The sequence below is a fragment of the Mustelus asterias genome, chromosome 13, assembly GCF_964213995.1.
Source record: "Mustelus asterias chromosome 13, sMusAst1.hap1.1, whole genome shotgun sequence".
In the NCBI taxonomy this organism is placed as follows: domain Eukaryota; kingdom Metazoa; phylum Chordata; class Chondrichthyes; order Carcharhiniformes; family Triakidae; genus Mustelus; species Mustelus asterias.
In genome coordinates, this window is record NC_135813.1 from 80042557 (window position 1) to 80103504 (window position 60948).

At 48.6% G+C, this 60948-nt stretch overlaps 2 protein-coding genes across 2 annotated transcripts in view; one reads left to right on the forward strand and one right to left on the reverse strand.

Annotated features, from left to right (window-relative positions):
- LOC144502798 (nuclear receptor corepressor 2-like) overlaps positions 1-13937 on the forward strand; it is a 171257-nt gene extending 157320 nt beyond the window's left edge. Inside the window, 8 exon segments of the mRNA XM_078227084.1 lie at positions 810-955; positions 2598-2767; positions 3720-3842; positions 4928-5052; positions 5174-5227; positions 9000-9206; positions 9555-9710; positions 13460-13937. Of these exon segments, the coding sequence (XP_078083210.1) occupies positions 810-955; positions 2598-2767; positions 3720-3842; positions 4928-5052; positions 5174-5227; positions 9000-9206; positions 9555-9710; positions 13460-13647 (1169 nt within the window). The 3' untranslated portion in view covers positions 13648-13937.
- A 22123-nt stretch (positions 13938-36060) lies between these two features.
- On the reverse strand, positions 36061-60090 carry rflna (refilin A). Its single transcript, XM_078227661.1, has 3 exons — positions 59875-60090; positions 39976-40085; positions 36061-36409 (listed from the first exon to the last, which is right to left on the reverse strand). The coding sequence occupies exons 1-3, from the start codon at positions 60088-60090 to the stop codon at positions 36076-36078; spliced, it is 660 nt and encodes a 219-aa protein (XP_078083787.1). The 3' UTR covers positions 36061-36075.
- Between the last annotated feature and the right edge of the window lie 858 nt (positions 60091-60948).

Consider the following 60948-nt stretch of genomic DNA (forward strand, 5'->3'; position numbering starts at 1 on the left):
TCATAATTTAAATGCTCCGTCCTAGGCAGCATCCTGGTGAATCCCCTCTGCACCTCCTCCAGTGCAATCACATCCCTCCGATAATGTGGCGACCAGAACTGCACACAGTGCTCCAGCTGTGGCCTCACCAAAGTTCTGTACAACTCCAACATGACTTCCCTGCTTTTGTAATCTATGAAGAAGTTTAACAACACCAGGTTAAAGTCCAACAGGTTTATTTGGTAGCAAAAGCCACACAAGCTTTCAGAGCTCTAAGCCCCTTCTTCAGGTGAGTGGGAATTCTGTTCACAAACAGAGCTTATAAAGACACAGACTCAATTTACATGACCCTCTGACAGTGCGGCACTCCCTCAGCACTGACCCTCTGACTGTGCGGCACTCCCTTAGTACTGAGCTTCTGACAGTCCGGCACCCCCTCAGTACTGACCCTCTGACAGTGAGGCACTCCCTCAGTACTGACCCTCTGACAGTGTGGCACTCCCTCAGCACTGACCCTCTGACAGTGCGGCACTCCCTCAGTACTGACCCTCTGACAGTGCAGCACTCCCTCAGTACTCTATTGGGAGTGTGAGATGGAGTTTTTATTCTGTTTTGGGTGGTTTGAACCCACAGGTCACTGACTCTGAGGTGAGAGTGTTCAACACTGAACCACAGCTGAGAATTTCCCAGAACCTTTGATTGCCTTTATTTTCGATCTGTGTGATTGGATGGTGTGGAGTTAAGGATAGTTTTGTGACTCTAATGCCATGTTGTACGTTCGGGATTTTTCCGGAATGTCGCTCCGCTGATATGTGTTGTTTTGCCTGCAGCGCCTCCGACAGTCCGAGTCTCAGAGAGTCGGATCCAGCATCGGGATACAGTTGCTGACATCGGCATGTCTCCGGAACAGTCAGCTTACCTCGCACACACCTCCAAAAGCCAGCAACGCTTTGTGACACTCGCCCAACATATCGATGCAAGTCCACCATTGATTGGTTTGGATTTCTGGTGTATTGTGAACTAACTCCCTGCCTGAGATTTCACTCAGTCCCATGTCTGGGCCCAAACGTCACGCTCTTGTCTCTCACTTTGTCCGGTGTCTGTCCCATTTCACTCAGTCTCCCGCCATCGCAAACACCTCCTTGCTTTCCTGTCCACTCTGAAACCTGGTCTCTCTGTGAGAATCACCCCGTCTCACACCGGGTTTAAAGAGGAGATTGCACTTTGCTCTGTCCTGTCTTGTGAAGATGTCTCAAAGAAACAGGAACACTCGGAGCAGGAGGAGGCCGTTCGGCCCTTTGAGCCTGCTCCTCCGTTCACTTGAATGGGCAGCACGGTGGCACAGTGGTTAGCACTGCTGCTTCACAGCTCCAGGGACCTGGGTTCGATTCCCGGCTTGGGTCACTGTCTGTGTGGAGTTTGCACATTCTCCTCGTGTCTGCGTGGGTTTCCTCCGGGTGCTCCGGTTTCCTCCCACGGTCCAAAGATGTGCGGGTTAGGTTGATTGGCCATGCTAAATTGCCCCTTAGTGTCCTGAAATGCGTAGGTTAGAGGGATTAATGGGTAAAATATGTAGGGATATGGGGGTAGGGTCTGGGTGGGATTGTGGTTGGTGCAGACTCGATGGGCCGAATGGCCTCTTTCTGCACTGTAGTGTTTAGAAACATAGAAAAACTACAGCACAAACAGGCCCTTCGGCCCCACAAGTTGTGCCGAACATGTCCCTACCTTCTAGGCCTACCTATAACCTTCCATCCTATTAAGTCCCATGTACTCATCCAGGAGTCTCTTAAAGTCCCTATACAGTGACTCCACCACCACTGACGGCAGCCAATTCCACTCGCCCACCACCCTCTGTGTGAAAAACTTCCCCCTAACATTTCCCCTGTACCTACCCCCCAGCACCTTAAACCTGTGTCCTCTCGTAGCAGCCACTTCCACCCTGGGAAAAAGCCTCTGAGAGTCCACCTGATCTATGCCTCTCAACATCTTATATACCTCTATTAGGTCTCCTCTCATCCTACGTCTCTCCAAGGGGAAAAGACCGAGCTCCCTCAGCCTATCCTCATCAGGCATGCCACTCAATCCAGGCAACATCCTTGTAAATCTCCTCTGCACCCTTTCAATCTTTTCCACATCCTTCCTGTAATGAGGTGACCAGAACTGAGCACAGTACTCCAAGTGGGGTCTGACAAGGGTCTTATAAAGCTGCATCATTATCCCCGGACTCCTAAACTCAATCCCTCGATTGATAAAGGCCAGCACACCATACGCCTTCTTAACCACCTCCTCCACCTGCGGGGCCGATTTCAGAGTCCTATGGACCCGGACCCCAAGGTCCTTCTGATCCTCTACAGTACTAAGAGTCTTTCCCTTAATATTGTACTTCTTCATCCCATTTGACCTACCAAAATGGACCACTACGCATTTATCTGGGTTGAAGTCCATCTGCCACTTCTCCGCCCAGTCTTGCATCCTATCAATGTCTATGATTTCTATGACTTTGATCATGGCTGATCATCCAACTCAACACCACGATCCCGCCTCCCCCCCCATTACAAACATTTAAATCTGTCGATATGTTCTTGATGAGGAATAAATCTTTTTATTTCTAACAGGAGGTAATCACGAAGGATTACACCCGCAATCACCCCCAGCGCCTGAGCTCTCAGCCAGTGCAGCAGTCGCACAGATATCTCTTCCAGCAACCAGTCAGCCCAGCACCGGGGCTCTGTGCTTACCCAGCCAGGGTGATGCTCGAGTCACGGAGAGAGAAAAGCAACTTGAGGTAAGGAACATAACCGCCCTTCTCCCCTTCCCGACAGTAATGATGTTTGTTTGGAGTGGCAATCACCCGCACCCTGCTGTGTGTGAGAGAATCACCTCTGGACTCGGTTTCCGAAGCTGTGTCCTTGCTCCGTCAGGTTGCGGTGAGGAACCAGTGACACCCGGGGTCAGAAACTGCTCTCAGGATGGGGCCAATTCCACCCCCAGAATCACAAACTCCATCCACTGGTTTCGGACAGCACTCAAACACAGCTCGGGACGGCACGGTGGCACAGTGGTTAGCACTGCTGCTTCACAGCGCCAGGGACCCGGGTTCGATTCCCGGCTTGGGTGATTGTCTGTGTGGAGTCTGCACGTTCTCCCCGTGTCTGCATGGGTTTCCTCCGGGTGCTCCGGTTTCCTCCCACAGTCCACTGATGTGTAGGTTAGGCGGATTGGCCATGGTAAATGTGTGGGGTTACGGGGATAGGGCGGAGACAGGGCCTGGGTAAGATGCTCTGTCGGGGAATCAGTGCAGACTCGATGGGCCGAATGGCCTCTCCTGCACTGTGGGGATGCTCTGATTCTGTGGAGCTGGTCAGCTGCTGTGAGGTGACCATTCCTGGCTTCACCCAGGGCTGAGCTCACAGAATCTAATAATCCAACCAAAACCTTTCCATTGATGATGAGATTGCAATGAAGTGACTATGATGCTAAAGGCTATGTCTGATTCAGCACCTCTCACCACAGCCCACCCCACCCCTCCCCCCCAACCCCCATCACGGTGACTTTCTGTTTGTTTCTGCGGCTTGCAATGATAATCGAGATTAATCGGGTCAGCAGAGGGTCCGGTTCCCTCCATCCAGATGTTTAATATTCTTCTCTCTCTGACACTGCGGCTGTGATTCCACCTCTTGTGGTATCTGTGAATGTAGAGTTTGCACAAAGATGAAGGCGTGCTTTCTGATTGGCAGGCCGGCTGGATCGCCTGTGTGTGTGGATCAGACGGAGGCAGATTCCCCGGGGCAGACACAGCAAGAGGATTCGGAGAGTCTGTCTGCTGCTGCACAGAGCGGGGACCTGGACCCTGAGCAAAGGTATCCCTTCAGAGGCAGCATCCATAGCCAGACTCGCTGACACACAGGGACAGTCGACATGGCGCAGACCTCGCTTAACGGAGCTCGTGAGGACAGAGGCGCCTTGTTTCCCATTGCCCACTTCCCCACCTCCCCTCCACCATCACAAACCCCCCACCAAACACACCCAAAACTCCCAACCCCCCATTAACCGCCCCCCCCCCCACCCTCCACACCACTATCCCCAACCCACCCTCATCACCCCCACCATGGACTCCCCCACCCCCACCACGGACCCCCCACCCTCATCACCCCCACCACAGACCCCCAACCCTCACCATCCACACCATGGACCCCCCCACCCCCACCACAGACCCCCCACCCTCATCACCCCCACCACGGACCCCCCCACCCCCACCACGGAGCCCCACCTCCACTACGGACCCCCCACACCCTCACCACCCCCAGCACGGACCCCCCACCCATACCACAGACCCCCCACCCCCCCCATGGACCCACCACCCCCACCACGGACCCCCCATGCCCACCACAGACCCCCCCCCCCCCCACCCTCGCCACCTGGCTGGACAGGAGGTTGGCAGTTTTTTGTTCTGGGTTTTTATTGGTCGATATTAATAATAGTTTTCTGGGAGAAACGGTGAATTTGTCACAAACAAAATGTTGCAGATGTTGGAAATCTGAAATAAAAACAGAAAATGCTGGAAATACTCAGCGAGTTCGGCAGCGTCTGCGGAGAGAGAGAGAGAAACAGAGTCAACGTTTCCGGTCAGCGATCCTTCCCCAGAACCGGGAAAAGTCAAGAGATGGAAGGTTTGAATGAAGTGAGGGGGGGGTCGAGGAGAGCGGGGAAAGGACAAAAGGGAAGAGCTGAAAGAAATCTCCTCTCACGGGGATGATTAGTTTCCGGAATTCTCTTACACCGAGGCTGGGTGATTGAAGGCTGACTTAGACTTTTGATCTATTGTGGGGAGATCAGGAGACTGGAGTTGAGATAAGAGCATCGAGGGGCCGAGTGGCCTCCACCTGCTGTGAATGGTGCTGATCTGATGTTGAGTGGGGATAGTAATCGAGTGATGTGTTGACAGGATGGAGCCGTCTTGTCCAGGGAGTCAAGCACCTGCTTTCTTCAGCAAGTTGACGGAGAACACGTCACACATGGTGAAATCCAAAAAGCAGGAGTTTATCCGGACATTAACCGCGGTGCCTGGAGGTGAGTCGGATTCCGGTGAGGACTGGCGCGGGATTGGGGAATTCTGCGATCCGTTAATGGGGATACTGTTGATCCTGGGTCTATTTTTTATGACATTTTGACCGCCCGGTTTCTCTTCCAGATGTTGGGCAGCTGGGAACTGAAATCTTTAACATGCCGGCGATGACATCAGCAGGTGAGGGATTGCTTTCCGAAACGCGGATTTAATCTGGCCGGTCCGACAATCCTCGCAGTGACAGCTGGTCAGATCATTCCGATAATTCTGCTTCCTAATATTTCCCGTCAGTTCAGCCACAGAGTGAATCGTGTTTCTGTCACCACTTGTGTCTGCAATACTTGCTGCTGATTGGAGGAAGTATACAACACTAAACTATTCATTAGACTAAGATTGAATTTAAACCCCAAGGATTAGAGATTCCCTGGAATTCTGGTCTTGAATTGAGAAGGATCTGATTGGATTGGCGGGATGTCTGTGCCGACTCACTCACTGGTTCTGATCTTGTGCCTGTCAGAGGGTCAGATCTTGTCCTCTCCCTTGGGAAACATCGGGAAGTTTCCTGACTTTCGGATCCCAAACTCTTCATCTCCTCCCATTCGCACAGATTTTTTAAATCTTTCAAACAAATAGGCGTCTCTGATTGGCTAGCATTTACTGCCCATTCCTAATTGCCCTTAAACTGAACGTCTTGCTTCCGAGGCGATTTCAGAGGCAGTTAAGAGTCACTCACATTGCTGTGGCTCTGGAGTCACACGTAGGCCAGACCGGGTAAGGATGGCAGATTTCCGTCCCCAAAGGACATTAATGACCCAATCTTGTCCCCCGCTCAACCATGACTCAAAGACAGCAATGACATCATACCCCCATGCTTTAATTTGTGCCGCAACTCATCTGCCTTGTTCCTCAGACCCCTTGTATTAAAATAAATACCATCCAATCTTGCTAAACTCCCTTGCGCCTTAACTCGCCTATAACCACTATACCTTCCTGACTCACTTTCTGTCTCTTCTAATTTTAGTAAGTAGTCTCACGACACCAGATTAAAGTCCAACAGGTTTATTTGGTAGCACGAGCTTTCGGAGCGCTGCCCCTTCATCAGATGAGTCACTCACCTGAAGAAGGAGCGACACTCCGAAAGCTCGTGCTACTAAATAAACCTGTTGGACTTTAACCTGGTGTTGTGAGACTTCTAACTGTGTTTACCCCAGTCCAACGCCGGCATCTCCACATCATCTTCTAATTTTGGCTGTGCATCTCCCCCTGCTCTCAGGATCCCAACCTCTGCCAAGTTAGTTTAAACCCTCCCTAACAGCTCGAGCAAACCTCCATGCAAGGGCACTGGTCCCATTTCGGGTCAGGTGCAACCCATCCGCCTTGTACAGGTTACATCATCCCAGATAGTGATTGCTGTCTGCTGGGTCCTGTTTTTTCAATCTACTTCCTAGCTCCCTAAATCCTGCTTGCAGGACCTCATCCTTTTTTTTACCCTCATTGTTGTTATCAATATGTACCATAAAATCTCGCTGTTTGCCCTGTCCCTTCAGAATGCCCTGCAGCCGTTCAGTAACATTCCTGACCCTAGCACCAGGGAGGCAACACACCATCCTGGAACTGTTTTTGCAGCTGCAGAAATGCCTGTCTATTCCCCTTACAGTTGAATCCCTGACCACTATAGCCCTGCTGTTCTTCCTCCTCCCCTCTTGTGCAGCAGACCTACCCATGGTGCCATGAAACTGGCTGACACTGCTTTCCCCTGCCTCACTCACCTCCCCCAACAGTCTCCAAAATACTATATCTGTTAGAAAGGTGGATGGCCACAGGGGACCCCTGCACTACCTGCCTTCCTCTCCTCTGCCTGGTCGTCACCCATGCCCTTTCTGCCCGTTCAGTCTTCACCTGCTGTGTGACCAGCTCACTGAACGTGCTGCCCACGACTTGCTCAGCATCACGGATACTCCACAGTGAATCCACCCTCAGCCCTAGAGCTGAAATGTGGTTAGTTAGCAGCCTCAGTTGGACACACTTCCTGCACACATGGTCACCAGGGACAACTGAAGCCTCCATGATTTCCCACATAGTACAGGAGGAGCATTTCACTGTGAGAGCACTCCTGCCATAATTACCCCTCGCAAAACATTATGCTTATATGGAATGTGATCAACTTACCTCCCTGACAGTAACCGTAATCATATTGAAGGAGTTTAACCTTGCTTTGTTTTTAATCCAATCATGGGACATAGAACAAAGAACAAAGAAAATTACAGCACAGGAAGAGGCCCTTCGGCCCTCCAAGCCTGCACCGACCATGCTGTCCGACTTAACTAAAACCCCCTACCCTTCTGGGACCATATCCCTCTATTCCTATCCTATTCATGTACTTGTCAAGACACCCCTTAAAAGTCACTACCGTATCCGCTTCCATTACCTCCCCCGGCAATGAATTCCAGGCACCCTCTACTCTCTGTGTAAAAATCTGCCTCGTACATCTCCTTTAAACCTTGCCCCTCGCATCTTAAACCTGTGCCCCCTAGTAATTGACTCTTCCACCCTGGGAAAAAGCTTCTGACTATCCACTCTGTCCATGCCTCTCATAATCTTGTAGACTTCTATCAGGTCTCCCCTCAACCTCCGTCGCTCCAGTGAGAACAAACCAAGTTTCTCCAACCTCTCCTCATAGCTAATGCCATCCATACCAGGCAACATCCTGGTAAAGCTTTTCTGTACCCTCTCCAAAGCCTCCGCATCCTTCTGATAGTGTGGCGACCAGAATTGAACACTATATTCCAAGTGCGGCCTCACTCAGGTTCTAGAAAGCTGCAACATGACTTGCCAAATTTGAAACTCAACACCCTGGCCGATGAAGGGAAGCATGCTATATGCCTTCTTGACTACCTCCTCCACCTGCGTTGCCACTTTCGGTGACCTGTGTACCTGTACACCCAGATCCCTTTGCCTATCAATACTCTTAAGGGTTCTGCCATTTACTGTATATTTCCTATCTGTATTAGACCTTCCAAAATGCATTACCTCACATTTGTCCGGATTAAACTCCATCTGCCATCTCTCCGCCCAAGTCTCCAGCTGATCTATATCCTGCTGTATCCTCTGATGGTCCTCGTCGCTACCCGCAAATGCACCAACCTTTGTGTCGTCCGCAAACTCACTAATCAACCCAGTTACATTTTCCTCCAAATCATTTACATATATTACAAACAGCAAAGGTCCCAACACTGATCCCTGAGGAACACCACTTGTCACAGCCCTGGTCAGCATTTATTCAGTAAGAAGTCTAACAACACCAGGTTAAAGTCCAACAGGTTTATTTGGTAGCAAACGCCACTAGCTTTCGGAGCGCTGCTCCTTCGTCAAATGGAGATGGAGATGGAGTGGCAGATTTCCACAGTAATTTCATTGCAGTGTTAATGTAAGCCTTACTTGTGACTAATAAATAAACTTTAAACTTTTGAGCGAAAGGGGGTTAGAGATTCTCCCCAGTGAGTCTGTTTGCATTGTGATACAGAACACTAACGCAAACTCGCTACAGGACAGGTCGACATTGTTTGATTTGAGGGAGGAGGAACAGTTACTTGCTCGAGTCGGAGATAGAATCTGTATCTGCTTCAGCTTGAAGCATTTTCCAGTTCAATCCGTGCAGTTACTGCGAGGTGAGGGGGGAGAAGCGACTGAGAATTAAACTCATCCGAATAATGAACCGTTCATCAAGCTGGAACTCAGAGTCAAGTTGTGGACAGTTTATGAAGGTTTGATTTGGTTTGGAATGAGCTGTGGTGCGGAGTGCGGATTGTCACCTGTTATTGTGTTGCTTACAGAGTTATTGCTTTGCTGATCGAATAATCACTCCTTGTTCTCCTCTCCTGCTCCCCTCTTTCTTGTTGTGCTTTCTCTCAACCCTCCATTTTTACACTGGTCTCTTGCCCCTCTCCCCCAGGGTCAGTAAGTTCTCGAAGCCAGTCCCTGGCAGAACACTCTGCCAACAACATGGGTTTGGAGGACATTATTCGGAAGGCCTTAATGGGGACATATGATGACCGTGGGAGAGAGCGTTCATCGTGCAGTGAGCCAATGGCTGTCAGCGCTGGTACCAACACTCTGACTGAAGAACAATGTGAAGACTTTCACAGCGACCCCTCTATAGGTGCGCACCTAGAGCCCGGCCTCACTGAGGGCTTGTATTCCGTACATGTTCACACAATACACTGGGACACGAGTACACTGGGACACAGGCACACTGGGACACAGGCACACTGGGACACAGGCACACTGGGACACAGGCACACTGGGACACAGGCACACTGGGACACAGGCACACTGGGACACAGGCACACTGGGACACAGGCACACTGGGACACAGGCACACTGGGAGACCAGTACACTGGGAGACCAGTACACTGGGAGACCAGTACACTGGGACACAAGTGAGATGCTGATGTTAGTTTGGAAAGAATTGATACTCAGAATCTGATTGGCTGCTTTTGGTTTCCAGCTGGAGGGAAGGTAAAGACCGACGGCAGAAAAGCCAAATCTCCGCTGCCGAGCCTGGCCTATTGTGAGAGACCCGCATCGGCTCATTCAGACACCGACTGTCACAGACGGACTCCATTAACACAGCAAGTGTGGGAGAACAGACCATCGTCCACAGGTACCCAGCCCCACCTCCAACTCTGACCCAAACTCATTCTCAAATAGTCTTTATAAAGGAGCATTGTGGATCTGTGTGTAAAGCAATCTCAGTGAAATCCCGGTGATATTGAGAGAGACAATTCTGAATATTCACCCACAAACTATCAAACCATCACGCTGCATCAATAAACCTGGAATCAAAAGGGAAATTAGCTGATGTGTTAATGGCAGGAAGAGGGGACGGGGCCTTTCCCTGAGGGAGTTGTTGCTGAATCTGTGAATAAAATCGTTTGCAAATTCCAGCAAGTGTAAATAACCCTGGAATATATTCGAGAAATACGGAGCATTCCGTGGCTGACAGTAACTCGGAATTCAGACAGAGCGCTGCCCCAGACGGAGCGCTGCCCCAGACGGAGCGCTGCCCCAGACGGAGCGCTGCCCCAGACGGAGCGCTGCCCCAGACGGAGCGCTGCCCCAGACGGAGCGCTGCCCCAGACAGAGCGCCGCCCCGGACAGGGGGCCGCTCCAGACAGGGGGCTGCTCCAGACAGGGGGCTGCTCCGGACAGGGCGCTGCTCCACCCCGCCACCCCCGCCCACAGGATGAACGTCAGAGAGCCGCTTTCTGCTTTTTTTTCCCCGCCCGGGCGCGCTGTCAGATTTTTTTTGAACTGCGCATGCGCAGTTCAGAGCTTCGATCGGTCCACCAGCGCTAAGCCCCGCCCACAGCGCAGATCGGGCCAGAGCCGGCAAAAGGCGTATGGGCGCGCTGGAAAGAGGATTCCAGGCGCGGATCTATTTGACGCCCAGATTCGGCACTTGGACTCAAAATGGTAAAATTCCCCCCAACGTTTCGTGTCTGAGTGACCCTTTGTCAGAGCTCCATCTCCGTGTTTGCCGTCCCACACACACTGAAATCCCCGCTCTGCGTTTCACCCTGTATCAGTACCGATATTGTTGGTGTTGGTGACAGTTCCTGCTGCGCGCACACAGGGCCATGCGGTGACATTTCCCCAGCAGTGGGAGGCTCCCTCCCGGGGCTCCCTCCCGGGGCTCCCTCCCGGGGCTCCCTCCCGGGGCTCCCTCCCGGGGCTCCCTCCCGGGGCTCCCTCCCGGGGCTCCGTCCCCTCGCACAATCCCCTGGCTGCCGCGCTGTGGGTCAGTGACGTGATTCAAAGTGTCCCAGACAATAATGGACCAATCACACGTGAACCATTGGTCTACACTGGCACTCCCACTGCAGTACAGACAGACCAACGCACTGTCAGAGGGTCGGTACTGAGGGAGTGCCGCACTGTCAGAGGGTCAGTACTGAGGGAGTGCCGCACTGTCAGAGGGTCAGCACTGAGGGAGTGCCGCACTGTCAGAGGGTCGGTACTGAGGGAGTGCCGCACAGTCAGAGGGTCAGTACTGAGGGAGTGCCGCACTGTCAGAGGGTCAGTACTGAGGGAGTGCCGCACTGTCAGTGGGTCAGTACTGAGGGAATGCCGCGCTGTCAGAGGGTCAGTACTGAGGGGTGCCGCACTGTCAGAGGGTCAGTACTGAGGGAATGCCGCACTGTCAGAGGGTCAGTACTGAGGGAGTGCCGCACTGTCAGAGAGTCAGTACTGAGGGAGTGCCGCACTGTCAGTGGTTCAGTACTGAGGGAGTGCCGCACTGTCAGAGAGTCAGTACTGAGGGAATGCCGCACTGTCAGAGGGTCAGTACTGAGGGAGTGCCGCACTGTCAGAGGGTCAGTACTGAGGGAGTGCCGCACTGTCAGTGGGTCAGTACTGAGGGAGTGCCGCACTGTCAGAGAGTCAGTACTGAGGGAGTGCCGCACTGTCAGTGGTTCAGTACTGAGGGAGTGCCGCACTGTCAGAGAGTCAGTACTGAGGGAGTGCCGCACTGTCAGTGGGTCAGTACTGAGGGAGTGCCGCAGTGTCAGTGGGTCAGTACTGAGGGAGTGCCGCACTGTCAGTGGGTCAGTACTGAGGGAGTGCCGCACTGTCAGTGGGTCAGTACTGAGGGAGTGCCGCACTGTCAGTGGTCAGTACTGAGGGAGTGCCGCACTGTCAGTGGGTCAGTACTGAGGGAGTGCCGCACTGTCAGAGGGTCAGTACTGAGGGAGTGCCGCACTGTCAGAGGGTCAGCACTGAGGGAGTGCCGCACTGTCAGAGGGTCAGTACTGAGGGAGTGCCGCACTGTCAGAGGGTCAGTACTGAGGGAGTGCCGCACTGTCAGAGGGTCAGCACTGAGGGAATGCCGCACTGTCAGTGGGTCAGTACTGAGGGAATGCCGCACTGTCAGTGGGTCAGTACTGAGGGAGTGCCGCACTGTCAGTGGGTCAGCACTGAGGGAGTGCCGCACTGTCAGGGGGACAGTACTGAAGGAGTGCCGCACTGTCAGTGGGTCAGCACTGAGGGAGTGCCGCACTGTCAGTGGTCAGTACTGAGGGAGTGCCGCACTGTCAGTGGTCAGTACTGAGGGAGTGCCGCACTGTCAGTGGTCAGTACTGAGGGAGTGCCGCACTGTCAGTGGTCAGTACTGAGGGAGTGCCGCACTGTCAGAGGGTCAGCACTGAGGGAGTGCCGCACTGTCAGTGGTCAGTACTGAGGGAGTGCCGCACTGTCAGTGGTCAGTACTGAGAGAGTGCCGCACTGTCAGTGGTCAGTACTGAGGGAGTGCCGCACTGTCAGTGGTCAGTACTGAGGGAGTGCCGCACTGTCAGTGGTCAGTACTGAGGGAGTGCCGCACTGTCAGTGGTCAGTACTGAGGGAGTGCCGCACTGTCAGTGGTCAGTACTGAGGGAGTGCGGCACTGTCAGAGGGTCAGTACTGAGGGAGTGCCGCACTGTCAGAGGGTCAGTACTGAGGGAGTGCCGCACTGTCAGAGGGTCAGTACTGAGGGAGTGCCGCACTGTCAGAGGTTCAGTACTGAGGGAGTGCCGCACTGTCAGAGGGTCAGTACTGAGGGAGTGCCGCACTGTCAGAGGGTCAGTACTGAGGGAGTGCCGCACTGTCAGTGGTCAGTACTGAGGGAGTGCTGCACTGTCAGAGGGTCAGTGCTGAGGGAGTGCCGCACTGTCAGAGGGTCAGTACTGAGGGAGTGCCGCACTGTCAGTGGTCAGTACTGAGGGAGTGCCGCACTGTCAGTGGTCAGTACTGAGGGAGTGCCGCACTGTCAGTGGTCAGTACTGAGGGAGTGCCGCACTGTCAGTGGTCAGTACTGAGGGAGTGCCGCACTGTCAGTGGGTCAGCACTGAGGGAGTGCCGCACTGTCAGTGGGTCAGCACTGAGGGAGTGCCGCACTGTCAGTGGTCAGTACTGAGGGAGTGCCGCACTGTCAGTGGGTCAGCACTGAGGGAGTGCCGCACTGTCAGTGGTCAGTACTGAGGGAGTGCCGCACTGTCAGTGGGTCAGTGCTGAGGGAGTGCCGCACTGTCAGTGGGTCAGCACTGAGGGAGTGCCGCACTGTCAGAGGGTCAGTACTGAGGGAGTGCCGCACTGTCAGTGGGTCAGCACTGAGGGAGTGCCGCACTGTCAGTGGTCAGTACTGAGGGAGTGCCGCACTGTCAGTGGTCAGTACTGAGGGAGTGCCGCACTGTCAGTGGTTCTGTCTTCCAGATAAATTGTAAAAGGCAGCCCTTGCCAGCATGAAGATGTGAAGGTTTGATTTTACGATTGGCAGCAGTCGGGAAGTTCTCGATCACAATGGCGTGTGGATTGGAGGTGACAGTGAGTTTGGTTTTGACAATTTTTGAAATAATGAATTTGTCTTTTTGTTGAAAGGATCTGCTGCGTTTTGCTACAACACTCTGACATCACGTCTGCCCGCGGGGCTGTGCTCAGCCTCCCTCACTCCACCTACAGCCACCATTGCGCTGTGTGCATCGACCCAGCAGCACTCCTGGCACAGAGAGGGAGAACCGCAAGTACTGCTTTCCTCACAATATGAAACACTGTCTGACAGTGACTGAACCGCTATCCTCATGGATCCGGAGTCCGGACTGATCCTCACCTCGCAGTGACAGGACACTGATTGGAGTTTGGAACCCATCGCAAGCTGTCTCTGTGAAAATTGATGGCCTATCCACATTTCACACAGAGATATTTCCAAGCTGATTTTACTAATGTACATTTCACGCCCACACTCTGTAACTCCCTGCTGCCACAAAGCAAGGTTTATTTTTTATTGCGTAGTTTGAAATTCTCCATTTAAATTGTTACCTTTTTTCCCCTCTCTCATTAAAATGAATTTTGATGATCACCCGTGGTTTCCCATTGACTCGAAGCTGGTTCTAATCATTCTGCCTCTTACCAACAATAATAATTCCTCATCAAACTGCAGTCTGCTCAGCCTGAGTGACGGTGGCACAGGTGGTTAGCACTTGCTGCCTCACAGCGCCAGGGACCCGGGTTCGATTCCCGGCTTGGGTCACCGTCTGTGTGGAGTCTGCACGTTCTCCCCGTGTCTGCGTGGGTTTCCTCCGGGTGCTCCGGTTTCCTCCCACAGTCCAAAGATGTGCAGGTCAGGTGGATTAGCCATGGTAAAGGTGTGGGGTTACGGGGATAGGCTGGGGGAGAGGGTCTGGGTAAGATACCCTTGTCAGAGATTCCTGCAGACTCAATGGGCTGAATGGCCTCTTTCTGCACTGTAGGGATTCTATGATTCAGTACTGCAGTGAGGAATGATATAGGCACTGGAGTCTAAGAATCAGTTTGGGTAGAATTAAGAAATAGGTGGGGGTAATCTATATGCCCCGAAACAGTAGTTCTGCAATGGGGCACATTAGAAACCAGGAATACTGGGGGCTTGTGAGAAAGTTACAGCAATAACAGTGGATGATTTTAATATGCGCGTAGACTAGATAAATCCATTTGCCAAGGGTAGTTATGAGGGAGAGTTGATTGAATGTATTAGGGACTGTTTCTGTGAGCAATACATTGTGGGGAGGAGCCAGAGAGCGAGCAGGCCGTTCTGGATATGCTATTGTCTAATGAGCAAAGATTAATTAATGATCTCATAGTTAAGGATCCTTGAGGGAAGAGTGATCATAGTATGTAGGAATTCACAATTCAATTTGAGAGTGAGAAACTGGAGTCCCACACTCACATTCTGGAGTTAAACAAAGGTAATCACACCGGCATGAGGACAGATTTCGCCCTAGCCGACTGGGCAGGAAGGCTAAAAGGTGGTAGGACAATTGATGAGCAGTGGCAGATGTTTAAGGAGATATTCAATTCCTTCCAATTAAAATATATTCCAGAGAGGAAAAACAATTGAAGAGGGGGAAGAAACATCCATGGGTAAGCAAAGAAGTTAAGGATAAGGCATACCGTATTGCAAAGGCCAGTGATAGGCTGGAAGATTGGGAAACTTTAAAGTTCTACAGAGGGTTACTAAAAAGGAATAAAAGGAGCAAAATATAAAAAAGGATAGCAGAAGTTTCTATAAGAATAGAAAAGGGAAGAGAGTAGCTAAAGTGAATGCTGGCCCCTTGGAGGATGAGACGGGGGGGGGGGGGGACACAGAAATGGCAGAGACAATAAATCAGTATTTTGCCTCAGTTTTCACAGTGGAGGACACAAGTACCATCCCAATAGTAACAGGTAACACAGAGGAAATAGAAGGGGAGGAGCTTAGGACAAATATCAATAGGGAAATAGTACTGAGAAAACTATTAGGATTGAAGCGGACAAAGCCCCAGGGCCAGAGGGCCTATATCCTGGAGTATTAAAGTGATGGCAGAGATAGTGGATCAATTGGGTGGCACGTTGGCACAGTGGTTAGCACTGCTGCCTCACAGCGCCAGGGACCCGTGTTCGATTCCCGGCTTGGATCACTGTCTGTGCGGAGTGTGGACATTCTCCCTGTATCTGCGTGGGTTTCCTCCGGGTGCTCCGGTTTCCTCCCACAGTCCAAAGACGTGGAGGGTTAGGCGCATTGGCCATGCTAAATTCTCCCTCAGTGTACCCGAACAGCCTCTGGGCAGTGACATGGGGAATTTCACAGTAACTTCATTGTGTGCGAATGTAAGCCTACTTGTGACTAATAAATAAACTTTAACTTTGGTTATAATATTCCAAAATTCCCTGGATGCGGGCTTCAGGAAGGGGTTTGGTAAGGTGCCGCACAGAAGGTTAATACACAGGCAAAGATCACATGGGGTTGGGGTAATTTATTTGCTTGGATAGAAGATTGGCTAAATGACAGGATGTGGAGATGCCGGCGTTGGACTGGGGTAAGCACAGTAAGAAGTCTCACAACACCAGGTTAAAGTCCAACAGGTTTATTTGGTAGCAAATATGGTATTTGCTACCAAATAAACCTGTTGGACTTTAACCTGGTGTTGTGAGACTTCTTACTGTAAATGACAGGAGGCAGAGAGTCAGGATAAATGCGTCTTTTTCTGGTTGCCAAAATCTATCTAGTGTGGAGCCACAGGGTTCAGCCCTCGGTCCCCAGCTATTGACAATCTATATGAGTGACTTGGATACAGGGGTAGAATGTACAAAACCTAAATTTGCAGCAGACACTAAAATAGGTGGAATACTAAGTTGTGAAAAAGAAGTAAGAAATTTACAAATGGGCATGGATAGGTTAAGTGAATGGGCAAAAATCTGTGTGGCCTTACCAATGTCTTGTACAACTTCAACAAGATGTGCTAACTCCTGTATTCAATGTTCTGACCGACGAAACCAAGCATGCTGAATGCCTTCTTCACCACTCTGTCCACCTGTGACTCCACTTTCAAGGAGCTATAAACCTGTATCCCTAGATCTCTTTGTTCTATAACACTCCTCAACGCCCTACCATTAACTGAGTAAGTCCTGCTCTGGTTCAATCTACCAAAATGCATCACCTCACATTTGTCTAAATTAAACTCCATCTGCCATTCATCAGCCCACTGGCCCGATTGATCAAGATCCCGTTGCAATCCTAGATAACCTTCTTCACTGTCCACTATGCCACCAATCTTGGTGTCATCTGCAAACTTACTAACCATGCCTCCTAAATTCTCATCCAAATCATTATTATAAATGACAAATAACAGTGGACCCAGCACTGATCCCTGAGGCACACCGCTAGTCACAGGTCTCCAGTTTGAAAAATTACCCTCTACAATCACCGTCTGTCTTCTGTCAACAAGCCAATTTTGTACCCAATTGGCTACCTCACCCTGGAGACCGTGAGATGTAACCTGATGCAAAAACCTACCATGCCGCACCTTGTCAAAGGCCTTGCTAAAGTCCATGTGGATAACATCAATAGCACTGCCCTCATCTACCTTCTTGGTTACCCCTTCAAAAAACTCAATCAAATTTGTGAGACATGATTTTCCACTCACAAAGCTATGCTGACTGTCCCTAATCAGTCCTTGCGTCTCTAAATGCCTGTAGATCCTGTCTCTCAAAATACCTTCTCACAACGTACCCACCACAGATGTGAGGCTCACTGGCTTGTAGTTCCCAGGCTTTTCCCTGCAGCCCTTTTTAAACAAAGGCGCAACATTTGCCACACTCCAATCTTCAGGCACCTCATCTGTGACTATCGATGATTCAAATATCTCAGCTAGGGCACCCGCAATTTCCTCCCTGGCCTCCCACAATGTCCTGGGATACGCTTCATCAGGTCCCGGGGATTTATCTACCTTGATGCGCTTTAAGACTTCCAGCACCTCCTTCTCTATAATATGTACACTCCTCAAGACATCACTATTTATTTCCCCAAGTTCCCTAACATCCATACTTTTCTCAACAGTAAATACTGATGTGAAATATGAGAAATTCCATCACGTGTATGTTCATATGACAGTATTTGACACGCAAAGATAATTCAGCGAAAGGGTCACATGGTTGTTTATGGTTTTGGATTAAGTCTGGAAAACTATTTAAAAGCTGATTGGCTGTTTTGCTTTGAGGGAAAGCAGGAAGGGTTTTCCCGCTCGGGTAAAGGAGGTAACAGTTCCTGATACTGTCCAAAGCAAAAAGTGAATGCAAGTTGCTTCAAACTCGCTCCATGTGCTGAAATCGATTGGCTGAAAGTTTCCAGTCTGTCAGAAAGGTTGTGTAAGAGTCACGTATTCACTGACCAGAGCGGGAGACCGAGTGTGTGAGTGTGTGTGAGAGTGTGAGAATGTGTGTGTGTGTGCACTTCAGTGCGTGTGTGTTTGTGTACGTGTGTGAGTGCATTTACACGTGTGCCAGTGTCAGTAATAATCTTGTTATTAGTTGAGGAAAGTCCGGTATTGCGCGCACTCTCTGGGATTCCAGCAATGGAGAAACTGGTGACCGACTCCTCCCACTCCCGTCCTCAGGAACCTCCAACTGAACAACCCCCTGAGATATCGTTGACATTACTGATCCTCGAATTCCCATCACGGGAACACCCCAGCGTTAATCACTCCCCTATTGGCGGCTTGTGGTGTTGATCCCATCCTATCAGCTGTTAGATCGGATGTTGATCTCACCCAATCAGCAGTTAGATTGGAAGTTGATCCCACCCAATCAGCAGTTAGATTGGAAGTTGATCCCACCCAATCAGCAGTTAGATTGGAAGTTGATCCCACCCAATCAACAGTTAGATTGGAAGTTGATCCCACCCAATCAGCAGTTAGATTGGAAGTTGATCCCACCCAATCAGCAGTTAGATTGGATGGCTGCTACAAAATTTCTATTTGTTGGAAATGAATCCTCCAATCAGCGGTCTCGGGCAGAGTTGTGACTCTCTGGGTTTAAAGGTGGTGTAAGAACCTAGTTAATATTTAAATTGTCTGTAAATTGACACCAAAATGTGACAGAGATATTGAGGATCTGACAGGACGATGTGGACTGTGGAACTCGGGTGAGAGGATTCAGCGACCTCGAGGCTTTACAAACAGATTAAAGAAGCCAGCTGCTGCTGTGTTACTGATAATTTATGTTTGTTGGACAGGAGCTGAGACGTGCGCGTTTCTGCATCTTGTGCCTTGTGAATGATGTTTCTGATTGGATGATTATCCAACAAAATTCACTGAGACCAGAATTTGGTCGATGTTTCCAGCCAATCAGAAAGCTTGGGGTAGAGAGAGAGCGAATCAGGAGCTGGACTGTTTCACAAAGACCGCCTTCTGCTCTGTTTCGGGGGTTTTGGGGGTGGGGGAGGAGGAGGGGGGGGAGCGAGGATGGGGAAGGGGTAGGGCATGGGGGTAGGAGTGGAGCAGGGGTGGGGAAGGGGGTGGGGGTGGAGGCAGGGAAGGGGGAGGGGGTGGGGGTGGGGGTGGAGGCAGGGGTGGGGAAGGGGGAGGGGGTGGGGGTGGAGGCAGGGGTGGGGGAGGGGGTGGGAGTGGGGGTGGAGGCAGGGGTGGGGATGGGGGCGGGGAGGGGGACGGGGGTGGGGGAGGGGGACGGGGGTGGGGGAGGGGGACGGGGTGCGGGCGGGTAGGGGAAGAGAGAAGAGGGCAGATAGTGGCGGAATGATAACGTCACTGGACCAGTAATCCTGAGGTCCAGGCTGCTGCTCTGTGGACAGGGGTTCGAATTCCACCAGGGCAGCTGGTGGAATTTAAATTTATTGAATAAACCTCGAATTGTAAACTAGTCTCAGCGATGGTGACCAGGGAATTTTCATACCATCCCTATAGAGAAGGAAACCTGCCGTCCTCCCCCACTCTGTGACTCCACTCCCTCAGCAATGCTTAACTGCCCTCTGGAATGGCCCAGCAAACTGCCCAGTTCAAGGGCAATGAGCGATGGGCAGTAAAAACTGGCCTTGCCCAGTTACACCCACACCCCGTGAAGGAATAAACAGAGAGAAGAGAGAGTTTTATTACTTTCCGTGTGTGGGAATGGTCAGTGTCAGAATTAACCAGCGCACTTCGCCCACAGCTCCTGAATGGATCGGATTCGATGATTTAAACCTTTCAGAAACAGCTCGGGAGAAGAGAACTTTATTGAAGATTCCATCATAGAAAACTTTTAAATCTGAGCTAAACGGACAGACTGAGGCTGTCCAATTAATTTCCCACATTTCTCTTCTCACCCTTTCCCCATTCTCCCAGAAGCACGATAATGTTCTCCACATCACTCTCCAAACTCAGTGCATCATTCTCAGCCATTTCCTTCATGTCCAGCACGGTGCTACTACCAAACCCTGCCCTCCATTTACAGCATTCTGTTCCCTCCATGACACCCTGGGTCCACTCTTCCAGCACCAAACCTATCTTTCCCCTCCCCGGCACCTCCCCATGCCACCTCCCCCTGCCACCTCCCCATGCCACTTTCCCCTGCCACCTCCCCATGCCACCACAGGAGATGCACAACCTGCCCTTTTAGCTCTTTCCTTTTCACCGTCCAAGGCCCCAAACACTCCTTCCAGGTGAACCAGTAATAACGTCAGCTTCTTTGAATTGAACACGTTTTATCCGCTGCTCACAATGCGTCTCCTCGACACCGGGGAGACAAAGCACAGAGCTGGTGATGGTTTTGCTGAAGATTTCTTCCCCAAGTGTGACCCGAAGCTTCCTGGAATTTTCAATCTCCGTCCTGCTCCCAGTCCGACCTATCTCCAACTTTCCACATTGTTTCAATAAAACACAAAGGAAGCTCAAAAATTCGCAATCTTTCCATTTGGCCTTCACAGCTCGAGTTCAACAATTTCACATCATAACCACTCCTCCCCAGTGTTTTGGACAGCGGGTGTTGGTGATGGTTCTGCTGTTACCATTTACACCTCCTCAAGCCCCATTTTCAGAATTCTATACAAATGGTGGAATCTGATTGGAAGAATTCAGGCTGAGATAGATCCACTCTCGGAATCTGGAACTCTGCATTCGAGATCAAACCACAATCCCCACAGTGATAGGACAACTCTGCTAAAGCCCATTGTAGCAACAGTTCCAACAGTAACTGCCATTCACACAGACTCCTTTCCTGGGTAATTACGGTTGGGCCTCGCCAGCGGCGCCCACATCCTCTAAAGTGAATTTAAAGAAAGAAGCAAAACAAACGCAGCAATGTGCTCTGCGGAGTTTGGGTGAGTTAAAGGTATTGAGGTTCACTCTGAACAGGACCATGTGCAGGAGTTGTGTCTATTGTTACAGAGACACAGGGACAGGCTGGGAGGAATGTTCTCAATGAAAACTACATTGAAATAACATAGAAACATAGAAAAACTACAGCACAAACAGGCCCTTCGGCCCACAAGTTGTGCCGAACACGTCCCTACCTTCTAGACCTACCTATAACCCTCCATCCTATTAAGCTCCATGTACTCATCCAGGAGTCTCTTAAAAGACCCTACTGAGTTAGCCTCCACTACCACTGACGGCAGCCGATTCCACTCGCCCACCACCCTCTGTGTGAAAAACTTCCCCCCTAACATCTCCCCTGTACCTACCCCCCAGCATCTTAAACCTATGTCCTCTCGTAGCAGATATTTCCACCCTGGGAAAAAGCCTCTGAGAGTCCACCCGATCTATGCCTCTCAACATCTTATACACCTCTATTAGGTCTCCTCTAATCCTAGGAGAAAAGACCGAGCTCCCTCAGCCTATCCTCATAAGGCATGCCACTCAATCCAGGCAACATCCTTGTAAATCTCCTCTGCACCCTTTCAATCTTTTCCACATCCTTCCTGTAGTGAGGCGACCAGAACTGAGCACAGTACTCCAAGTGGGGTCTGACGAGGGTCTTATATAGCTGCATCATTATCCCCGGACTCCTAAACTCAATAAGTTTGAGTAGTTCAGTGCATTCTTCGAAGATTGTCAGGAGTTCAATAAATGACACAAGTCTGTGTCCAGTTTGAAGCGAATCGAATTATTTTGCCAATGAAGGAAGTGATTGATCCCAGAGATCAAGGAATTCGAATCACTGGCGGATAAATAAAACTTACCGAATAATGTCCTGGATCAAAAATTATCTCAAAATTTTAAATTCTTTCTGGACACAGTAGAGTCAGCTTGGCCGGGATTGGGATAACACAGCTTTCTCTGGGAGAAAGGAGAGTGTGTACCAGACACAAACTCTCAGCCAATTCCAGACAGTCCACAATCTGTGCCCTAATCCTGGAAACATCTCCAGTTCCACAAGGTTTGCGATGAGTTTTATAAATTCAGTGACCATTCAGAATGAGTTTGAAGATGAGGATCTATGGTGATTATCCACATTGCTGTATCCGAAGCAAAGGGGTTTAGAACATCCTCACATTGAAACCTGCCTCTGTGCAACAGCAAAACAGAAAATATTTGGCAGGAAAAACAGAATCAATCTCGGGATCAATCTGTTCATCTGAAAAAAGCAACTTAAATGTAAAACCTTGGGGAAGGTTGGGAGGAGATTTGATCGAGAAGTTCAAAATGATGAGGGGTCTGGACAGAGTCGATAGAGAGACACTGTTCCCATTGGTAGAAGGAGCAAGACCCGGAGGGGACAGATGTAAGGTGATTGGCAAAAGAAGCAACAAATACATGAGGAAATATATTATCACCCAGCAAGTGATTAGGATCTGGAATGTTTCACGAGTGTGGAGGAGACAGAGTCTGGAATATTCTGTCTGCGAGTATGGCGGAGTCAGAGTCTGGAATGTTCTAGAATGGAAGCAGCTACCAATATGAATACATAACATTTCCCTCCCACTTTAAATTGAACGTCCCAACAAATTCAAACAAATGCAACCTAATCAATAATCAATAAGTCAGACTGGAGATCATCGCTGTCGGAACATTTGACGGTGAGGTTCTGGCATCTTTCTCTTGCCGCTGGTTGTAGCCTCTGGCGTTTCCGGCTTCGTACAAACATTATCAATAGTTGTTTTGACCAGTGTTGACGTTGTAACTAGACGTTGACTCTGTGCTTGGTCTACAGGTGAAGTGTTTTTTCTCAGCAGTGTCTGGCGGTGTCAGGGCTGCAGGAAGGTTCAGGTCAGGATCTTTACAGTTGAGTTTGGATTTCCAGCAGGTTCTATTTCCAGCGGATCGGTTCTCCCGACCAACAGCTGGTCCGCTGGCCTCCTCCAGATAACATCATCTCTGGTTTGGACGGTATACGAGACAGGCCCAGTCTGAGCAAGGATCGAGGCAGGAACCCTGTGGAGTGAATCCGAGCCAACACTCCCTCTGCTTGGTGGAAGACACGGTGTTTGACTTTGCTTTCCCGCTGTTCCATCTGTCGTTGTTGCTGTTGTATAATTCCTTTCATTTTCAGATGTTTCCAGGAGTTGAATACCAAACGTATTTGTCTCTTGATCATTAATAATGCAGGAGAGGTTTTGGTCATGGAATGAGCGATATTCCTATACATCAGGTACGAATCGATCAAGATGTTTGATCAGTGAACCTGGTTGCTCTCAGTGAGTGATTCAGGTTTTGGACGAAGCATTCTGCTAGTCCATTCCTAACAGGATGGTGCGATGCAGACCGAACATGTTGAATACAATTCGCTTTCAAACAACTTTAGAATTCTTAGGAGACAAATTGAGATCTGTTGTCACTTACCAAACCTATTAAAGACTTCTCCAACCCTCTTGATAGTCTTTTCTGATGAAGTAGATTTTATTACAGTGACTTCTGGCCACTCTGAATGAGCAATGGCCGTTACAAAGAACATGAGTCCTTCAACAGATCCTGCAAATTCCACATGCACTCGTCTCCAAGCCTCTTGCAACTGTTCCCATGGATACAGTGGTGCTGAGGGTGGCAGGTTCACACAGGAGGAACACGTTCCAGTGTTCGCTTCAATTTCCGCATTCAATCCAGGAATAACTCCCGGCTATTTACTTCATGTGTACGATTCCGCAAAGGCCCTCATGTAGCTTCTCTAACACTCGCTTCCTCAATGGTGGGGGAATGATCGCTCTGAGTCCACAGAGGAGGCATCCTGAGAATCCTGACAGCTCCAACCTCCCGGAAGAGGACGGCTTCAAGTCAGCTGTTAGTTCTGAGGTCTCTCTTACTACCTTGTCCATCCCTGGGGGTATCGGATTACTCTGAGCATACTTCCTCACTTGTCCAGAAGTGACAGGTGTTCTGTCTACCTGTTCAACTTAGTAGGTACTTCCGCTCGAGCAGTTTGACAAACTTCTTGCCAGTGGAATCATCCACATTGCAGTGTCGATTTGATTATCGATATTTGATGGCAGACAATAGCAATGCCCATTTTGCCATTCTTATTGCCAGTGACGGAATTCCCATGTGTGGTTAACAGATGATGGTCTGTCGACAATGGAAATTTTCTTCCGGACAGGAATTGAGGGAATTTCTTTATTCCAAAGATAATCTCTAATGCTTCCCTTTCGATTTGTGCGCAGTTACTCTCAGCTTTTGCTGAATGTTGGAGATTTAAAAGCAATGGGTTTTCTGTCACCCGCTGGCACAATGTGGGAGGCCACCGCTCCGACACCGTGGGGGCTGCGTCACACACTAACTGTAAGGGTAGAATAGGGATTTCAGATTTGAGCAATGCTTGCCTGTACAAAAGCGTTATTGCGTTAATCCGACCGCCTCCATTTCTTGTTCTGCCACAAAGAGGTTACGCAGTGGGTTTAAGATAACTGTCAAATTTGAAACAAATTTTCTGCAATAGTTCAACAATCCTTGGAATGGTGGGAACTGGTTAATATTCTGATGTTTGGCTGCCTCTGTGTTAGTCTTCACCTTCGAAGAAGAATTGTGAAGGTCAGTGGAGACAGTCATATTCCCAAATATTCAACAGAGGATTGGAAAAACCCTTGTCCTTGCGGATTCTCAACCCAAACCTTTCCAATCTCTGGAAAGTGGCATCCAGATTGTGAGGGTCTCCCTCTTTGTATCTTCCAGTGACTAGGATGTCATCCAGACAGCACTGAAACCTGCTCAGTCCATTCAGGGTCTGATCCATTGCTCTTTGAAACAGTGCAGGAGTGGATGTGATACCAAGAGGCAATCTTCGGTTACAGAATGAGCCTGTGTGTGTCATAATGGTCAGAGTCTCTGTGACATTAATCTACAAGTCGGCCTGGGGCTCAGGTCAATCCTGCTGAATGTTAGCTTCCTGCCAATCTTATAAACAGCTTATGGCTGGGGTAATGGATACTGTTCCGCGCATAATTCTGTTGTTAGGTCTCCATACTCATATTGTTCAACCAGCCTGTAAAGGCAGAATGAAAGCTTCTTGTGACTCACTGGGTCCCTGGACCTTATTGTTGGATTTAGCCCTTTCCAGAGTCTCATTGCTCCTCACATTAAAATAATTATCACAGGATTTCAAAACATCTTCACATTTATCAAGGTCTCATCAACGCCGTCTTGCAATTATATCATTTGCTACTGTACCTCTGGAGTAAAGTAACGTGTTGCCCTGTTCCACTTCAGACTTACTGTCCAATCCTGAAGCAATTTGGAACCTCAAGAATCTTTTTCTCCAGTTTGGAGTTTGATTTTGTTTCTCCATGTACCCAAACCTCTCAGCCAGAATAGATTTAGGATCCGTGGCTTTTCTAAGCAGATTTCCCTCGGGTTCTAAAGTTTCCTTCCAATAATTGAAGCTTTCATGTGTTAGACATAAGAGATAGGAGCAGAATTAGGCCATTCAGCCCATCGAGTCTGCTTCACAGCTCCAGGGTCCCGGGTTCGATTCCCGGCTCGGGTCACTGTCTGTGTGGAGTTTGCACATTCTCCTCGTGTCTGCGTGGGTTTCCTCCGGGTGCTCCGGTTTCCTCCCACAGTCCAAAGATGTGCGGGTTAGGTTGATTGGCCAGGTTAAAAATTGTCCCTTAGAGTCCTGGGATGCGTAGGTTAGAGGGATTAGCGGGTAAAATATGTGGGGGTAGGGCCTGGGTGGGATTGTGGTCGGTGCAGACTCGATGGGCCGAATGGCCTCCTTCTGCACTGTAGGGTTTCTATGTTTCTATGAGTCTGCTCCGCCATTCAATCATGGCTGATATGATTCTCATCACCTTGTTTATCCTCTCATTGAGTGGTGAGTGTCTGGAACAAGCTGCCAGAGGTAGTAGTAGACGCGGGTACAATTTTATCTTTTAAAAAGCATTTAGATTGTTACATGGGTATGACTGGTATAGAGGGATATGGGCCAAATGCGGGCAATTGGGATTAGCTTAGGGGTTTTTTAAAAAAAGGGCACATGGACAAGTTGGGTCGAAGGGCCTGTTTCCATGCTGTAAACCTCGATGACTCTATGACTGTATAAGTCCAGCTGCAGTCATTGTCTCTCCCTGTGGAATCTCGCAGCTAGACTTAGCATTATTTCTCCTGGAGCACTGAGTGTTTACAGCTGCTTCTGCCTCCTTATTGCTCTGACCTTTCTGCTTTTCCCAGTGCCCCCTGCCCCGCGCATCAGTAAAACCGATATTCGACTCTTTATTCAGGGTTGCTCATCTATTCCACCATCTTTGTTTGTGTGTCCAGCTCGAAGCCTACAATCACTGGATCAGAATTCCCTTCACAAACCATCGTGTGCTCTGGTGTCGCCCTGAGTAACTTTGAAAGTTGATTTATTCTTCGAGGATGTAATTAGTGGAGTTGATGAGGGGGAAGGAGCCAGTGGATGTGGTTTATTTGGACATTCAGAAGGCTTTCAACAAAGTTCCATCAGAGATTAGTGTATAAAGGGCGGCATGGTGGCACAGTGGTTAGCACTGCTGCTTCACAGCTCCAGGGTCCTGGGTTCGATTCCCGGCTCGGGTCACTGTCTGTGTGGAGTTTGCACATTCTCCTCATGTCTGCGTGGGTTTCCTCCGGGTGCTCCAGTTTCCTCCCACAGTCCAAAGATGTGCGGGTTAGGTTGATTGGCCAGGTTAAAATTGCCCCTGAGATGCGTAGGTTAGAGGGATTAGCGGGTAAATATGTGGGGGTAGGGCCTGGGTGGGATTGAGCTCAGTGCAGACTCGATGGGCCGAATGGCCTCCTTCTGCACTGTAGGGTTTCTATGATGATTTCTTCTATGATAAAATTAAAGTGCTTGGGATTGGGGGAAGTGTATTGAAATGGATAGAAAACTGGTTGCAGACAGGAAACAAAGAGTAGGAATAAACCGGTCTTTTTCCAAAAGGCGGGCAGTGACTAGTGGGGTGTAAGTTTTAGGGCAAATCCTCCATGATTAAAGAACCCAGGGATAAGGAAAATGGCCGACTGGCTGTCAGGAACCTTTACAGCCACATGAATATGCAAGAGGCTGGGAATAACGAGAAGGTCGAGACAGGGATAATCTAATCAACAGGAAACAAAGGAGAAACCATGGCCAGCAGACAAGGAGTAAATAGCCCAGCAGCAAGACAATGAGAACAGAGATCATTCCATCCACGGACAACATCAATGACTCATCTCGCTGATGCGATTCCAATCGGGATGACTCAGAGAACATTTAAAAGACATTAAAATATCAATTAAGGGCGGTCCCGACAGTTCCGGCCCTTTTTGTTCCAGTCAATCAAAACTACCAATGATCAGAAACTGTTTTGTGTGAGAGAATCACTGGTTCAGGTTTTAAAAAGGGACAAGCAAGCTCTGGTCTCTCTCCACTCTCTCTTCTCCTGTTCCTGCCTCTCGTTCGTCTCCAGCACGCTGCCCAAAGTCCACTGAGCAATTTAAACTAGGATTGTGAGTATCCTCTGGTAATTCGCGAAGTTCCCGAGATCATCATAGTGGATGAGGCTTTCGGGAAAGGGGGGGCCTTTTGCATGCACCTTTCATAGTTTAAGACACTGGTAAACTTGTGTAAAATAAGCATTCCGTTGTGCCCGTTTTAGTATTCCTTCCATAGCTATAGTCTTACAGAGCATAAGGCATTGTGTGTTGTTTTCCTGGTGTTTGGTGATCATGACCTTGATGTTTTAACAAATATATATGTATCCTTGACTTCCATTGGAGTCCGTTTTGATCTTTTCAATTTCTCACCAACGATCTCTGACCAAGTCACAATATTAAATATCCCTTACCATAATTCCGGAGTCTAGAACTAAGGTTACCCTGAGCGCTTCGAAACCGCCCACTCAGGAAAGGCTGCCAGGTAGTGGATAGGCAGCAATTTCCTTTTCTCTCTCTTGGGAGCGCTACTCTAGTGAAGTAGGCGCAAGGTGGCTGTTGTTCCATCGGCGAGAGAGAGAATCACTCGGGCATTGGTGGGGTCTGGGTAACGGAGAACCAAACCAGAGATAAGCCCACGAGTGGAGATAAAAAGAGGGATCCCGCTACAGGGGTACCACACGGATTGGTGCTGGGACCCCAGCTATTTACTATATATATTAATGATTTAGATGAAATAATTAAATTTATTATCTCCAAATTTGCAGATGATACAAAGTTGGGTGGGAGGGTGAGCTGTGAGGAGAGATTGAGTCGGTTAGAATTGTGTTTGCTGGAGTGTTTTGGACCCTCTCTATGTTGTGTGTGGTTAGTGTCGATGTGGAATGATTACTGACACGTTGGTCTGTTCAAACAACAACTGATTTATTTGATGGAGTTGCACTGAGTACAGATATCCGTGAGGAAATGCAGAAATCAGGACCAATTCCTCTTTCCTCTCTGAGTCATGTGTTCTCTTACATCATCATTATGGGAGGCACTATTTACACATTCCCACAAGGTCTCACCTCACATTCAGGGACCTTTCTTACTGGCACCCCCATCCGATCCCTGACCTTTCATCGTCAATCTCTAACCCGAGACCCCCAAGCCTCCTGTGCAACCTGAACCTTAACCTGACTCAACCCCTGGCCCCTAACATCTGACCCTGACCCACAATTCATAGCTGCCAACCACTGTCCCTTGACTGTCACCCAAGATCCCCAACCATTGACCCCAACACGAACCCTTAGCCACCAATCCATTGACCCGAGACACTTGACCTCCATTCCCCCAGCCCCATGTTTTCTTATCATCTCAATGGCCGACTCCTCACTACCCCCCCCCCCCCCCCCCCCCACAGGACAGGAGGCTCTTTACCTGGCGGTGGGGGCGGGGGGGGTCTCCAGTAGTGATCCCACACTAACCAAAACAATATAATCAATTCATTTTACTGTCCATATGGAATGTTGTTTTGGGAATGTTGCTTAATGAATAAAATAAATATATATAAACGCATAATAACAATAAGAAGAAAATAGTTTCCCAATGACAAAGTTCTAACTTTAAGATGTGTTAAGAAGTATTCCAATGCATTAAAATAATCAGTCAGCGAGTCCCGCCTTGAGCATATCCTGATCCAAGCGTCAAACTCTTGTTAAAATTTCTTATAGAAAAGGGCTTTTTCCCTGAATGCATCCAACTACAATACTGAGAGTGATTCTCATTGTTCGTGATACTCCTTACTCCAAAATTCATCAAGAGCAGATTTTGTCAGGTGATCTGCTCATCAAATATCCCTCCTGCCTGGTTCAGCAGTCTCTGTACTCTTAAAGGCGGCGCGGTGGCACAGTGGTTAGCACTGCTGCCTCACAGCGCCAGGGACCTGGGTTCAATTCCCGGCTCGGGTCACTGTCTGTGTGGAGTTTGCACCTTCTCCCCGTGTCTGCGTGGGTTTCCTCCGTGTGCTCCAGTTTCCCCCCACACACCAAAGGTGTGCAGGTTAGGTTGGTTGGCCATGGTAGATTAACCCTTTGCGTTCTGGGATGCGCAGGTTAGAAGGATTAGCAGGACAAATATGTGGGGTTACAGGGATAGGGCCTGGGTGAGTCGGCGCAGACTTGATGGGCCAAATGGCCTCCTTCTGCACAGTAGGATTCTATGATTCTATGGAAGAGCCTGCATTCCTAACATAGCCAGACCAGGTGAAACATCTGAAAAAGATAGCACTTGTATCAAAAATGAAAGATAAAGATGACAACTGTTGCAAAGTTGAGGAGAATGTTCGGATTTGGTGTTGGTAAAATTATTTAAAAATGTAAAATGCTCAGGGGGAAAGCATCACATAGTCCCGTTAAAAGGTGGTGCTTTTCCTGTACTTAGAGAGTTAAACAAAATGCGTGTGGGGTCCCAGACTGAAACCTTCGTATCGAAGGCCAAGCAGAAGGGTTACCAAGGCAACAGGTTGTCAGGGTTTTGAATTTTTTTGAATTCAGCCAATCAATTTGAAGCAGGACAGGCTTTTGAATTTAACCAATCAGTTTAAACCAGGCACTTGGATACCAGCAACATATTACATTTAAATTTGATGGTTTAGGCAACTTGAGACCAATCCTATTGGAGGGGATGTTGATATGTCATCACAGGTATAAAAGAAGAGGCAGTGGGACAATAAACTGAGAGAGAAACCGCCATCTGCCAGAGTAACAGCCTCATCCATGTCTTAGAGAAAACTCCAGCTCGATTGCGAAGGTGCCAAAGAAGACAGGAGTTCCAGCCAGAAGAATCAACAGAGAAAACCCAGAATATTCCGGAAGACACCAAATCTGGTTGTAATTCAGAGAGTGACTAAAATTCTATTTTTATTTGTTAATGAGTGGGAGTTGTATTTATCTAAACAGCATTCCATTAGAATCGTGATTTATTCAGTTTGTTAATAGTTTAGTTAACCTGTTCAATCTTATGTGCAGGTTAGGTTGTTACTTGCTTTATTACTTGTAATAAATAGTTACTTGTTGACTTTAGAGAGAGTGGCGCAGTGGTTAGCACTGCTCCTTCACAGCGCCAGGGACCCAGGTTCAATTCCTAGCTTGGGTCACTGTCTGTGTGGAGTTTGCACATTCTCCCCATGTCTGTGTGGGTTTCCTCTGGGTGCTCTGGTTTCCTCCCACAGTCCAAATATGTGGATTGATCATGCTAAATTGCCTTTATGTCAGAGGGATTAGCAGGGTAAATACGTGTTGGCACCCGGATAGGGCCTGGCTGGGATTATTGTCTTTGCAGGCAGACTCTTTCTGCACTGCAGGGATTCTGGGACTCCATGATTTGCTAATCGTGGCAGTCTAGAGGGAGGTGCACACTGTGGAATATTACCCCTGAGAATAGACACCCATTTTTATTCACAATTACTGTCATTCCAGAAACATTGTGGCCATTCCTTGCTTCAATATTACCCCAGTGTCATTACCCAGTGTCAATATTACCCCAGTGTCAATATTAACCCCAGTGTCAATATTACCCCAGTGTCAATATTACCCCAGTGTCAATATTAACCCAGTGTCAATATTATCCCCAGTGTCAATATTACCCCCAGTGCCAATATTAACCCAGTGCCAATATTAACCCAGTGCCAATATTAACCCAGTGTCAATATTAACCCAGTGTCAATATTATCCCAGTGTCAATATTACGCCTGTGTCAATATTAACCCCAGTGTCAATATTACCCCAGTGTCAATATTAACCCAGTGTCAATATTACGCCTGTGTCAATATTAACCCAGTGTCAATATTAACCCAGTGTCAATATTACGCCTGTGTCAATATTAACCCAGTGTCAATATTACCCCAGTGTCAATATTAACCCAGTGTCAATATTACACCTGTGTCAATATTAACCAAGTGTCAATAGTACGCCTGTGTCAATATTAACCCACTGTCAATATTACCCCAGTGTCAATATTAACCCCAGTGTCAATATTAACCCAGTGTCAATATTACCCCAGTGTCAATATTAACCCAGTGTCAATATTACGCCTGTGTCAATATTAACCCAGTGTCAATATTACGCCTGTGTCAATATTAACCCCAGTGTCAATATTAACCCAGTGTCAATATTATCCCCAGTGTCAATATTACCCCAGTGTCAATATTACCCCCAGTGTCAATATTAACCCAGTGTCAATATTACCCCCAGTGTCAATATTACCCCCAGTGTCAATATTAACCCAGTGTCAATACTACCCCAGTGTCAATCTTAACCCAGTGTCAATATTAACCCGTGTCAATATTACCCCAGTATCAATATTAACCCCAGTGTCAATATTATCCCCAGTGTCAATATTACCCCAGTGTTAATATTAACCCGTGTCAATATTACCCCAGTGTCAATATTACCCCAGTGTCAATATTAACCCCAGTGTCAATATTACCCCAGTGTCAATATTAACCCCAGTGTCAATATTACCCCAGTGTCAATATTACCCCAGTGTCAACATTACCCCGTGCCAATATTACCCCAGTGTCAATATTAACCCCAGTGCCAATATTAACCCAGTGTCAATATTAACCCCAGTGTCAATATTACCCCAGTGTCAATATTAACCCCAGTGTCAATATTACCCCAGTGTCAATATTAACCCCAGTGTCAATATTACCCCAGTGTCAATATTAACCCCAGTGTCAATATTACCCCAGTGTCAATATTAACCCCAGTGTCAATATTACCCCAGTGTTAATATTAAACCAGTGTCACCAATATTACCCCAGTGTCAATATTACCCCAGTGTCAATATTAATCCAGTGTCAATATTACCCCAGTGTCAATCTTAACCCCTGTGTCAATATTATCCCCACTGTCAATATTACCCCAGTGTTAATATTAACCCGTGTCAATATTACCCAGTGTCAATATTACCCCAGTGTCAATATTACACCAGTGTCAATATTAACTCCAGTGTCAATATTAACCCCAGTGTCAATATTAACCCCAGTGTCAATATTAACCCCAGTGTCAATATTAACCCAGTGTCAATATTAACCCCGGTGTGAATATTGGTTTTTTTGTGTCTTTACTCTTGTTCCTGATGGAAACAAAGCAGCTAGGAGCAGGAGGAGGCCATTCAGCCCATTGAGCCTACTCCACCATTCAATATGGTCACAGTAAGAAGTCTCACAACACCAGCTTAAAGTCCAACAGGTTTATTTGGTAGTACAAGCTTTCGGGAGCGCTGCTCCTTCATCTCTGAAAGCTTGTGCTCCCAAATAAACCTGTTGGACTTTAACCTGGTGTTGTGAGACTTCTTACTGTGCCCACCCCAGTCCAACGCCGGCATCTCCACATCATTATGATCATGGCTAATTCTCTATCTCGATGCAAAGCTCCCGTACTCTCCCCTTACCCCTTGACACCTTTAGAGTCTAAAAACGTATTTCTTTAGAACATAGAAAGCCACAGCACAAACAGGCCCTTCGGCCCACAAGTTGCGCCGATCACATCCCCACCTCTAGGCCTATCTATAGCCCTCAATCCCATTAAATCCCATGTACTCATCCAGAAGTCTCTTAAAAGACCCCAACGAGTTTGCCTCCACCACCACCGACGTCAGCCGATTCCACTCACCCACCACCCTCTGAGTGAAAAACTTACCCCTGACATCTCCTCTGTACCTACCCCCCAGCACCTTAAACCTGTGTCCTCTCGTAGCAACCATTTCAGCCCTTGGAAATAGCCTCTGAGAGTCTACCCTATCCAGACCTCTCAACATCTTGTAAACCTCTATCAGGTCACCTCTCATCCTTCGTCTCTCCAGGGAGAAGAGACCAAGCTCCCTCAACCTATCCTCATAAGGCATGCCCCCCAATCCAGGCAACATCCTTGTAAATCTCCTCTGCACCCTTTCAATGGCTTCAACATCTTTCCTGTAATGAGGTGACCAGAACTGCGCGCAGTACTCCAAGTGGGGTCTAACCAGGGTCCTATAAAGCTGCAGCATTATCTCCCGACTCCTAAACTCAATCCCTCGATTAATGAAGGCCAGTACGCCGTACGCCTTCTTGACCGCATCCTCCACCTGCGAGGCCGATTTAAGAGTCCTATGGACCCGGACCCCAAGGTCCTTCTGATCCTCTACACTGCTAAGAATGGTACCCTTCATATTATACTGCTGCTTCATCCCATTGGATCTGCCAAAATGGATCACCACACACTTATCCGGGTTGAAGTCCATCTGCCACTTCTCCGCCCAGTCTTGCATTCTATCTATGTCTCGCTGCAACTTCTGACATCCCTCCAAACTATCCACAACACCACCTACCTTGGTGTCGTCAGCAAACTTACCAACCCATCCCTCCACTTCCTCATCCAGGTCATTTATGAAAATGACAAACAGCAAGGGTCCCAGAACAGATCCCTGGGGCACTCCACTGGTCACTGACCTCCATGCAGAGAAAGACCCCTCCACAGCCACTCTCTGCCTTCTGCAGGCAAGCCAGTTCTGGATCCACAAGGCAACAGCCCCTTGGATCCCATGCCCTCTCACTTTCTCAAGAAGTCTTGCATGGGGGACCTTATCGAACGCCTTGCTGAAGTCCATATAGACCACATCCACCGCTCTTCCTTCGTCAGTGTGTTTGGTCACATTTTCAAAGAACTCAACCAGGCTCGTAAGGCACGACCTGCCCTTGACAAAGCCGTGCTGACTACTTTTGATCATACTAAACTTCTCTAGATGATCATAAATCCTGTCTCTCAGGATCCTCTCCATCAACTTACCAACCACTGAGGTTAGACTCACCGGTCGGTAATTTCCCGGGCTGTCCCTGTTCCCTTTCTTGAATATAAGGACCACATCTGCAATCCTCCAATCCTCCGGAACCTCTCCCGTCTCCATCGACGATGCAAAGATCATCGCCAAAGGCTCCGCAATCTCCTCCCTCGCCTCCCACAGTAACATGGGGTACATCCCATCCGGTCCCGGCGACTTACCAACCTTGATGCCATTCAATAGTTCCAACACATCCTCTTTCTTTATGTCCACATGCTCGATCCTTTCTGTCCACCGCAAACCAGCAGTACAACCACCCAGATCCCTTTCCACCGTGAATACCGAGGTAAAGTATTCATTAAGCAGCTCCGCCATTTCTAACGGTTCCGCACAAACTTTTCCCCCTTCACCTTTTAAGGGTCCTATGCCTTCACATCTCATCCTTTTACTCTTGACATATTTGTAGAAAGCCTTGGGATTCTCCTTAATCTTACCCGCCAAGGCCTTCTCATGACCCCTTCTCGCTCTCCTAATTTCCTTCTTAAGCTCCTTCCTACATCCCGTATACTCCTCTAAATCCTTAACACCTCCTAGCTCTCTGAACCTTCTGTACGCCTCTCTTTTCTTATTCACCAGGTTCATCACAACCTTCGTGCACCACGGTTCCCGTACCCTACCAACACCCCCCGTCTCATCGGAACGTTGTCATGCAGAGCTCCAGACAAACATTCCTTGAAAATCCTCCACTTTCCTTCGGTACTTTTCCCCAAGAATGCCTCCTTCCAATTTACCCGTCTAATTTCCTCCCTGATGACACTGTATTTCCCTTTACTCCAGAGAAACACTTTCCTAGCCTGCCTGATCCTATCTCTTTCCAATGCTATCGTGAAGGAGATAGAATTATGATCGCTATCCCCAAGATGCTCACCCACCGAGAGATCCTCCACCTGTCCAGGTTCATTAGCCAGCACCAGATCAAGTACAGCCTCTCCTCTAGTAGGCTTATCCACATACTGTGTCAGGAAACTCTCCTGGACACACCTAACAAACTCCTCTCCATCCAAACCCCTAGCCCTAGGGATATTCCAATCTATGTTTGGGAAATTAAAATCTCCCATCACGACAACTCTGTTATTCCTACATCTCCCCATCTGCTCCTCAACATCTCTGTTACTATTGGGCGGCCTATAGAAAACACCCAGCAACATTACCGACCCCTTCCTGTTCCTTTCTTAAATATATTCAGTGACTTGGCCTCCACAGCTTCCTGTGGTCGTGAATTCCACAGGTTCACCAGCCGAAGCGAATTGGTTTCTCTTCATCTCAATTCTAAAGGCCTACCTCATATCCTGAGACTGTGCCTCCTTGTTCCAGACCCCCTCCAGCCAGAGGAAGCAACATTCCTGCACACCCAGGCTGTCCGGCCCTCCCTGAATTTTATACATTTCAATGAGATCCCCTCTCATTCTTCTAAATCCCAGTGAATACAGCCCAGTATAATCAATCAGCCGCAATAACGGTGAAAACAACTGTTTGTTGATCAGATCCAGTCAGATCCACTCACCATCCAATCAGATCCACCCACTGTCCAATCAGATCTACCTACCATCTTGTCAGATCCATCTATTGCCCAATCAGATACACCCACCGCCCAGTCAGATTCACTCAGCACACAATCAGATACACCCACTGTCCAGTCAGATCCACTCACCGCCCAATCAGATCCACCCACTGCCCAAATCAGATCCACTCACTGACCAATCAGATCCACCCACCATCTTACCAGATCCACCTATCTCTCAATCAGATCCACCCACTGACCAATCAGATCAACACACCACCCAATCAGATCCACCCACCATCCAATCAGGTTCACCCTCCTGTCATTTTGCTCCAATGAGATGTGAAATGTTTTTCTGTATTTGTGTTAGTTTGCACTAATCTATAATTAGGTCCTCTGGGCTTTGAAGGGGATGATTCCTGGGGAGTGAATAACATTTTAGAATTTCTTCAATAATTACACACGGCAGATTAATGAGAGCCTGTGGACAGGGGTCATGAACCCTAAAAGCTTCCTAACAACATGGCAGCCTGGGGGGTCAGAGGTCACAGGTCCTCCATGTAGATGAGGCAGGGATTGACCTTGTCTATAGTCTGCAGCTGGACACTGGACATGAAGTGTCTCCGGCTGCTCACTGCATTGTAGCTCAGGGTGGTCCGGTAAATGTTCTTTGCGTGTTTCGGGAAGATGATGGTCGTGCTCTGAAAGCGGAGAGCTTTCTGTCGCGGCTCCAGGGTGAGCTGTGACTTGTAATTTCTCCATGTACAGTTGGGGATGGCGATGACTGTCTCGCTGTAGGAGGTGACGGCTGGGATTGGCTGGAAATAGACACAGTCCCGATAGTGTTTGTCTGAGTTATAATTCACAAGCGAATGGCATCTGTAAAAACGCAAACAAAATGAGGAAAAGTGAAATACATCTTCCTGAAATAATCACAGCCAGAAACCCCACCCTGGAGGCAGTGCCGGGGACATCCACCAGAATAATGTCCAGCAATCAAAGAGTTAAATTACAGGGAATGATTCCACAAACTGGGATTAGACTGCCCCGGAATCGTGGAGGTTAGAGAGTGGGTTCGTCAAAGCTTTGAAGACACTTTAGGCCTGATTTTACCAAACCTTCGCGCCCGTTTTCGGACACGAAATCGTGGTAAATTTGGGCGTCGGGCCTTTAACGCGATCTGCACCCGAATCCGAGCAGACCGCGGCTTTACCGACACCCGATTCGGGCGCAGGTCCGGCGCGCGCCCGAATCGGGCGGCCCAACGATTTAAATGCATTTGCATGCATTTAAATCGATTTAATGAACCGCGCGCCCAACTCTACCGCCAAATCCCACTTTCCTGTGTTCTGGCCCGATCCGCGTCCGCGGTGTTACCCACCTGCAAAATAAAAGTCTGAAGTCGCCGCTGCAGCCACCGAAGAGTGGGGTCAGAGACTGCAACGGCTCTCTGACCCAGGTCATCCTCTGGTCGGGGCGGGAGGCGGGTGGGAGGAGGAGAGGGAGTGTGACGTCTCATCCCCTGGAAGGGGGGGGTGGGAGGGGAGGGGGTGTGGTGTCTCATCCCCTGGCGGGGGGGGGTAGGGGAGGGGGTGTGACATCTCATCCCCTGGGGGGGGTAGGGGAGGGGGTGTGACGTCTCATCCCCTGGAAGGGGGGGGGGGGGTGGGAGGGGAGGGGGTGTGACGTCTCATCCCCTGGGTGGGGGAAGGAGAGGGGGTGTGACGTATCGTCCCCTGGGAGGGGGGGGTGGGGGGTGGGAGGGGAGGGGGTGTGACGTATCGTCCCCTGGGGGGGGGGGGAGGGGAGGGGGTGTGACGTATCGTCCCCTGGCGGGGGGGAGGGGAGGGGGTGTGACGTATCATCCCCTGGGGGGGGGGGGGGTGGAGAGGGGGTGTGACGTCTCATCCCCTGGGGGGGCGAGAAGAGGGGGTGTGATGAATCATCCTCTGGTCGGGGGGGCTCCGCTGTGTGTCTGCGGCCGATGCCTCCTGGCACCATCACTGGTTCACTACCAGCCACAGATTACTCTTCCCTGCGAGAGAGCAGGAGAGATGGCTAAAAAAAAACAGACAAAGCATGCCGTTCATAGAGAAGGAAAGGAGAGAGTGCAGAATGTAGTGTTACAGTCATAGCTAGGGTGTAGAGAAAGATCAACTTAATGCAAGGTAAGTCCATTCAAAAGTCTGACAGCAGCAGGGAAAAAGCTGTTCTTGAGTTGGTTGATATGTGGCTTCAGACTTTTGTATCTTTTTCCTGATGGAAGAAGGTGGAAGAGAGAATGCCCGGGGTGTGTGGGGTCCTTAATTATGTTGGCTGCTTTGCTGAGGCAGCAGGAAGTGTAGACAGAGTCAATGGATGGGAGGCTGGTTTGCGTGATGGATTGGGCTACATTCACAGCCTTTTGTATAGTTTCTTGCAGCCTTGGGCAGAGTAGGAGCCATACCAAGCTGTGATACAACCAGAAAGAATGCTTTCTATGGTGCATCTGTAAAAGTTGGTGAGAGTCATAGCTGACATGCCAAATTTCCTTAGTCTTCTGAGAAAGTAGAGGCGTTGGTGAGCTTTCTTAACTATAGTGTCGGCATGGGGGGGCCAGGACATGTTGTTGGTGATACGATATTGAGGAAGAATATTAGTACAGATGATGTGGAATCTATATGAATCGTGTTAAGAAACAACAAGGGACACAAAACATCGGTTAGTGGGGGTGGTATACAGACCACCAAACTGTAGTGGTAACGATGGGAAAAGCATTGATGGGAAATCAGAGATGCGTGCGTTAAAGGAACATCTGTGAGTATGGGCGACTTTAATCTGCATATAGATTGGGAGAATCAAATTAGTCACAGTACAGTAGAGGAGGAATTTCTGGAGTGCATACAGGATGGTTTTATGTGAATTTGAGTTGGTTGATTTTTTTGGAAACTCGAAGGCCATCTCAGGTTATGTTTGCAAATGATTCCCTGCCGCCTGGTAAAAGGAAACGTGAGCGACAGGTACTCTAACTACAGAAATGGCATGACACCAACCAAGGCAGCTAATTGGTGAGTAGATCCTGGTGAGCATTTTTAATTTATTAAAGTAGTTTATTGCTTAGTCCTGAGCTTGGGACTAAAACAAATATCGAGGAATACTGTACAATTATAATAGAAATGTTTGGGAAGAAACGAAGTTCCTAACTATCATAAATTATGCCCCGAGCCAACATATTATGTAAAGAAAGTAACTAACTTAATCGAGCGGGTCATCATGGCAGGAAACCTCAGACCCATGAAATGCTCCTCCTGCACCATGTGGGAAACGAGGGGAGGCGATTCTCCCATCGTGGCCCGCAACGTTTCTGGCGGGTCAGGCTGGGAGATGCGCGTTGTCAGCCTTTTTCCGGGATTTGCGCAAGCGCCGGGAACGCATGCGCATCTCCCAGAGCCGGAGAACAGTTGGAGACCAGACCACGCTGGAAACTGACGGGAAGGCAGGTAAATTATTTGAATCTTTTTTTAATGTAGTTTAAATATATTTTGCATGTGATTATCGGGAACTTGCTGGGCCCGATTAAATCTCCCACCCCACCAGGAGTACTTCATTCCAGCGGGGTTCAGACTAGCTCCCCACGTTCGGGGAACTAGCGAGAGACCCCACCGGAATGAAGGGGGAGCAATTGGGGGCCCCCGGCACGTCGGGCAGCTGCGGATGGTGGTGCCCCCTGGACATGGGCCCCTAGGCAGTGCCCAAGGGGCAAAGTGCCCATGCCCAGAGGGCACCTTGGCATTGCCCATTGGGTATCGGGCAGTGCCAAAGGATGGGACCTATTGTGGGCGGGGCCTAGGTGCAATTGGTGGGGGTGGGGGGTCCCGCTGCCACTCTACAAGGTGATCGGTCTGGGCTGGAGGGAGGCCAGCGATCGGGGTGGGGTGGGGGGTGGTCTGCCTCCCGGGGGGTCAGCAGGCGGAGTCTGCCAGGGTGAGGGGGGTGGGGGGGATCGCCACTGCTGGGGGGGAGCTGGGCTGGACATCGGGGCACTGCGGGGTGGGGGTGAGGTCAGGGCTGGCCTGGGAATTATTGTGGGGGCTGCGATCAGGCCATAGGGGGGGGTGGGGGCTGAAGGGACAGCACTGCGGGGGTCCCGGGCTGGCCAGTGATCGGGCTGACCAGCAAGCGGGGAGACTGACAGATCGAGGCCATTGCGCATGCGCAGAGTTCCAGAACTGTCAAACTCTGGCGTGTATAGGCCCCGCCCCCCTGGGGTTTTAATGAGATTCATAACTGGGACCTCTGCTGTACACAGAGTGTGGAGATTCGGGTGAGAAGCTGAACTGACAAAACAGTCGGTATCTAGAACAGTTTTCCCACCAATTCAGCGCTTTTCAGAGAATCGCCACCCAGATTTCCCTCAAATTTTACCGTATTCCCCTCAGTCTTTATGGTAATCGCTTCAGATTTACCGTATTTCCTGCGCGGATTCACAATTGACTTTGATGCTTTCACCAAAGAACACAGGGTGCATTCTGGGCCTTGGTTCCAATGGGGGCGAATTCAGAACGACGTAAGGAATCTGGAATCAAAGCAGAGCAAATTATCAGGTATAGCCAGACACCCCCAAACATGGCTAGACACCTCAGATGATGTCTAGACACCCACAAAAAAATGGCTCCTGTGTTGTTTGTGTACTTTTAAGAGATTTTTTTTTAAAATCATGTTCTCTGCAGTTGTAAGCGGACCTTCTCAGTTTTTTTTTCTCATTGTTGCTGGGCCATCTGCTAGAAGTTCTTGCATTGCTACTTCAATGGCTTAAACGGGGTTTTGTTTATTTTTACTCTGGGATCTTTTATGACACTGAATTGTGAGGAGGAAGGTTGATTGACAAGTCAAAGTCAGGTGGTTCTTCCCGAGGGAAACATCTAAGGTTCATTTTAGTTTTTGTTTTAGAAGGGTGTGGACATCAGACTGAAAGCAGTGTTTCTCCCTCTCTCCCTGGTATTATTGAGTCTGTTGTTAGCTGGAAGCAAGGTTCCTGACCTTCCAGGAGCAGAAAATCTGCTGTTGGTGGTTGTCTTGATGAAAGACTCTCTGGTATTTTGGGAAGCTGTTCTGATTCCAAGATTGTCTGTGTGTGTGCATCAAGAGAACTGCAGCATTCAACCAAAGGACTACATTCCAGTATCACGTGAGCATTAGTCTTTGCTGTGTCAAACCTGTGGCAAAGTTTTCGTTTGTGGGATTTGTTTGGTAGGAACGGTGTATAGCTGTTAAGGTTTATACAATATCATGGTTGTTTTTTCTTGTTTGCAATTGGTAAAAGTTATTGCTATTTTTTTTATACATGTTAACTATATTCTTAAATAAGCTTTGTTTGATAAAAGCTCCCTAGTGGGTAATTTGAATCATACCTGAAGTGAAACATCTCATGCTCACCCTCGCCAAATTCAAATTGCTAGATTTATGATCCCGGTGGGCTCCACAGAACACTTCAGAGCTTCTGACCCAAATTATAACAACGGGGGGCTTGTCCGGGATGAAAATCTGTATTTCGTGATTGATTTGGGATTATTGAACCCAAAGACAGCGGGTGGTGCGCAGATTTGTGTTTTCTTTTCAGGTGTTGTATTCAGGTTTAAATAGGGAGTGGGGTTTGGAATAATGGCTCTTTCAGAGGCTCAGAAGTTCCTGAGGGTGGAAGAAGTCGCGCAAGTTAGTTTACTGAAGGTGACTAAAGCAAAGCCTTTGGAATTAGCAAACACATTGCAGTTGACATTGCCGAACAGCATAAGGAAAGGAGAGATAATGGTGGCGAGAGCTCAGCATTTAAAATCACCAGAAACACATTCAGAATCATTGGAAATGGCCAGAATTCAATTACTAATGAAACATCTTGAACAAGAAAAAGAATTAAAGCAGCTGGAATTCTAAATAAAGGAAAGAGAGGGAATAGCAAAAGCCAACGAGAGGGCGGCCATTGCAGCAGAAAAGGCCAGAGAAAGGGAGGAATAAAAAGCATAAGAAATGAGACTGCTCGAATTGCAATCAAGGGAAAAAGATAAAGAGAGAGAATTTGAACTTCGGACACTGGCAATAAAAAGTGGACGTCAGTTTAAATTGGTGGAGGTAAAGGGAAAAGTACAGGTTGAGTATAGTGATGAAGAAGATGAAAAGGAGCGAGAGCATGGTAGTATCAGACTTGGTGGGGATCTATCTAAATATATCCAAGCATTGCCAAAGTTTGATGAGAAGGATGTAGAAGCCTTTTTCATTTCATTTGAGAAAGTGGTTAAACAAATGAAATGACCACAGTATATGTGGGTATTACTGATTTTTAAACAAAGTTGGTAGGTAGAGCTAGTGAAGTGTTTGCATCACTATCAGAGGAGGTATCTGGGAAGTATGAGGAGGTGAAGAAATCCATCAGCATATGAACTAGTGCCAGGAGTCTACAGACAACGGTTTAGAAATGTAAGGAAAGAACCTGGTCAAACATACCTAGAATTTGAAAGGATCAAACACAGTAATTTTGATAGGTGGATAAGGGCTTTGAAAATAGCCAGACGTATGAAGCTCTTAGAGAAATGACTATTTTGGAAGAATTTTAAAAATTACTTCCTGATGTAGTGAGAACTCAGGTGGAAAAGCAGAGGATTAAAACTGCATGGTTAGCAGCAGAAATGGCAGATGATTATGAATTAGTTCATAAATCAAAGTTTGGTTTCTGACATCAGTTTCAGCCGGTGAGGGATAGAAACTGGGGAAAAGAGAAATCCTCAGGTGGTAAAGGTAAAGGAGATCCTGTGGGAGGTAATAAAGATAGTGTATTTCAGGTTAAAGAGGAAATCCAGGAGGGTGGACGAGAAATGAAAAGCCTCAGATGTTTACACTGTAATAAATTAGGCCGTGTAAAGTCACAGTGTTGGTGGTTTAAGAAAAACACTGGGAAGACTGAAGTGGCAAAACAGGATATGCCAGTGGGGTTTGTAAAAATGGTAAAGGAAACTCCAATCAAAGTGAAAGAGGTGCAAAAGAATGTACAGCCTGGTCAGGAGTTGATTGATAAGAAGGTGCCAGATCACTTTAAACAATTTACTTGTGTGGGTAAAGTTACTCATGTGTACCAGGAGGAGTAGGTAAAGAGGTTAAAATTTTAAGAGATTCAGGATCAAGTCAATCTTTGATGGTAAGAGATGAGGGGTTGTGTAGTTTGGAAGGAGTATTGCTAGAAAAGGTGGCAATATATGGAATTCAGGGTGGGAAGAGTAGTGTTCCATTGTACAAGGCGAGGTTGGAGAGTCCAGTGAAGAGTGGTGAAGGGGTAGTAGGAGAAATAGAGAAATTATCTTGTCCAGCAATACAGTTTATCTTGGGTAATGATGCAGCTGGACCGCAGGTGGGAGTGATGCCTATCATGGTTGAAAAGCCAGTGGAGAATCAAACAACTGAGTTGTTGAAGGACGCTTACCCTGGGATTTGTCCTGATTGTGTACTAACAAGGACACAAAGTCACAGGTTAAAACGAGGAGTAAGCAAAGAGTGAAGATCAGAAAGTTGAAGTTTAATTATCACAAACGACTTTTGATCAGATTGGAAAAGAACAAGAACAGGTGGAGATTGAGGTGGATATTTTTAATTCGGGGAAGTTGGCAGAGTTACAACAGAAAGATATGGAAATAAAGCAGTTGTATCAGAAAGCGTACACGGAAGAGGAATCTGAGTGAATGTTATTACCCTAAAAATGATGTCTTAATGAAGAAATGGAGACCTTTACATATTCAGGCGGATGAAAAGTGGGCAGAAGTTCATCAAGTGGTATTGCCGGTAGGGTATAGAAAGGAGGTGTTGCGAGGAGCACATGAGGTTCCAGTAGGAGGTCATTTGGGAGTAAGGAAAACTCAAGCTAAAATACAAAAACATTTTTATTGGCCTGGACTGCATAAAGATGTGGTTAAATTTTGTTGGCCATGTCGCACATGTCAAGTGATAGGGAAACCTCCAGCGGTGATGAAACCAGCTGCCTTAATACCCATTCCAGCATTTGAGGAACCATTTACCAGGGTCTTAATTGATTGCGTAGGACCCCTCCCTAAAACAGAAAGTGGAAATCAATATCTATTGTCTATCATAGATGTGTCTATTGGACTTCCAGAGGCCATTCCATTCCACAATATCACAGGTAAAAGGATTGTAGAGGAGTTACTTCAATCTTTCACTAGATATGGACCACCCACAGAAATCCAATTGGATCAAGGATCAAATTTTACCTCAAAGTTATCCAGGGAGGTTATGGATCGCTTAGGAATAAAAGAATTTAAATCAACTGCGCACCATCCAGAATCGCAGGGAGCATTAGAACGGTGGCATCAAACCTTAAAGACAATGTAATAGTCAGGATTATCCAGAGGACTGGGATAAAGGAATTCCATTTGTACTCTTTGCAATTAGGGATGCAGCTAATGAATCAACTAAATTCAGTCCTTCTGAATTGATTTTTGGTCATGAGGTAAGGGGACCATTAAATTGATTCAGGAGAAATTGGTGAGTCAGCGATCTGAGACTATGGGCCCGATTTTACCAAAACCTCACGCCCGTTTTCAGGCGCAAAACCGCGGTAAAGTTGGGTGTTGGGCGTATACCATGATCTGCACCCGATTCCGAGCAGATCGCGGCTTTACTGACACCGGATTCAGGCGCGGGTCCGGCCCGATGATTTAAATGCATTAGCATGCATTTAAATCGACTTAATGAACCGTGCGTCCAACCCTACCGCCAAATCCCACTTTACCGTCTTCTGGCCCGTTCGGGATCCGCACTTTTAGCGACCTGCAGAATGAAAGTCCGAAGTGGATTTCTATTCTGCAGGGGAACCTCCGAAGCCCTCTCTGCCCTTGTGAAGTCACCGTCCTCCTCGACCATCCTTCGCGGACCCCCCCACTAACCACCCCGGCAGATCCCCCCCCCCCCCCCGCCCCCGGATCAGACCCCCTGGGAGGCAGGCCCCCCCGGCAGACCCCCCCACCACGGGATCGGACCCCCCTGGGAGGCAGGCCCCCCCGGCAGACCCCCCCCCCCCCCGGCATCAGACCCCCCTGGGAGGCAGGCCCCCCTGACAGACCCCCCCCCCCCTCCGCCCGGGACCGGACAGCCCTGGGAGGCAGTCCCCCCTCGGCAGAGCACACCCCCAACCTACCTCGATCGCTGGTCTCCCTCCACCATCCTTCCGTTAGCAAGATAAGCTGCATGTTCCTCAGCTAGATCCACTTTGGTCAACACAAAGATGGTCCTTCTGCCTTGTGGGTCCATCTGGCTCACCAAGTCAGTTACAATACTGCATTCAGCATCTACTGAACCATCTTGGATACAAAGGATAATGAATGGTACTGGTCGATCTTCCTGGTGCTATCAGTACTGTAACACCAGGAATGGCTGCCGACACCAAGGGTATAATTTTTAGCATAAGCAAGGCTTACATGCAGAACCCTAATGCCATTATCCTTTGTATCCAAGATGGTTCAGTAGATGCTGAATGCAGTATTGTAACTGACTTGGTGAGCCAGATGGACCTGTCACACCCCACCCCCCCCGCCCCCCCCCCCCCCCCGCCCCCCAGATGATCTGGGTCAGAGAGCCGCTCTCTCTGCTTTTTTCTCCCCGCCCGGGCGCGCTGCTTTGGATTTTTTTTCAAACTGCGCATGCGCAGTTCAGAGCTCCGATCGTTCCGGCAGCGCGAAGCCCCGCCCACAGCGCGGATTGGACTGGAGTCAGGAAAAAGCGTATGGGCGCGCTGGAAAGAGGATTCCAGACTCGGATCTATTTGACGCCCAGATTTGGCACTTAGACTCAAAATGGTAAAATCAGGCCCTATGTTGTTGGACTGTGTGTCAAATTTTAGAGAAAGGCTGAATAGAGCAGGTGAATTGGCCGGACAACTTTTAAAAGCTGCACAGCGTGTGATGAAACAGGAAGAGGATAAGAAATCAAAAGTTTGTAGTTTTGCCAGTGGGGATTAAGTTTTCGCACTGTTACCCATGGCAGGGGAATCTTTAAAAGCAAGGTTTAGTGAGCCTTATCAAACTGAAAGGAAATTGAGTGAGGTGAATTATTTGGTAGGAACGCCAGATAGGAGGAAAATGCACAGAGTGTGTCATGTGAATATGCTCAAAAGGTATTTTGACAGTGATGGAGAGTAGAAGGAGGATGTTTTGATGGTTACAACTAAGAGGCGAGTACAATTTTATCTTTTAAAAAGCATTTAGTTACATGGGTACGATGGGTATAGAGGGATATGGGCCAAATGCAGGCAATTGGGATTAGCTTAGGGGTTTTAAACAAAAAAGGGTGGCATGGACAAGTTGGGCCGAAGGGCCTGTTTCCATGCTGTAAACCTCTATGACTCTATGACTCTCTATGAGTGAAGGACCGAATCCAGATAACTCTGAATTTGACATTCCACAAATTAAATTGGATAATGAGGACATTATTAGAAATTAGGATAAATTACTGAGTTACCTTCCAGAGGAAAATCAAGCTGACCTGAAAAATTCATTAATATCACATGGATAAGTATGTGGGAATACATTGGGAAGGATTAGAATGGTTATACATGATGTAGATGTGGAAAATGCTGTTCCAATTAAACAACATCCTTGCAAACATGACCTTTTCAAGTTGGCACCAGGTTCAGAAGGAGAAGCTGATGTTTACTCGCTCTGAGATGCAGCAGCCGAAATTCTTGATCAATCGCAAAACTGGTGAAGGTGAAGATGGAGAAGTTAATGGACAATCGTGTGATTGAAGAAGTGAGCAAGGGCGGAGACAGATACAAGATGAGTTGACTGTTTGGGAACATGTTCCTGAGGTGTTCAAATTACCTGGGGATAAATTGCAAGACCGTCAAAAACAGCTCATCATCGGTGCAAAGGAAAGTGTGGATGGATCAAAGGTCATGTGTGATCCCAAAAAAGAGTTTGAAGAGTGGAGGAATCGTACTAATGTGGATCAAAGGAAAGGACAACAAGGTGAAATCAGACTGTTTGCTGATATTGTACCATCATCTAAAATGAGCTGCTGGCGTAATAATTGTGCACGGTGTGCAGAGATGTGGGTGTCCAGTGAAACAGCACTGTACACAGCTGGTGTTCCACTGAATTACGGTGGTTTTCGCAACCATGGTTTTATCATTGCAACAACAAACTGAGTTTGGACCAGGAATCAGCACAGGATTAAAAACTGAAGGAGAATTTTGGAGATGAGGAGGTTTGTCACAAATGTGATAAAAGGAGGAGTGTTCGATGGTGGAAGACAAGGACTGAAGTGGACTATATTACTGTTCTGTTAGCATGTTTTGATTTTGTAAACCGCATGTATATTTATTGCAGAGTACTAGTAGTGTGAAACTGAAACGGTTTGAAAAATGAAATAATCCGCGAATGTTGAGAGTTCATTTTTTTATTATTTATTAGTGTCACAAGAAGGTTAACATTAACACTGCAATGAAGTTACTGTGAAAATCCCTGAGTCGCCACACTCCGGCGCCTATTCAGGTACACGGAAGGAGAATTTAGCATGGCCAATGCACCCTAACCAACACGTCTTTGGAGTGTGGGAGGAAACCAGAGCACCCGGAGGAAACCCACACAGACACGGTGAGACCGTGCAGACTCCACATAGATTCCCCTAGTCGCCACACTCCGGCGCCTGTTCGGGTCAATGCACCCGAACCAGCACATCTTTCAGACTGTGGGAGGAAACCAGAGCACCCGGAGGAAACCCACACAGACACGGTGAGACCGTGCAGACTCCACATAGATTCCCCTAGTCGCCACACTCCGGCGCCTGTTCGGGTCAATGCACCCGAACCAGCACATCTTTCAGACTGTGGGAGGAAACCAGAGCACCCGGAGGAAACCCACGCAGACACGGGGAGGACGTGCAGACTCCACACAGACAGTGACCCAAGCCGGGAATCGAACCCGGGTCCCTGGCACTGTGAGGCAGCAGTGCTAACCACTGTGCTACCGTGCCGCCCCAGGGAGGTGTGACATCGGTGTACCTTTAAAAGATTTTTTTTTAAATCATGTTCCCTGCAGTTGTAAGCAGACCTTTTCAGTTTTACTTTCATTGTTGCTGGGCTCTCTACTCAAAATCCTTTTATTGCTACTTCAATGGCTTAAATGGGGTTTTGTTTATTTTTACTCTGGGATCTTTTATGACGTTGCATTGTGAGGGGGAAGATTGATTGACAAGTCAAAGTCAGGTGGTTCTTCCCCAGGAAAAAAATCTAAAGATTCATTTTTCAGTTTTAGTTTAGAACGGGGTGGACATCAGACTGAAAGCTATGTTTCTCCCTCTCCCCGGTATTATAGTGTCTATTGTTAGCTGGAAGGTTCCTGCCCTTCCTGGAGTAGAAATCTACTGTTGGTGGTTGTCTTGACTAGGTGTTTTGGGAAGCTGTTTTGATTCCAAGCTTCTCTGTGTGTGTGTGCATCAAGAGAACTGCAGCATTCTACCAAAGGACTAAATTCCAGTGTCACGTGAGCATCAGTCTTTGCTGTGTTAAGCCTGTGGCAAAGGTTTTGTTAATGGGATTTGTTTTTTTGAAACGGTGTTTAGCTGTTAAGGTTTATACAATATCATGATTATTTTTTTCTTGTTTGTAATTGATAAAAGGTATTGCCAATTTTCTTTCTATACATGTTAACTGTATTCTTAAATAAACTTTGTTCGATAGAAGCTCTCTTGTGGGTCATTTGAATCATACCTGAAGTGAAGTCCCTTCTGCTCACCCTAGCCAAACATCAAATTGCAAAACTTAAGATCCAGGCGGACTTCATAAAACACTTTGGAGCTTCTGACCCGAATTATAGCACTAAACACCCCCAAAACACGGCTCAACACTCCAGAACATGGCTAGACACCCCCAGAATATGGCTAGACACTTACAGATATGGCTGGATACCCATAAAGTAAGTAATATTGGAGCTGTACAGAGCGAGCTTTAGGCCACAGCTGGAGTACTGTGTGCAATTCTGGTCACCTCACTATAGGAAGGATGTGATTGCACTAGAGGGGATACAGAGGTGATTCACCAGGATGCTGCCTGAGATGGAGCATTTGAGCTAGAAGGAGAGACTGGATAGGCTTGGGTTGTTTTCTCTAGAGCAGAGAAGACTGAGGGAGGACATGATTGAGGTGTATAAGATTATGAGGGGTATGGACAGGGTGAGTAGGGAGCAGCTGTTCCCCTTGGTTGAGGGGTCAGTCACGAGGGGGCAGAGTTTAGGGTCAGGGGGCAGGCGATTCAGAGGGGACTTGAGAAAAAAAACTCACTCAGGGGTGTTGGGAATCTGGAGTGCGCTGCCTGGGAAGGTAGTGGAGGCCGGAAACCTTACAACCTTTAAAAAATATTTGGATGAGCACTTGAAACATTTTAATATTCAAGGATATGGGACAAGTGCAGGAAAATGGGATGAGCGCGACTTTAGTGATAGTTATTGTCAGTGCAGGCTCGATGGGCCGAAGGGCCTTTACTGCACTGTGTGACTCTCTGACCCTATGTTGTCCCAACGCCCCCAGAACACATGTCACTTTGGATATTGTTGACGCTTCACTGTTTTAAAATTCAGCTGAAAATCGATTGAGTTGGACACGGGGAGGTCCGCGATAGATTTCTGCATCAGCTTCATGCAGATTAAACTCCCTTAGTGAGCGACTGGAGACTCAGCCAATGGGAAATGAGCAGCGGGAGGTTAAAACCTGTTGCGTTAACCCGACCAACATTCTGGGTCCCGGGTTGTTATTGTAGGTCTGAGGTTGTTGTTGTAGTTCCAGGTTGTAGCTGTAGGTCTGCGGGGTTGTTGTTGTAGGTCCAGGATTGTTGTTGTAGATCATCAGTTGTTGTTGTAGATCCACAGGGTAGTTGTTGTAGGTTGCCAGTTGTTGCTGTAAGTCCGCAGGGTAGTTCTAGGTCCGCAGGGTTGGTGTTGTGGGTTCCCAGTTGTTGTTGTGTGTCTACGGGGTTGTTGTTGTGGGTCGCCAGATGTTGTTATGGGTCTATGAGTATTGATAGGCAGAGGGATCTGGGTGTACAGGTGCACAGGTCACTGAAAGTGGCAATGCAGATGGAGAAGGTAGTCAAGAAGGCATACGGCATGCTTGCCTTCATCGGCCAGGGCACTGAGTTTAAAAATTGGCAAGGTTTATAGAGCCTCAGTTAGGCCACACTTGGAATATAGTGTTCAATTCTGGTTGCCACACTACTAGAAGGATGTGGAGGCTTTGGAGAGGGTACAGAAAAGATTTACCAGGATGTTGCCTGGTATGGAGGGCATTAGCTATGAGGAGAGGTTGGAGAAACTTGATTTGTTCTCACTGGAACGATGGGGGTTGAGGGGCGACCTGATAGAAGTCTACAAGATTATGAGGGGCATGGACAGAGTGGATAGTCAGAAGCTTTTTCCCAGGGTGGAAGAGTCAATTACGAGGGGGCATAGGTTTAAGGTGCGAGGGGCAAGGTTTAAAGGAGATGTACGAGGCAAGTTTTTTTATACAGAGGGCGATGGGTGCCTGGAACTCGCTGCCGGGGGAGGTAGTGGAAGCAGATACAATAGTGAGTTTTAAAGGGTGTCTTGACAAATACATGAATAGGATGGGAATAGAGGGATATGGTCCCCGGAAGGGTGGGGGGTTTTAGTTCAGTTGGGCAGCACAGTCGGTGCAGGCTTGGAAGGCCGAAGGGCCTGTTCCTGTGCTGTAATTTTCTTTGTTCTTTGTTCTTTGATGGTCACAGACGGATTGTCAAATAATTTCCAGAAGGTATTTGATGAGGTGCCACAGCAAAGGTTATTGTGGAGAATAAAATCTTATGAAAAGGGGGTAACACTGGCACGGATTGAAGATTGACTGATGGGAAGCAGAGAGTCGGAATAAATGGGTATTTTTCTAGCTGGCAGGAAGTGGCGAGTGGCACAGGGATCAGTGCTGGGACCTCAACTGTTTACAGTTTATATCAATGACTCGAATATCAATATTCAATGAAGAGATTGAAGAGATTTTTACTAAACTTGCTGCTGACAAAAAGATAAGTCAGAAAGTAAGTTGTGAAGAGGATGTAGAGATACAGACAGATTTTACATAGGATATAGGATGTAGAGATATAGACAAGTTATATGTAGGATATAGGATGTCGTGATATAGACAGGTTAGGTGAGTGGGGAAAGCCCTGGAAAATGGAGAATAATGCGGGAAAATGTGAAATTGTCCATTTTGGCAGGAAGAATAAAAAAGTTTCTTATCCAATGGTGAGAGATTGCAGACCTCTGAGGTCTGGGTGTCCTAGTGCTCAAATCACAAAAGGCTAGTGTGGAGGTACAGACAGCAATTGGGAAAGCTACTAGAATGTTGTTGTTTATTGTGAGGGGAATTTATTATAAACTCGCACATCCCCTTGGTGTCCGGGGATGTGCAGGTTGGGTGGATTAACCGTGCTGGATTGCCCCTTGGTGTCCGGGGATGTGCAGGTTGGGTGGATTAGCCGTACTGGATTGCCCCTTGGTGTCCGGGGATGTGCAGGTTGGGTGGATTAGCCGTGCTGGATTACCCCTTGGTGTCCGGGGGTATGCGGGTTGGGGGGATTGGCCTTGCTGGGTTGCCCCTTGGTGTCCGGGGGTGTGCGGGTTGGGGAGGATTGGCCATGCTGGGTTGCCCCTTGGTGTCCGGGGGTGTGATGTTGGGTGGATTGGCCGTGCTGGATTGCCCCTTGGTGTCCGGGGATGTGTGGGTTGGGGGGATTGGCCGTGCTAAATTGCCCCTAGTGTCAGGGGGATTGACTAGGGTAAATATATGGGGTTACGGTGATAAGGCCTGGGTGGGATTGTGGTCGGTGCAGTGCAGGGTCTTCTGCACTGTAGGGATTCTATGGATTCTATGGATTCTATGAAATGTAGTGAGGTTATACTTCAGTTATACAGGGCATTAGTGAGATCACAGGTGGAGTATTGTGGACAGTATTGGTCTCCTTATTTAAGGAAAGATGTAAATGTATTGGAAGCAGTTCAGAGAAGATTTCCCAGATTAAGTCCAGGAGTAGGTGGATTGTCCAATGGGGAAAGGTTGGAGAGATTGGGTTCGTATCCGCTGGAGTTTAGAGTAAGAGGCGACTTGACTGAAACGTTTCAGATCCTGAGGGGGTGTTGACAGGGTGGATGTGGAAAAGATGTTTCTCTTGTGGAGAATCTGGAACTAGGGGTCACTGTTTAAAAATAAGGGGTTGCTCATTGGAACGAGGATGAGGAGAATGTTTTCCACCCAAAGGGCAGGGCGTGTCCGGAACTCTCCTCCTGAAAAGGAGGTGAAAATGGAGAATTTGAATATTTTACAGCAGAGCTAGATAGATGTTTTATAAGTAAAGGGGTGAAAAGTTATCGGGGCGGGGGGATGCAGATTTGAGATTACTGTCAATCAGCCATGATCTTACTAAATAGCGGAGCAGGCTCGAGGGGCCGAACGGTCTACTCCTCCTCCTCGTTCATATGTGCGCACGTTCCCTCACTCGCTGCACCCTTTAATATCCCACCCTGTCCAATCCCAATGCCTCCCCCCCTGCCCCCCATGCACTCTAACACTGCCAACTGAAATGCTTCCTGGATTCCTGGCAGCTCGAACCCCGTGAACAAGTCGCTCACATCAAACACACAGTTTCATTTCTGGAATGGATCCATCTTGAATAGCCGTGCTGACAAGATGCTCACATGAACACAAACCACTCGTTAATGCGATTCTAAACCTGACTGGGATTCCGCGGGTTTTCTCTCTGTGTCTCCAGCTGGCTTCTTCTTGTCGACAAGCACGGATAAACTCGGCAAATTCCAACCCAAAACGGGAAAACAGCCTGGTCTTAGAATCAGGATCAGATCCAGTAACCTGCTGTTAACTAGTTACTTCTGATGTTTAACTAGCTGTCTCCTGCTGTTAACTAGTTACTCCTGGAATTTAACTAGCTGTCTCCTGCTGTTAACTAGTTACTCCTGGAATTTAACTAGCTGTCTCCTGCTGTTAACTAGTTACTCCTGGAATTTAACTAGCTGTCTCCTGCTGTGAACTAGTTTAGTCCAGATGCTTTAACTTCTGATGGAATTTATTCAAATAAATAAATTACGAATGAGGACTCCAGGATTAATATCGACTCAATCTCAGTTCAATGTGTAACTGTCTTTCATTCAATTAACAAATGACACGGCCCTTGCAGAGGCCATTCAGCCTCGAGATCCTGTGTTAGCTCTTTGTAAACTATCCAATTGGACACAGTTGGTCCTGTCCTTTCTGCAAATCCCCATAACCCATTCCCCACAGCTCCGTAACATAGAGTCATAGAGGTTTACAGCATGGAAACAGGGCCTTCGGCCCAACTTGTCCATGCCGCCCAGTTTTTACCGCTAAGCTATTCCCAATTGCCCGCATTTGACCCATATCCCTCTGTACCCATCATACCCATGTAACTGTCTAAATGCTTTTTAAAAGACAAAATTTTCCCACCTCTACTACTACCTCTGGCAGCTTGTTCCAGACACTCACCACCCTCTGTGTGAAACAATTGCCCCTCTGGACCCTTTTGTATCTCTCCCCTCTCACCTTAAACCTATGCCCTCTAGTTTTAGACTCTCCTACCTTTGGGAAAAGATATTGACTATCTACCTTGTCTATGCCCCTCATTATTTTATAGGCCTCTATAAGATCACCCCTCAGCCTCCTACGCTCCACGGAAAGAAGTCCCAGTCTATCCAGCCTCTCCTTATAACTCAATCCATCAAGTCCCGGGAGCATCCTAGTAAATCTTTTCTGCACTCTATCTCGTTTAATAATATCCTTTCTATAATAGGGTGACCAGAATTGCACACAGTATTCCAAGTGTGGCCTTACCAACATCTTGTACAACTTCAACAAGACGTCCCAACTCCTGTATTCAATGTTCTGACCGATGAAACCAAGCATGCTGAATGCCTTCTTCACCACTCTGTCCAACTGTGACTCCACTTTCAAGGAGCAATGAACATGTACCCCTAGATCTCGTTGCTCTATAACTCTCCCCAACGCCCTACCATTAACTGAGTAAGTCCTGCCCTGGTTCAATCGACCAAAATGCATCACCTCACATTTATCTAAATTAAACTCCATCTGCCATTCGTCAGCCCACTGGCCCAATCAATCAAGATCCTGTTGCAATTGGAGATAACTTTCTTCACTGTCCACTATGCCACCAATCTTGGTGTCATCTGCAAACTTACTAACCATACCTCCTATATTCTCATCCAAATCATTAATATAAATGACAAATAACAGTGGACCCAGCACTGATCCCTGAGGCACACCGCTGGTCACAGGCTTCCAGTTTGAAAAACAATTCTCTACAACCACCCTCTGGCTTCTGTCAAGAAGCCAATTGTGTATCCATTTAGATACCGGTGAGATTTAACCTTATGCAAAAACCTACCATGTGGTACCTTGTCAAAGGCCTTGCTAAAGCCCATGTAGACAACATCAACTGCACTGCCCTCATCTACCTTCTTGGTGACCCCTTCAAAAATCAAAATTAAATTTGTGAGACATGATTTTCCACTCACAAAGCCATGCTGACAGTCCCTAATCAGTCCTTGCGTCTCTAAATGCCTGTAGATCCTGTCTCTCAAAATACCTTCCAACAATTTACCCACCACAGATGTGAGGCTAACTGGCCTGTAGTTTCCAGGCTTTTCCCTGCAGCCCTTTTTAAACAAAGGCACAACATTTGCCACTCTCCAATCTTCAGGCATCTCACCCGTGACTATCGATTATTCAAATATCTCGGCTGGGGGACCCGCAATTTCCTCCCTAGCCTCCCACAATGTCCTGGGATACACTTCATCAGGTCCCGGGGATTTATCTACCTTGATGCGCTTTAAGACTTCCAGCACCTCCTTCTCTGTAATATGTACACTCCTCAAGACATCACTATTTATTTCCCCAAGTTCCCTAGCATCCATGCTTTTCTCAACAGTAAATACTGATGAGAAATATTCATTTAGGATCTCACCCATCTCTTGTGGATCCGCACATAGATGACCTTGTTGATCCTTAAGAGGCTCTACTCTCTCCCTAGTTACTCTTTTGCCCTTTATGTATTTGTAGAAGCTCTTGGGATTAGAGTCATAGAGTCATGGAGTCATAGAGTTTACAGCATAGAAACAGGCCCTTCGGCCCAACCTGTCCATGCCGCCCTTTGTTTTTAAACCCCTAAACTAATCCAAATTGCCCACATTTGGCCCATATCCCTCCATACCCATCATACCCATGTAACTGTCTAAATGCTTTTACAAGATAAAATTGTACCCGCCTCTACTACTACCTCTGGCAGCTTGTTCCAGACACTCACCACCCTCTGTGTGAAAAAATTGCCCCTCTGGACCCTTTTGTATCTCTCCCCTCTCACCTTAAACCTATGCCCTCTAGTTTTAGACTCCCCTACCTTTGGGAAAAGATATTGACTATCTACCTTGTCTATGCCCCTCATTATTTTATAGACCTCTATAAGGTCACCCCTCAGCCTCCTACGCTCCAGAGAAAAAAGTCCCAGTCTATTCAGCCTCTCCTTATAACTCAATCCATCAAGTCCCGGTAGCATCCTAGTAAATCGTTTCTGCACTCTTTCTAGTTTATTAATATCCTTTCTATAATAGGGTGACCAGAATTGCACACAGTATTCCAAGTGTGGCCTTACCAATGTCTTGTACAACTTCAACAAGACGTCCCAACTGCTGTATACAATGTTCTGACCGATGAAACGAAGCATGCCTTCTTCACCACTCTGTCCACCTGTGACTCCACTTTCCAGGAGCTATGAACATGTACCCCTAGATCTCTTTGTTCTGTAACTCTACCAAAATGCCTCACCTCGCATTTGTCTAAATTAAACTCCATCTGCCATTCGTCAGCCCACTCTCCTTTGCCTTATCTGCCAAAACATTCTCATGTCCCATTTTTGCCCTCCTGATTTCTCTCTTAACTCTACTCCTACACCCCCTATACTCTTCAAGGGATTCACTTGATCCCAGCTGCCTATGCATGTCACGTACTTCTTTCTTCTTCTTGACCAGGGCCTCAATATCTCGAGTCATCCAGGGTTCCCGACTTCTGCCAGCCTTGCCCTTCACTCTAAGAGGAATGTGTTTACCCTGAACTCTGGTTAACACACTTTTGAAAGCGTGCCACTTACCAGACGTCCCTTTGCCTTCCCACAGACTCCCCCAATGAACTTTTGAAAGTTCCTGCCTGATACCATCAAAATTGGCCTTGCCCCAATTTAGAATTTTAACTTTTGGGCCAGACCTATCATTCTCCATAGCTATCTTAAAACTAATGGAATTATGGTCATTGGTCCCAAAGTGATCCCTCACTAACACTTCTGTCACTTGCCCTTCCTTATTTCCCAAGAGGTGGTCAAGTTTTGCCCTCTCTCTAGTCGGGCCATCCACATACTGAATGAGAAATTCCTCGTGAATGCACTCAACAAATTTCTCTCCTTCCAACCCTCTAATACTGTGGCTGTCCCAGTCAATGTTGGGAAAGTTAAAATTCCCTACTATTACCACCCTATTTTTCTTGGAGCTATCTGTAATCTCCTTACATATTTGCTCCTGAATTTCCCGCTGACTATTTGGGGGCCTATAGTACAACCCAATCAAAGTGATTTCCTCCTCCTTACTTCTCAGTTTTACCCATATTGACTCAGTGGCCGAACCCTCGGATATATCCCCTCTCAGTACGGCCGTGATGTTTTCCTTCATCAAAAGTGCAACTCCCTCTCCTCTCCTACCTCCTGTTCTATCTTTCCTATAGCATCTGTACCCTGGAATATTGAGCTGCCAGTCCTGCCCCTCCCTTCGCCATGTTTCAGTAATTGCTATAATATCCCAGTCCCACGTACCCATCCATGCCCTGAGTTCATCTGCCTTGCCCGTCAGGCCTCTTGCATTGAAATAAATGCAGTTTAATCTGGACTTCCCTTGCTCTCTGTCTTGCTTTTGCCTGATCTGTCTGGTACTAGGATTACTGACACTGCCTTTACTACTTAATGTGCTCTCTTTAACTTCTGTGCTGTCCTCAAACTTCTCTTCTGTCTCCCTCCTGCTTTGGATCCCACCCCCCTGCCAAACTAGTTTAAACCTCCCGAGTGGCTCTCGCAAATCTCCCCGCCAGGATGTTAGTCCCCCTCCAGGGGTGACTCTTGAACAGGTCACCCCTGCCCCAGAAAAGATCCCAATGATTCAAAAAGCTAAATCCCTAAATTCCCCGTAACCCAATCCCCACAGCCCCGTAACCCAATCCCCACAGCCCCGTAACCCAATCCACACAGCCCCGTAACCCAATCCCCATAGCCCCGTAACCCAATCCCCACAGCCCCGTAACCCAATCCCCACAGCCCCGTAACCCAATCCCCACAGCCCCGTAACCCAATCCCCACAGCCCCGTAACCCAATCCCCACAGCCCCGTAACCCAATCCCCACAGCCCCGTAACCCAATCCACACAGCCCCGTAACCCAATCCCCATAGCCCCGTAACCCAATCCCCACAGCCCCGTAACCCAATCCCCACAGCCCCGTAACCCAATCCCCACAGCCCCGTAACCCAATCCCCACAGCCCCGTAACCCAATCCCCACAGCCCCGTAACCCAATCCCCACAGCCCCGTAACCCAATCCACACAGCCCCGTAACCCAATCCCCACAGCCCCGTAACCCAATCCCCACAGCCCCGTAACCCAATCCCCACAGCCCCGTAACCCAATCCCCACAGCCCCGTAACCCAATCCCCACAGCCCCGTAACCCAATCCCCACAGCCCCGTAACCCAATCCCCACAGCCCCGTAACCCAATCCACACAGCCCCGTAACCCAATCCCCATAGCCCTGCAAACCAGGTATGTTTCGTCCCCGGGAGGGAGAGGGATGTGCCTGGGTGGTACCCTGACACTGCCCCTCGTCATTGCCCCCTGACACTGCCCCTCGTCATTGCCCCCTGGCACTGCCCCTCATCACTGCCCCCTGGCACTGCCCCTCGTCATTGCCCCCTGGCACTGCCCCACATCACTGCCCCCTGGCACTGCCCCTCGTCACTGCCCCCTGGCACTGCCCCTCGTCACTGCCCCCGGCACTGCCCCACATCACTGCCCCCTGGCACTGTCCCTCGTCACTGCCCCCTGGCACTGTCCCTCGTCACTGCCCCCTGGCACTGTCCCTCATCACTGCCCCCTGACACTGTCCCTCGTCACTGCCCCCTGGCACTGCCCCTCGTCACTGCCCCCGGCACTGCCCCACATCACTGCCCCCTGACACTGTCCCTCGTCACTGCCCCCTGGCACTGTCCCTCGTCACTGCCCCCTGGCACTGTCCCTCGTCACTGCCCCCGGCACTGCCCCACATCACTGCCCCCTGACACTGTCCCTCGTCACTGCCCCCTGGCACTGTCCCTCGTCACTGCCCCCTGGCACTGTCCCTCATCACTGCCCCCTGGCACTGCCCACTGGTACTTCAGCGCTGTCCCCTGCCCCCAGCATATGAACAAAACACAAGATGTTAAACCCCAAACACTCCAACAACAACTTACAATTATCTAACGCCTTGAATATAATTCCCAGCATCCCAAGGTGCTCACCAAGTGAACAATTACCACCACACTCCAGGAGAAGGAAGACAACTCCTTGCTTTAAGGAGCTCTAAGGAGCACCTTAAAAAGCAAAGAGGGAGCTGGAGAAGTGGAGTGATTGAGGCAGATAGAGGGGGAGTGATTGAGGGAGATGGAAGTGGAGTGATTGAGGGAGCTAGAGGGGGAGTGATTGAGGGAGGTGGAGGTGGAGTGATTGAGGGAGGTGGAGGTGGAGTGATTGAGGGAGGTGGAGGTGGAGTGATTGAGGGAGATGGAGGTGGAGTGATTGAGGCAGATAGAGGGGGAGTGATTGAGGGAGATGGAAGTGGAGTGATTGAGGGAGCTAGAGGGGGAGTGATTGAGGGAGGTGGAGGTGGAGTGATTGAGGGAGGTGGAGGTGGAGTGATTGAGGGAGATGGAGGTGGAGTGATTGAGGCAGATAGAGGGGGAGTGATTGAGGGAGATGGAAGTGGAGTGATTGAGGGAGCGAGAGGGGGAGTGATTGAGGGAGGTGGAGGTGGAGTGATTGAGGGAGATAAAGGGGGAGTGATTGAGGGAGATGGAGGTGGAGAGATTGAGGGAGATGGAGGTGGAGTGATTGAGGCAGATAGAGGGGGAGTGATTGAGGGAGATGGAAGTGGAGTGATTGAGGGAGCGAGAGGGGGAGTGATTGAGGGAGGTGGAGGTGGAGTGATTGAGGGAGATAAAGGGGGAGTGATTGAGGGAGATGGAGGTGGAGAGATTGAGGGAGATGGAGGTGGAGTGATTGAGGGAGAAGGAGGTGGAGAGATTGAGGGAGATGGAGAGGTGGAGTGGTTAAGGCAGATAGAAAGGGAGTGGTTGAGGGAGATGGAGGTGGAGTGGTTGAGGGAGATGGAGGTGGATTGATTGAGGGAGATGGAGGTGGATTGATTGAAGGAAATGGAAGTGGAGAGATTGAGGGAGATGGAGAAGTTTCGGGAGGGAATTCCAAAGCTCAGAACCCCCCAGGCAGTTGAAGGCACGGCCGCGATGGAGCGATGGGAGTTTGAATGTGCCGGAGGTGGGAGCGATGGGAATGGGAATATCCCGGAGGCGGGAGCGATGTGAATGGGGGTGCCAGAGGCGGGAGCGATGGGAATGGGAATGTGCCGGAGGCGGGAGCGATGGGAATGGAAATATCCCGGAGGCAGGAGCGATGGGAATGGAGGAATATGCAAGAGGTAGGAGCGATGGGAATGGGGGAATGTGCAGGAGGCGGGAGCGATGGGAATGGGGGAATGTGCAGGAGGTGGGAGCGATGGGAATGGGAATGTCCCAGACGGGGGAGCGATGGGAATGGGAATGTGTCGGAGGCGGGAGCGATGGGAATGGAGAAATGTGCTGGAGGCAGGAACGATGTGAATGGGGGTGTCAGAGGCGGGAGCGATGGGAATGGGAATGTGCAGGAGGCGGGAGCGATGGGAATGGGGGTGCAGGAGGCAGGAGCGATGGGATTGGGAATGTGCTGGAGACAGGAGCGATGGGATTGGGAATGTGCCGGAGACAGGAGCGAAGGGAATGGGAATGTGCAGGAAGCTGGAATTCAGGGAATATCTGCTTCACAAACAAACCGCATTTACCAAAGCTAAAAAAACCCAGAATTGTGGAAGCGCCTCCACCATCGCCCGTCCCTGCCCCCATCACCTTCCAATTCAATATCCTTCCTACCAGTTTTCCCTCTGGGCTGAGCGCTGCTGTTGCTGGGGTCGCCCTGGAGATTGTTGACTTTCTGTTATCCTCGGCAATCCTTGGAGAAAGAGTGAAGAAAGGCAGGTTGGGACTGGGAGGGAGGCCGGAGTCCGGACTGTCCAAAAACGCTTCCCGCTTCCAACACTTTGTCTCAAAGTTATCATCCATTCCTTGCAAGCTGAGGTGACCCACCATCGCTGGGTATCAAACTCACTCAATCTCAGAGCTGAATCATGAGCCAGAGTTCCAGAGAGTTCCAGAATCTCAATCAGAAAGAAATCTGCAAAGAGAGAACAAAATGAGAAAAGACTTCAGGGCCAGAACCCAACTCTGAGGGAACTGGGAATTGGGAATAGAGAGAGAGATAGAGAGAGAGACAGAGAGAGAGATAGAGAGAGAGACAGAAAGAGAGAGAGAGACAGAGAGAGAGACAGAGAGAGGGAGAGAGAGACAGAGAGAGAGACAGAGATAGAGAGAGGGAGAGACAGAGAGAGAGAGAGATAAAGAGAGAGAGAGAGACAGAGAGAGAGATAGAGAGAGACAAACAGAGAGACAGAGAGAGAGAGAGAGACAGAGATAGAGACAGAGAGAGACAAAGAGAGAGACAGAGAGAGAGTGACAGAAAAAGACAGAGAGAGAGAGAGACAGACAGCGAGAGAGAGAGAAACAGAGATGGAGAGACAGAGAGAAACAGAGGGAGAGAGAGAAACAAAGAGAGACAGAGAGAGAGACAGAAAGAGACAGAGAGAGAGACAGACCCTAGAAAGAGACAGAGAGAGACAGAGAGAGAGAGAAACAGAGAGGGAGAGACAGAGAGAGAGAGACAGAGAGAGAGGGAGAGAGGGGGAGACAAAGAGGGAGAGAGAAACAGAGAGGGAGAGACAGACAGACAGAGAGAGAGAGAGAGACAGAAAGAGATGGAGAGAGACAGAACAAGACAGAGAGAAACAGAGAGGGAGAGACAGAGAGAGAGAGAGACAGAAAGAGACACAGAGAGAGAGAGACAGAGAGAGAGAAAAAGACAGACAGAGAGAGACAGAGAGAGAGACAGAG

Excerpts from the sequence above, each read along its gene's own strand:
- rflna (XM_078227661.1), bottom strand. The coding sequence starts at position 60,090 with ATGGTGGGTCACCTCAGCTTGCAAGGAATGGATGATAACTTTGAGACA. Across the intron at positions 40,086-59,874 it reads TCAGCCCAGAGGGAAAACTG|ATTCCTTACGTCGTTCTGAA; the intron begins GTAGGAAGGATA and ends CTTTGATTCCAG. Across the intron at positions 36,410-39,975 it reads GAATCCGCGCAGGAAATACG|ATGCCATTCGCTTGTGAATT; the intron begins GTAAATCTGAAG and ends GCGTTTTTACAG.